Below are 72,089 nucleotides of genomic sequence, written 5' to 3' on the forward strand. Positions count from 1 at the left end.
ACCTGTATGCTTAACACGCCTGGTTCCCCTAGTGCCAGTCTGTGAGCACAAGAACCTGTGTGTCTTCGGCACTTGAGGAGAGCATATAATAATCAAATTTAAAAGCAAATATACATATGAAGTGTTGTCAGAGAAATTTAACCATTAGAGTTGTGTAAGTAAGTGTTACTTTCTGTTGTTACTATAACACAAATGATGGGGCTTCCTCTATAGATTCGACTTTAAATCTGATCTACTCAGAAAACGAGCCTTGATGATTTAAAGAGAGCCAAACCCTAAAGGTTTATACCTTGAGAATGCTGGATGATTCATTGAATGAGACTCCACTATAATGCAATAAACGTTCAGTAGTGCTTTACTCTGACTTATTGGAAAAATAAAAGTTGTGTTTTCCTCTTTAAAGCGTTCTTCCAGATTCTAGGTTGACCCCAGCAATAGCTCGCACCACTTTCTGAGTATTTCAAATGTAAAAGAAACTAGAAGGAACAACGTGATAAGTCTCAATTAGCACCCGAGTCACCATTAGCAGTGATTGGGGCAGTCACGAAGTTCCTAAGATTCCTTACTTCTCAAATCTCTTGCTCACTCTATTATTTTAAAATAAAGATAGGATACTGCACGATTTTATCAAATTCTTCAGTGCACTGTTTTTCATGGTTAGGAGGCTTTAAAAACACCACATTATCATCTCACCTAAAAAAAATTAATACCTTGAGTTAGAGGCCAGCCTAGTCTACATAGTGCGTTCTAGAACAACCAGGACTGTTGTACAGAGAAACCCTATCTCGAAAAAACAAAATAAAACAAAAACCCACTTAATACTATCACTTTCTTGTTACTTAATTAACACTTACCTAATACTATCAAATAGTATTATATATATTTATATACATATACATACTAGGTATTTGATAGTATGTATATATATTTCCTTCCATTATCTTTTAAAACTATTACTTTAACAATAAAGTCATTTTGCTTAAATCAGGATTAAACAATGTCCATACATCAAAATTGTTTATTACATGTTTTATGTAGATTTTCCATTTATTATTTTCATGCTGATGGTACCTGGGGGAAATGGATAATTTTGTCCTATAGAATTCTCTGCCATGTATTTTGCTAATCACAACTTGTGGTGCTCTTGAACACAGCCTTTCATTCTTTATAGTAACTATGAAAGAGCATATCTAGAGGCTTCACCAGATGAAAAGTTTAAACTAAGAGCAGGAAGTCCTGGTTAGGGACACCCTTCTCTTCAGAACTGTACCATGCACAGATGCCCCATGTATCTGGGGTTAGGACTATTGGGCCCACTGAAGTACGCCTGATACTTCCATTATAAAATTCCACATCAGATTTTCACCTACTCATTTTGTTAGTTATTAATGACCACTGTTATATTCATTGTCATAATTAGTGTTGTTTTAAAGTGCTAAAAGTGTTTCATAGCAGCATCTTTGTCCTTCTAATATTAATGGAATTATTCTTTGATTGGTGTAATTTATTAAATTAAATAAATTTAAAATGTAAACCTGATGATAAACTATTTCTTCCTTTTAGTAACTTGAGAGCATTTTGGAACCTCATGAAAGACCTTCAAGGTGCTGTGTTCCTTCCTAAGAAAAGCAAAAACATTGTTTTTGGAGCCGTTTTTGTCCTGTGTGAGTGTGTATTTTTCCCCCATGATAGTCAAGTGTAATTTTAACCTTCCACAAATGATCTGCTGATTTGAAATATCATGGGAAAAATTTGACCTAGAACATCTTAAGAAAGGTTGGTTACTGGAAAGACAGGCTAAGGACACTTGGCAAGATGGCTCTTACATTCTTTCCTCTTCCTCAAGTCTTTTATTTTTAATTTGGTTCTGTTTCTTGTGAACTAATTTTCGGGCACCTTGAATACCATCCAAGGTCTTTCTTCTAGCTTCTGTTTCTTGTGAACTAATTTTCGGGCACCTTGAATACCATCCAAGGTCTTTCTTCTAGCTACACCGGCCCACTTCACAGGCTTTTACTCATGAGCTCCATGAGCCAAAGCACACAGGTGATTACTTCCTTTGGACCTGCTATCTCCCCGGGAGTAAATACCTGCCTCTTAGAGGAGCTCCCCGCCGCTCTCCCTCTCTCTCTCTGCTTGTTTCTTTTATACACAACTCCATTACATGACTTTTCTTAAACTTACAGCTGGTTTCTTGCCTAATACCTTATCTATCTAGTTTTTAAAATAAATTTCCTTTGGGAAATATATAAATACATCCCCACATAGAATTAACAATATTTATTTTACTAAATATTTTCAAGCACTATATTTTGACCCTACTCTTACCTCTCTCTCAACTCCTCCCAAATCCTCTTTATCTAACTTTATGATCTCTCTCTTAAAAAAAAAAGAAACTGAGAAACTGAAAAAACAACAATAATAAAGCAACAATACCTCACAAAACAAAACAAAACAAAATTGGAGAATCAAAGCAGAAAAACTACAAAACAAGACCAATAAGACATAAAACACCAAAACCAAACAAAAACAAAGCACATTCACAAAGACTGGAGCTCATTTTGGTCTCCAGCCCTGGGGAACCCAGGGATCTTAACAGAGGTTAACAATGTTTAAAGAGCAGACAAACGAGTTTCTCAAGAATAGTTAGTACTCTATGTTTGCAGTGGTGTTATGGCCAGGTCCTAGTAGTTGTTTTCTTTTCAGAGTGTTTTATGTCATTTTCTCTACTGCTTGCACTTAACTCATCATTTTTCCACCCTCAAATGGTATTTATTTGAGAATACAGATTCAGAGGCTGGAGAGATGGCTCAGGGTGTGCCTGCACTTCCACAGAGTTCTACTCCTGGCACCCTTAGCAGGTGGCTCACAACTGCCAGTGACTTCAAGGACTTGTGATCTCTCTTATGGCTCCACAGACACCCATACGTGTCATACAGTCATATAGTACATATAATACATGTGACATATAGTACACATAAATCTAATCAAAATCAAATTAAATTTAACAAACACTGAATAAAAGAAGAAGATCAGAAAACAAGTCCTTATTCATATGTGGCCACACAAGTTCTTGAAATCATACTTAAGGCTTTTTCTTTTTCTCTTATTACCTTCAAAAGGACAAATAGAAATAGTTCTTGGAGAAAGGCAAGAGAGAAACAATGGAGAACATGAGGAGAGAGAAAGAATTAAAAATAAGAGAAAGAGGTAGGTAGGAAGAGGAAGGGAGGGAGAGAGGGAGGAAAGAGAGAGACTAGAAGCAGCTGAAGGTTCTCCCATTCTTCTTCTGTGGGGAGCCTGTCAGTCAACAGGATGAGTTGGGTTAAAGGAACAAGGGCAGCTTCTATGATGACAAGGACATAAATCAAAACTTTAACTAAAGTGGAACAAAACCTGTGCAAATCCCACAACCAGTAAGAAGTGGACTGTGGGAGATTTTATATTAATTTTATTTCCTTCCATTTAGCTTTCTATAACTACTGTATTTCTTCTATCTCTAACAGCACTGGCTTGAACTTTCTGAATGATAAAGTAAAGCGAAAATGGTAACAATGGTAGCCTAGGTTTATATAACCCCCCCCCAGCTTGCTTTAAGTAATAGTATTTCATCATAGCAATAGTAACCTTAACTAAGACACCAGTACTGATACTTGGATTGATCAATATCAAGACAAAAAGGAGAATAGTGCCAATTGACATTGGTTATGGAGAAAAGGAATTGAAGAGGAAGAAAAACTATACTAATTTCATCATTATTAGCAAAGGCATTAAGGAAGCAAAGGCACTAAGGAAAACCTTGATAACCACGAGTTAAAGAAAAAACCAGGCCCTCCCCTGCTTCTGTCCAGGTTCTGGGAACTCAGCACACTGACACCTCTGCATACTGTCTCCAGCCACATTGGCGCTGCAATGCAGTGATGAGGAGCTGCCGCAGAGGCCTTCTGTCTTGAAAAGTCCAGAACGTTTACAGTCTCATCTTTCATTGAAAGTCTGATGATCTTTCTTCTAAAGCAATTGAGTATTAGCGTAGTATGTAAAAATCACAATTATAAGTTAAGTGGCAAAATTACTTAATATTATGAGAGAATCACTTACAGATGCAAAAGCTCCTCACAGAAAGAAAGACAATGTGGTTGATCCAATATTTCTCTACGGAAAGACAGAAAAATCAGGAAAAAAAAAAGGCATTTTCCTAGTGATGGATAAGAGTATTGTGTGCAAGCAGTACTAAAATAGAGGCGATTTTCTGAGAGATCCAAATAAAAGGATTTAACACTAACAGTTTGTCACTGCTTAAAGTCATAAAGCAATGACGCTGAAGCCTAATTTGCAACTAAAAGTTTATAAATATGAACACATGCACGCGGAAGAAAATGTGGTAAGAGACTCCTGAGGCAAATGCATTGATTGGTTGGCAATCAAATTCAGTTGAATTTGGATTTTAAGAGTTGAGTATATCAACGGCACTCCAGAGCTGGCCTCAGGTCTAAGAGTAGTCGGCCTCTGTAAAGTGAACTCTGTGTATTTTGTGTGTCTTTTATTTTATTGGGGTGTTTTTTGTTTTGTTTTGTTTTGTTTTGCTTATCTGTTGGTTAATTTTGATTATTTTTGAGAGAGAGAAAGAACATGCAGTTGAGTAGGTAGGAAGATGGGGAGGGCCTCAGGGAGTTGAGAAAGGGAAAAGATTATGGTGAAAATATATTCTATGAAAAAAGTTTTAAAGCCAACCAGTACAAAAAATTGTGTTTGAAAACAAATAAGTTAAAAATTGCATAGATAACTTAAAATTTTCATTGCTTACATTTAGATAAGTAAATAAAATACACACAATTGATAAAGTGGTTATATCTTAAGAAAAAATTGATTTTATATAAAAATCTAACATAATAGAGAAAAATATAAAAAGTGGTCTAGATGTAAAGAAAATTAGATATTTCTTCCGTCTTTCTACAAAATCGTGTTTTGTTTTGTTTTGTGAGACAGGGTTTCTCTGTAGCTTTGGAGCCTGTCCTGGAACTAGCTCTTGTAGCCCAGGCTGGTCTCGAACTCACAGAGATCTGCCTGTCTCTGCCTCCCGAGTGCTGGGATTAAAGGTGTGTGCCACCACTGCCTGGCTTTCTACAAAATCTTAAAAGTTATGTATTTATAATTATATATTTAACAAAACTTGGATCAGGCAATGGAAAGAAATTTTAAAATTAGAAAGAATCTTGTAAGATCATTAATATTTTAGATGACATAATTCTTAATTTTAAAAAATAACAGTAATAGCTGAGTAAATAATAAAATCTGAGGGTTGTGTAAGGTGGGTGAGAAAACTATCCATCTACAGAAGTTCATAGCTTTTATGTATATCAACAACAACCAGTTCAAACCTAAAAAATAAATTCATTTATAACATAACAAAATCATTTTTTTAAAAAAAGAAACCCAAAGAAGCCAGGAGAATTAATACTGATTCATGACAAGCAAAAGGTTAATTCTTTCATCATAAAAACTCCTATGGACTGACTAACAACAGAAAGGATCAAGAACATGAAGTAAACAACTAAAGCCACACAGCTTAAAGAAATGCAAACAAATGGTGATCCTGACATCTTTCATCTTACCGATAGCAAACTGCAAATGGGTTCTGAATACGGGTCAGTCACCATGCTACCTTCTCTTCTTTTTGTTATTCTGCTGTGTGCTCCCTACGGGACTTAATCCTCCACGCCATCACTTTCTCTTATTTTTATTTCCCACTGCTATTATCTTGATCTAGATCCAACCCATTTTCTCTCTAGGTAGATTATTTAACAGCTTCTAATTCATAGTTACTGCTATTCGATCCCATCTGATAGGATGAAAACACATATTTGTGTGTGTGTCTGAGTACCTATCACATACCATACTGTGTTCAAAGGTGGGATATAGAAAAAAGAAAACATGTTCCTGTTCTCACAAAGTTTCTCCTGTGGAGGAAGGTGTTGGAAATCTTATCAAATTACACAAGGGTGGTAACTGGCACAGGAATAATCAATTAACCGTTGAACAGAGGCCTGCAAGACTGAGGGAACCATAGCTGTCAAATGCAGAACGTAACTCCACCACTGAAGAAATTAAATTCTAGGCATACTGATCATGGGGTACCAGTGCTTAGGATTTTAAAAGTTAACAGATTTGTGCTACTAGGTTTTGTGTTTTTTTTTTTTTTTTTTTTTTTTTTTTTTTTTTTATTTTGACAGCAACTAGAGTCTTTTGGGAAAGGGAACCTCAAATGAGAAAATAACCCCACCAGACTGGCCTGAGGGCAAGCCTGTAGTGTGTTTTCCTGATTGGCGATTGATGTTGGGAGCCCAGCTCACCCCTGAACAAGTGGTCCAGGAAGCTATGAAAAAGTTAGGGGGTATAAGCCATCAAACAGCGTTCCTCAAAGGCCTTTGCTTCATTTCCTGGTTCCAGGTTCTTGCTTTGAATTCCTTCCCCCCTGACTTTTCTGGATGATGACCTGCAAGCTTTAAGATGAAAAACACCACATCCCAACTTATTTGTGGTCATGGTATTATATCAAAACAATAGAAACCCCAAGACCTTTCCTTTATTATAGATGGCACCTATGGCAAAATAAAGACACGAGAAAAAACTCACTGTTACCTGCTTTACCTCACACTTTGGAGATGACCTAAGCTGGTTGCTTGCTAGCATGTGTGAGGACTGTGAACTTCCGTCCATGACAGAGGGAGCTAAATTCGCTGTGAAATATTCATACCATGTTTGGTTTAAAAATAAACACTAATAACCCGCATCCCTTCATTGACCCTCTAAGTTTTGGCTGTCTTCACTGAAAAACATCCTTTTAATTTTATTCTGAAAACAACATGGAGAACGACTTTCTTTCAAAACAAGTTTACTCATGAAGAGAAACACATGTTCCAAGGACAAACAACATTCCAGTGTCCAGTGTAAGGCTACTTGATTTCTGCAGGCTGACATCATACTTCAGCTACTGAACGTGTCTTCACATATATTGTTTGTTCTTCAACTCCATAGTTCTTCAAAGGCTTAGTTTTATGCAATTAATTAGAGAACATGTTTGAGCTGTGGGCCACTCTCTTCCATCTGTAGACTGCCAAGCCATCAGCACCTCACATTCCCATTTCCATGGTTCCCCCTCCACGATGGATTGCACATTCAGCCCAATTGCCACAATAAACACTTCATCCTTTAAAGTGCCCTTTACAGACACCGCATCGCAGCAATGAGTAATTAATATAAGAGTTAAGTCTGGATACTGGCTTTCAGAGTAAAACATAAAACTGTGATGACCTCAGTGTAGTATTTCATGGGATAAAGAGATGAGGGTATGTGTGTGTGCATGCAAACATACACATACACACACACACACACAGAGTGAGACAGACAGACAGAGCAATTCAGACACAGAGACCAACTAGGATTATGTTACCACATATATGATGATACTTCAAATTTGTAATGAAAGAATAACCCAGTTACTCAACAATAACATTAAAACAATAATCACATTTGAAAAAAGCCCTATGTCACAACGAACATGTGTTAGATCATAACTACAGTGACTTACCAGATATTCCCAATGACTTACCGGCCACTTCTTGCTTGCTTGCTTATGTGACTGAAGTTCAACAGGCAACTGGATATGGCTGGATACGGTCTGGAGTTCCTTTTCCATTTCACCACTGAGAGACCTTGGCAAACAGAACTTCACTGCCTTTAAACACTGTCTCTCAAAGCTGCTCAAGACAGTAATATCTAATGGGTACAGGGAAGAGTTTCTCTAATGTTCTGTGAGACAGGCAAAAGTGACATAACCATTTTTACCCATATTCCATTGGAATTCCATATTCTTTCCAGGAAGCTGGGAGGGAGATGCAATTCAAGCAGGTGCCAAAATGGGGCAAAAAGATTCAATGAACATTTAATCAATGGAATTTATTTTCTACCATATTATCACTTGTTATTAAATATCCTACCACACTTAGAATATAATGAATCCTTCCTTCCTCATGGGAGCCAATTCAAAATCCCACACTGTTACGGCATTGGCTCTGCGTGGGAGATCTGTGAGTCCTGAGTTTCCTATCAGCTCTGGAGACGGTTCCTTGAGGTCCAGTGACCCTTGCACAAATAACACACATATGAAAACCTCTCTACTGCCACTAGCCCCAACATACCACAGTGTCCGCAGAGAGATGCTTCAAAAAACAAGAACTACTATTTAGCCAAGGTAATAAGGGAGGAGGGCTGAGATCTGAGGTAATCATACCCCTTGAGTGGGCATTCTGAAGTCCTCTGCTCTGAAATGAGGATATTTCTTGGAATTTAATTTGCTTTTAGAAAGAACTATCTCTTTGCTGCTCTTTATAATCCTCTTGGGCTACTTCCCATCCTCTTGGAGGTTCTTTTTTGTTTATTACCATAATAGAGCACACTCAAATCTATGATGAGGACTGTACCCTTCCTTGGGGACTATACAATCTGTCACATCTGTCCTCTTTAAACAACTACAGCGGCACAGACACATTTTTTATAACAGGCAATTCAAAATCAGCTGAAGTTGACCCTTACAATGTTTCTGACATTATGAATAATTTAGTATAAAGATATGTGGTTGATTATCTATGCAAGTAGTACCCTCCCAAGATTCTTTCCTAATGGTAGCTCTCAAGTCTTCTGTTTTCCCCTTTGCCTCCATATTTCAAGGCTGACATATTTAGGAGGTAATACTATACATTTCCTTATGCCTATGCTGGAGCCAGAAGTCTCAATTTAACTTATTGTTTGGAACTAAAACCATTGAAAACCATTGAATTTTCCTTTCTTTTTGTGCCTATTTTATCTGCAAACTGCAAACTGTTTATTTCTTGCCTTTTAAAATCCATTCCTTTGATAAAAACAAACAAAAATAACATTAAACTAAACAGTAAAAGTTCTTACCTTCACCCTGAGAAAAGAAGTCAGTAGGCATGAAGTCCAATGTCCAAATAATCACAAATGACCTCTTTAATAATTGTCATATAACACAAATTTCCCATTCTTTACACCAGAATAGTAAATCTCTTCCTAGCTGTGCTATGTATTTTGGAGTCTGCCCATTCTCCTTCCAGCACCAAATTTTGCACCAGAATAGGCTACATGCACTAACTTTTAATAGAATTTCTCTTTAGCTTAACACAGTAGTATTTGAACACTCAAGTCTGGGTGACTTACAAAGAGAAAAGTCCCTCACAGTTCTTTCAGACGACAGGTGCTCCTTCATCTTAAAGATGGTGAGGGAGCACCCAACTATGGGATCAAACAAAATAAAGAATTCCTGTGGGCAACAACTAAAGGTGATTGACATGATTTTCTTCCTCATTCTGTTTATGACTTACATAATCCTAAAGTTACATGACTTAAACCTAATTCAAGAGAGGTTATTTCACAGTAAGGAGGCTGAGGCAGACAATTTGTTAGGCTTTTGAGGATAGCTTGGACTGATGAGACCCAGTCTCAAAAAATGAAACGAAACCAAACCAAACCAAGCAAAACTGAACCTAGCCAAACTGACACAAACAAAAAAACAATAAGACATGAGAAATCTCACTGTCTCTGTCTCTCTCTCACACAGAGAATGAACTAAGAAATGTAGATTACTTGAGTACTATAATAATTAGTTTGATTAAGTAGTTTGCTAATCTGCCAGAATGCAGAGGGATAAATTCCAGATGGATTAGGAATACACATTTCAACATGAGCTATTAAAGTTCTAGAAGACTAGCAGGGTTATTTGGGGATATCATAAACTTTACAGGGCATGAGAACTTCCATGGCTGAGTGGAGGAATGAGATGCTGGATCAGAACCAAGCAATTTTTATTACTCACAGTAAAAACAAGACACACAGCATGGATATGATGCCTATGCCAGCCCCAAGCCTTAATATTTCACCAGAAAGACTCAAAGGACTCAGAAAAAGCTGTTGTACCTGTTGAATGCTTTGTGCTTCTTGATCATCATCATCACCACCACCATCATCATGATAGGATACAGATTAAAATTAGCACAGGGAAAAGGGACATGACTTGTCTTTCAAGAGACAGCAGGTGTCTAGGCGTCCTCTCAGTGGAGTCATGAACACATTCCATGTAATGACATCATAAATATGAAATGTCAGTCTGAGAAGTTCACCTGAATCCTAGTGATGAGAGCTTTCTTTTTTCTTTCTTCTTTTAAAATGAGGAATCTGTCACAAAGGTGCAAACTGTCAACCTGTCTAATTTTAGCACTTCATGCTTCAGTCTCCTAGAGCAAAGAAATGCTGAACACAAATCCCTTTTCTAGCAGTTACTCATTGATCACATTGTCAACCTCGTTAATCTCCTAGGAAGCAGACAAGAGTGAGGTCCTAATTAGAGGATTTTTCCAGATTGTGCTTACTTCTTGTAATGATATATTACCATCCTTTGGATGTGTTTCCAAGCAAGCATGCTCACCTGAACCTTGATGTCTTAGGTTTATATTGGATCAATTTACATACACGCGCGCACACAAACACACACTTTCATGATTGATCTTTGCTACCTAGCCTCTGTTTCCCCAGGGTACACAATACTCATAAATCACTTTGCTAAACACACTATCTGATCAAACAAGTATTCAATTGGCCCAAGTTCTTACACATACAAACAATTCTTTTCAGTCAGGAATGTTAGTTCAGAGCTTGTTTCCCCAAAGGACCAGTCTGGAAGACAGGCAAATCTTGGGAATGTGCAAAGTTTGAGTAACCCGAGCCATATGGTGACCTTTCCTACATGCGTATATTGTTCAAAGTCCTGCAGAGGAAACACAATGAACCATTGTAGACTCTTGCAGATGTAGTGGATTGTACTGGGGGAGGGGAACATTTTGTGCTAGGAAGGTAGTACCCATCCTTTGTGATTGGTCAGCATAAATACAGCCTGAGAAGTGAACGTGGTGAAAAGTCAACAGGTCCTGGAATTCTTGGCATGTCGAGCAAGATAGCAGGGATGCTCAAGGTTTATGAGATTTTTTTTCCCTGCACTGGGTAGGCTTTCTTAAGCAAGACATAAAGCACAGACGGGAAGGTTAGTGACTTATGAACTCGGTTATGTAACAAGTTAAGTCTATAGCATAAATGATGTGGCAGCCATGGAACTGGGACACAGAATACAGGAAGCTGAGATCGTTAGAAAAATATGAACTGGATAAATTAGAAAACGAACCGTTCTTGACTCCATCAGAGAATTGAGGTAGGTGGTGAGAAAAAGTCAGATCTAGTACAGCCGTCTTCTAGGAGCCACAGGCTATGGTCTGGCTGACTTTTAATAGAGAACAGAAAATGCGGTTGCTCTAGAGCGGTAATTCTCAACCTATGGGTCACAATCCCCTAGCAAAGTAGGAAAATTAGAGTTATGAAGAAGCAACAAAAATAATTTTATGGCGTGGGGTCACCACAACATGAGGAACTGTATTAAAGGGCTGCAGCATCAGGAAGGCTGGGAACCAGAGCTCCAGAGGTGTTCAGCTCATCTTCTGAATTGTTACAGCTGAATGTGGACTAACTCTAGAGCATTTAGACAATGTTCCATCAGAATAAGGGAGCTCAAATACACCTCTGGACTTGTGGAGATGAGCCTACATTGGACACACAGGAGAAGACACACATAGAGGACAAGAGACAATCTTAAGATTGAATTTCCAATTGAACAACTTTCAGTCTGTTCATGGGCTCTTATGCAACAAAGCATTGGTTGACAACAAGGGAAATGAAATCGACCTGGTAATATTGTTTTCCAAATTACACAAAACTTTGTCTAGAGGAAGAGCCCTACATATGACAAACTCCTTTCATGTTCTTGCACTTGGTCTTATGACTTGGTGTTCTGACTAAGCAGGCCAAGAAGTGACACAAAATGGAAACCATATGACTTTGTGGCTAACCTGAGCCATGCTGAAAACCACGGAGGCTGCAAGAATCGTGCTTTTCAAAACTGGTACCAAATGTTGGTTAGACTGGCTGCCCATAATTTCCAAAGAGCCAAGAGCTGTTTGGTGGGCATTGTCTACTACACCAAAGCAGACTGTGACAGAGGGACAGATAACCGGCCCAAGGTTTCTTTCAATTAGTGTGTCCTCATGGCCCACCCATACTATAAAAACAATACCTCATTTTTCTTTATGGATGAATAATCACTGCATGTGAGGATCACCTTTTGTTTAGGTATTTTGGTTGTGTAGCTATTATTTGTACTATGAATATTCATGTTGAAGTTTTGATGTGAATGATTTCCTAGTCTTTGAAAAATACAGCTATGAACTCTGGTTACATAAAAAAATCCGATTGTTTGGTTTGCTCTTTAATGTATGATACATGAATGTATGTACACAACTGTGTGTGCCCATGTAGGGACCAGAAGCGTCAGACAATCCTTGGAGCTAGAGTTACAGGTCTTTTGCAGGACACCACCCTTCTCTTGGGTGCTGAGATTTTTGTCCCTCAAAAAAACCACACAGCAAATGCTACCATCTTTGAGCTATCTTTCAAGCCCCTTAATCTTTTATTTCCTGTTCTTCAAAGTGCATAATCTCAATCAACATAGGAGCCCTTCTCAACTTTTTAGTTTGGAAAATGCACTAACTTCAAAATTTTCTTTCTTGAGTTAGCTTAATCTCATTTTCAATCTGTCCACTTCAGTCTTGAGTGCTACAATACAGACAATGTGGACCATACCTTTCTTTTTAATTTCTAATTCATTATTTTATTTTTAGCTGCAACACATGCCCCTCCTCAAGTTCTGCTTATGGCTGTTTCCTGCTTCCTTGTGCATATCTCATTTTGTTGAAAATATGATACATTAAATACTTGTAAAATCAGTCCGCTATGCCTGTTTAAGGCTGGTGATGGTTTCTGAGTTATTTTTGAGTTCTTTTGATGTGTAAGGCCACAGAAGTCTGGTTCATGTAGCCTACTGTTGTGCTAACTCAACAGATTCCCTTAAATGCTGGAAGCAGTACTGTTGAGTGTCTGCACAGACATGTTTTCATCACTTATCCATTGGGGTGTGATCTCCCTGCCTGGGGAGAGTTGAGGGTGTTCCAGTTTGGTCACAGCCTGTGCTTGTGCATGATAACTCTTAGAAAACGTCAGAAACTTCCAAAGCCCTATCAACAGACATTAACTTCTTCAGATTTCCCTCTAGGCTTTTTGGTTAAAGTACTGCTTACCTCAACAGATTTCTTCTTCCTATGGCAGCCATAATGTCAAACTATCTGTATTTTTGAAGCTAAGAAAGTCTTACTCCCACCAAATACACACGTGGGCGACTTCCAGTGAGTAACCATCCAGTCAGGCAATTCTTAGGAATGTCCCTGTAGATGTAAATATGTGAGGTTGTTTATTTCCTGCGGGTGCCAGGCTACTCTTCGTTGTGATAACGCACTGCTGGTTTGCAAGGCTACCATGGGTCTATAGTAGGGGATGGGAAAATTAAGTTGTGACAACCATCATTGTTTTATCAAGAAGCTGGCAGTTTCTGACACAAACACTCCTTGAATTACTGCAAGACTGACTAACTCCTGAGTTCAGAGAACTCAGTTGGTTCCAGGAGTTTTGAGACCACATGTCATCAGCTTAGAGAGAAACAAGAAAACAAGTACTAAGTGGCTGACTCTGCTGTCTGCAAAGGTGTCAGCTAACACAGACCACTCTTGGGCTGCAGTACTGCAGAATAGAGGCATGCCTCCCCACTCACCAGTGTGAGTGTGATGATGTTGGCAGAAGTTGTGAGGCTAAATATCGAAGAGGAAGAACAGAGATGTGCAGATGGGTTCCCTCCTATGCAATGTGTGGGATCTCACACAGGCCCAGGCAATTTGTGGTACTAGAACAATATTCAAGTTTGGCAATCAGAGCCATAAACCTTGGGGTTTCAACCTTTGAATCATAACATTTTAGGCTCAAAACCCAGACATGTTTACACTAGAGAGTTCAGCAGTGCACCTACACTATGTTAGCTGTAGTACCTCTCATGTAACCCAAGCATCTCCAGACATTAGGGCAAAGTCACCAGACACAGAGCAGCCCTACCCTACACTAGCAGCTGTTCCACCTGGAGTCACTGCAGCAAAGCAGAAGCAAGCCAGGTGCTAAGAGAAGTCCACTGCCACTGTAAAGCCTCCATGGCACAACTGCAGCAGGAAATGAAATTGTGTATGTGTGCACATGTGTGCATACGTGCAGGGAATGACGTACAGTTTGAAGAAAAAAACCCTCACATCTATACCACAATCTGAATTCCATTGTTCTAGCTACTGACATTCCTATGTTCGTAAAACAGAACCTGGACTTGGTAGCTCATGCTTGCGGGCTGAGTGGAAGGCCTAACCTTCTTCTAAGAGCACTAAACGTGTAGGCAACATGGAATTCAGTGAGCATTCCTTAACTAACCAATGATCTTTCATGTCTTCCTCACCAGTAAAATAAAGACCTTTCAAAAAATTCTTTGCTCCCAGCTACCCATAAAGTAGGTGGCTCTTTAGGGGTCCCATCTCCTCTACTAAGACACTTTAATCCCACCTTTTTCTAGAACTTGTACTTAGGTTAACCCTTGAGGCCTCTTCTACAAACATTTCAATGCAAGGCGTGGTGGAACACATCTGCTTCTCAGCACTGGGAAAGTAAAAAACTAGGCTAGCCTGAGCCACACAGGAAGCTCCTCAGTGATAATGCATGAAGAAGACCTAGTATGTCTAAGGTCCTAGTTCAATTCCCAGTACTGTGCCCTCAAAACTAATATATAGCTAGAATAACTAGACACCATGTTCTTTCCTGTATCACGAACATTTCCTATCCAGTACTTGCTCTACTGTTAACATATACAAGTGGACAGAAGAAATTAGGATTTCTAGATATACGTTCTTCATTAAGTGGAGATACTTATTGCAGGGGTGGAGAACTCAGTTTTTGATTACTATACGTAAGCAAGCTGCTTAACACTACGTTTTTATCACATCATTGTGTGTGAGCGTATTTACACAAGCATGTGCCACACTTGTGTATGTGCAGAGAACAACTTTTGCGAGTTGGCTCTGTCCTTACACTATGAGAACTTCAGGGGTCATGAGCTTTGCAGGAGTGAACCACCTCATCAGCCCCGTTTTGCCTTATTTTTTAAGACAATAGGTAAAGTTTAACTAGTGAAATATATTTCATAATCATGGATGATAGGACCTAAAATTTTGTAACTTCTAAATTATATAAGAAATAATTTGGGGCAAACACTCTTATAAATCAAATTTAGAGATCTGTAAAAGATTATATAAACACTCCCCAAACTCACACATAAAAGGAAAGACAAGCAATATATTTTTTAACTTTCAAAAGGACTTATTTAAATAGGCTAGTTAAAAATAAAAACAAAAATTTTGGCAGAAAAGGCAGGAATCAATCAATCAATCATCAAATGTGATTTTTTTCCCCTGAAACACGGCGATTCTGGACTGCTGCTCTTTCCTTCTCCTGCTCGCTTCCCAAGAAGGGTGCAGAGGAGCCTGCACCTGTTGCCTCACACGCTCAAACCCTCTGCGTGCACTCTTTCCAAACTCATTCTTGACTGGAAGTTCATCTTCTGGAAAATCTGGGAAGAAAAAGAAAAATTACAACTAAATATACCTGAAAAGGACAGACTTCATCTCTTCACACCAATTACTAAAGAAGAATCTCATTTTACTTAAGACAAAATATCTCACAATTTAAAGTGGACACCCAACAGAAATCCTTACTTAGTCTATTCTTACAGTAGCATCAAGAGAGCATGCAGTTTTGCTACAGCCAAAAGGAGCCAATACAAAATGATACTGCTAATGCTAAGACACGCCATCTCCACTTGTGTGGGTACACAGTTCAGTAACTATTAGGAGACGACGACTTTCATCCTCTCCCGGTGCCACAGTACTGCTTATCAGCTTGAGCAGTCATGAATACACACCTGGAACTTTACTCTTCGGGGCCTGTTCTCTGGGATCCCTAAAAAAGAAAAGGAAAACAAAAACCAAAACCAAAACACATTAGGAGCTAAAAGACAAAACAAATCCTCTGATGACAGAATGAATGATAAAATTCACCCTCAGCATCCACTTCCTCACTCCACCACCAGCCAATAAAATAATCCTACACACACACACACACACACACACACACACACACACACACACCCTTTCCTTTACACCCACACAGGAACAGGAACTTCTGTTCAATGGAAAACAATCCATTTTGTCTATCTTGCTCTTGAATACTGTCTATATAAAGAACTTCAAAATTTTTTAAAGAGGAGAATGATTGATAATGAAAATTAGCACCTACATTTTTAGTGCAGAACCAAGAAAAATCTAGAAATCTTTTGGGCACAACTGAGTTAGATAGGTAAATATTTTAATTACTCTCAAGGCTTTAACACTGTTTGAAGTTCTTTTCTATGCTAGGTTTAGAAAAAGTATTTACATTGTATTATTTTATTAAAGAGTATCTCTGACCAATAAATATACAGAAAAAGGGTCATTATTGATGATATCAGCTAGTCACAGCCTCTAGTTAAAAATGCACCAGTATCCTCTATCAGTTAAGAGTGATAAATGAAACTCGAGGGGAACAGCTGTGAAAAGTGGCTATCAGCAGAGATAAACTGGGTGGAGGAAAGCAGTCGCATGACTAAAACATGGGAGAAAGCCGTGTTTGGAATGGCAGCAGGTTATCACACATTTATCAGGAAATTCTGTTTATCAAGACAGACGTGAATATTTTTAAAGCTTTACATTAAAAAAAAAACTCCCAAATTTTGAAAGTCTGATAAATAGAAAGAACAAAACCAAAATTACTCAGGCATGTCTCTGGGCTTAATGGACCCTTTCTCATGAGGCTGGGCAGTGTACCACTGCTGTATGTGTATCTCTACATGTTCCCAATTATGACGACGAAGAAAGAGTACCAGCCCAAAACCCAGCAAGGCTGACACAAAGCAGGTTCATGAGGAGTTTTTCTCCCAGGCTGTGAGGATACGCAGCCACTCCATATAGTAAACAAATGAATTACATCAGTTCAGAATAAAAAATGCCCTTACCTTCTGGAGCTTTTAGGTCCAGACAAAGAGTGGAAAAACACGGATTCTAACTTCCGGGCTTCTGGGATCAGCTTGTGTTTATCATTTCGTGTATCCCAAAGGGTTTCAAGGGTATTAGCTTTGGGCGAGACCTTTGGGAGGGGTTTCTGTTCCTTAGCTGAGGACCGGACACTATTTTCCTTCTTTCGTGTCCGTCGGACTTTTCCAATGAAGAAGTCATCACCACTGTCACTGTCCTCGGACGCAGAAGACTGTTTATAGAACCTTTCTTCAGTGCTGTCGTCGAAGTACTCCTTCTCACTCTCACTTACCTCTTCCTCGCTGCCACTGTTCTCACCAAGGGTGCCTTCACTCTCTGTCTTTGTGGTTTTGGGTGAGGCTTGCCGTTTTGAGTCAGTGGATGACGCCTTCTGGTGTGCAGAAGTAGCCATGGTATCCTTTCCCGAAGGCATCCCTGGAGAACATGGACTGGCCTCTGCTTTGGGTCCATGCTCTATCATGGCCGTTTTTTCTTTTGAATCACTTACAGCTTTCTTTGTTACTGTTTTAGCTTCTTTTGCTCTCTGCTCCCTGTCAACAGTTCTCTCATGATGCTGTGACTCGCCTGCATCATCCTTTGAACACCGAGTGTCCTTACACTGGCTTTCTTCTGAAGTATTCTTTGATGACTGAGCTTCAGGAGCATTCTGCCTTGCATCTTTGAAGGCTTGCACAGCAGCTGCAAGAATATAGTACATGACTCTGTTTCAGCATTGGCACAAAGTGTCACTGTCCCCACACAGTACTGCTTCAGCTATGTGGAAATAATTGAGAACTGGAATCTACAGTATGTATGGAATAGGAGTTTGAGGTGACAAAGAAATCTTTTCATTACTTAAATACCAAATTCATAAAAGGAACACTAGAAAATATCCATCTTGAATTGAAAAATGAAAAGAAAATTACTTTCTTCATGGCTTTGAATTATGAAGTAAAAATACACTGAAAGCAATAAAATGACAACATTAATTTATGTTAATGCCACTGAATTAGTTTCAGGCCTAAAAATAAGTGGCATTTAATCTTTGACAAAGCACTTAATTTCATAAACATTTTATAAAAGATGCATAAAAATTATATGACATAATATGACTGTATCAATATTTAAAACAACTATTCAACAACTATTCAACATGCCTGTATATATATTTTCTATAATTTTTACATATAACACATATTAAAATTTGGGAAAATACAGATTTAATCTTTTTTATATCACAATCTTTTATACTTGCATATCCATAGCTTTATACATTAAAGATATTTATCATCTATCCAAAGTCATATATCGAAATGCATTAGGCACACTATTGTAATTTAACTCTTACCTTTTAGCACATCTACTTTTTTCTTTAGAAGAGGGTGAACTGCTAATCTGGCAATTGCTCTTTCAGTTGCAGTAGAATCTGGCTGAAAATTGAAAGCAACAAATATACAGCATCAAAATTAACCTGTCACTATTGGAAATGACTGAATTGATATCTATCAATCTTTGTATGTCTTAGGTCAGACTTTGCAAATATTCTCTCTAGATAAGTTACCCATGGAATCTACTCTAAAGACAAAGATCACATTGATAAAAACATAACTCATCTTTAATAATTAAAATGTTATAATTTAAGTCTATAAAAACTAAAAACTGTGCCAGACATCATGGGCTCTGAAAAAAAAAATCATAGCTTTTACTTTCAAAGAGTTTAAACGTCTAAGAAAATGAAGTTAATAAGAAAAGATTCAATTACTGTATTAGTGCTAAGTCATGAGGACAATAGTTAAGTCTCATTTAATGGAACCTAGAATAATATGGTGTTCTCTCTTCTTGTTTTGAATGTCTTCTCTCTTTGGTGTATGCTCAGAACACAACCCGGTACCTAGCTCATTACTAACACTTCATAAATATTTGATTACTGGATAGGAACATAGAAGCATGAAGCATTTATTGTGTTTACAAATTAAGACATTCATGACACATGTCACTTTTTTACATGGCCACTGGGACCAACCTCATCCACATTCCTAGCTCTAGCTCCACCCCGGGATCAGGCTGATCTCCATTGGCATGATCTAAACAGAGATCTTTAAAGGTCCTCCTAAGGTCCTCCTACAATCCTTTCCATTTCCTGAATATATTTTCCCTTCTAGGTGCTCAGATAGATACTGCCATCAGTTTTCCTTCCTTCACATAGCACAGGTCACCTTAAAGTTTAATCTGGATTCCTATGAAGGCAAAATTTAATATTTCAAGCATTTCTTAATTTTATTCCCAAGAAAGCAAACTTAACATCTCAAACTTTTATTAAGATTTTTCTTTGACAGTATGTATTTCAATTTTAGAATTCAAGTATTAACAAAAGACTATAGGTCAAGGGCTTTTTTTTTTTTCTCAACAAAACAAACCAACAATCTTGACTTCAAGATCATTTAATTTAGCTATGTAGAAACAAACTGGATCTCAAATTCAGGTTTGTGTATTTGGTCTAATATGCCCCATAAGTTTCCTCTAATTCATAAATCATTAGTGACAACTACAAATTATTGTTTAAAGTCCACAAAAGTCTTCTCAGAAAAAAAAAAAAAAGGAATAAAAACATTAGTGAAAAAAACCAAACCCAACCTAAAGGCTTGCAAGTAGTAGTGGGCACAGGCCCATCTCTCGGCTGCTCTGCCGTCTGCACTTGCATATGTGCAGTGCAGGAACTAAGGGGCAAGGAACCCTGCAGATCCACCCTCGTTGCTCGAGTCCCTCTATCCATTTACAGACTAATTGTGACTCTAGTTTAAAAGGCTAAAACTTCTCCACAAATGACTAATCCAAATCAGAAGGTGATAAACTTCATCGGAGAGGCAATGCCACAGGGACACATAAAAGGAGCAGACCCCGTGCAGTAATTCAGGACTTTGTGAAGCCTTCACAAGGTTAGGCTGGATGAAGGAAACCACAGCTTTTCCTTATTTAAAACTGACACAATGTTTGCCATGGAAAATTCTCAGGAAACTGTGGTTTTTCACACACCTCCAGTTTCTTCCATTTCAAATAAATTAAACAAAAAAGTGGAAAACACCCTCATCTTTTAATGGAAAAATTTTATTTTGGCAATTGGGCATTTATTATCAACACAAAGGCATTTGTTATTCAATTTTGAAAAGAATTCTTCAAATATCCTCTGGATGAAAACAAGTGTTTAAGAGAGAAAGTTCACTTTATGCGCTGCACTAATCTTGGAAAGGTCACCTAAATAAGCTGTAAGCCCACGGGTAGAGGAAGAGTATGAATATTGATGCTTGTAATAATAAACTGGGACTAAGTTCACTCCACTTTATCTAAAGAAATAAATCAACAAGTTATATTGTCAATGCACAGCTCTCACCGTAGAGAGTGTAAGAGGCAGTTTACTCTGGAGTCACGGCCCAAGTACACAGACTTAGGGAACCCCAGCATGAAAGCAGTTTCATGCCATTTTATAGTTTCAAAGTCAAAGAACAAAGACATTCATGAATCAGGGTGCTTTAAAACACACTGGGGCACATCAGAAAGGCAGTCACAGTTAGGAGCTGTTTTAGGAGGTTAAGGACCCCTTGAGGAGCAAGGCCTACTGACTGGCACCACTAGTGAGCCTGGATGTACAATGCTGCCTGTATCCATATTGTTTGTTTCTGGACCCATCAAAATGTAACCAAGCCTCACAGGAAGCCATTGCCATGGATGGAGAAACCTTAGCTACCAAGCCTTCTACATCATGATGGACAGATGTAAAGGCTGCAGCAGCAGCCTTTACCCTTTTAGACATGTAAGTGCTACTGAGGCACTGACTGTGAGACTCTGGCTAACAGACTGCTCTCTAACAGATGCTGCACCAGACAAATACCTATCAAAGGAGCTGTTAGAGACCAGATATCCAGCTCCTCACACCCACCCTGACTCTGGGAAACACTTGAGCACCTGGCTCTCAGATGCCAATCACCCTGATCCTCAGAAAGTGTAAGAGACTCCAACTCCTGACCTCAGGAGCTCTCAATTCTTCTAAGAGAGCCTGCAAGTTGTCCTTCCTGATGCTAGGTTCTGCATTCTCCTCGGACACTCCATCACGCTGTTGCTGTACATCTGCCTATCTATGCTATTGATACTCTAGTAATAAACTCTATACCTCTAACAATCCATCTCAGTGAACAATAGCTCCTTAATTTTTTTGAGCCAAAATATATTCTCTCTCTGTTTCTGTGGTACTTTATAGAGATGAGAAAAGAAATGGATACATTCCAAACACAGAATGTTTTTATGTCTTTGTTAAACATACAATATAGCATATGAAAAACAATGATAAAAAATGGAGGGACTGGAGAGATGGCTCTGCAGTTAAGAGCACTGGCTATGCTTCCAGAGGATCCCAGTTCAATTCCTAGAACCCACATGGCAACTCACAAATGTCTGTGGTTCCAATTCCAGGGACATGCAGGCAGAAACAACAATGCACATAAAATAAGAGTAAGTACAATAATAAGTCTCTTAAAAATAAATAAATGGGCTGGGTGGTGGTGGTGCATGCCTTTAATCCCAGTACTTGGGAGGCAGAGGCAGGTGAATCTGTGAGTTCAAGGCTAGCCTGGTCTATAAGAGCTAATTCCAGGACAGGCTCCAAGGCTACAGAGAAACCATGTCTCAAAAAACAAAAATAAAAACAACAAAAATAAATGGAAAAACAAGAAGTAGAAATTGATGTTTAACATCACATAGTTGACATATAGTTTAAGTAGGCAGAGGGCAAGATGAATCTTTCAACAAAACAACATACTCCTTTAACACTGCCAATCCACTGGACATTATGACAGGAAGAGATGAATTCTGGGGGAAAGACCTGAGTATCAGGAACTAGAAGAAAAGATACTTTAACTTTTGGTAGTGGTTTAAGTTAGTTTCTTATAATACTTTCCACTACTTTATTCAGCTATGAAAATTTGGTAATGGAGATGGGAAAGAGGTGAATCCAGAAGACAATGAGAGAACACTAAGCAGCAGATGAGGCGCTCCACACTGGTACTGTGTCTCTACCACACACATACCTTTTTGCAAGTTTTTTCAAAGCTGATATCATCACCAAGAGCGGATTTAGTTATGACATCAGGTTTCAATTCCTGTGAAAGAAACTAATTTTAGTTAATCTATGATCATTGTGATTAAAATTCCTTTTCTATCTTGATTTAAGAAACCTGGTATTTAAAATGTTAACTTCTAGAAAAGGAGTATAATATCTATCACAGTTAAGAAATTACCACACACTAGAAAAGCTATGACAAATGCCTTTAAGTGTTGTGTCGATTCTGATCACATCAAGACACAAGTTCAGTACATTTTCAAGGACTATAGGTAACCCAAAGATTCCTATGCAGTCAGAAAGTCTTTAAATGTCAAGCCTACAAAAACAAATACAATAAATAAACAGTTTTGAACTTGTAGAAACGCAAGGAATACTATATACATAATCCTCTGTAGAAGGGTACTCTAAAAGACGAACATCAGCCTGGGAGAAGTAACTTTATTAGCAATACTTGTAGTGAGTATGGATTTGCAGGTTAGGAGTAACTGTACTGATACAGAAGAAAAGCACAACAGATGAACTTATTACTTTGACTACAAAGAAAAATTACAACTGGAAAAACAGCAGAGGAACAGAAGGAGGTTGTAGAGGTCATTACTTTACACATACGGAAAAGTGGCAGGAGCCAAAGGAGGCCATTAAAATGGACAGACTATAAAGAGAGATTACCCAGAGTAGCTGGGTTCAATTCCCAGCATCTGCATTGCCTCTCACAACTGTTCCAGCAATATAGTACCCTTTTCCATCCTCTACGGGTACCAGGACAGAGGTACACATACACACACTTGTATCCATAACACTCATACTAATCAGAGAATGCTTAGAGGTTAAGAGCACATTCTCCTCTCCCTGAAGAGCAGAATTTGATTCTTAACACCCCATCACATGGCTCACAACTGTCTGTACCTCCAGCCGCAGGGGATCTGACTGATACTTCTGGTCACTTCAGGAAACTACACTCACATGCACATGCCACCAAGATTAGAACTAATAAACCATGAAGCAGGACCAGAGTTCCGAAAAGAGACCAGGAGAAGCTACTGGTCAAAGTGCAGCCCACTTGCAGCAGAAGAAAGACCCCAGCAGTTTAGAGATGCCAGTACCATGGGGTAATAGCCACACAGCAGCAGCAGCAGTAGCTGTGGAGTGGAGCCAGTCTGAGCCTAGCAGACAAGGTGTGTGTGCGGCAGAGAAAGGAACTGGGGAAGTAACCCAAGACCTTTGAAGTAGTCAAAACGATCATGAGTGACTCCCAGACATTGGACTGCAGGTTATTTTCACTGTTGGGAGTTTGATTTTGCTTTGTTAAGAGAAAAATGTGTGCCCTAGCTTCCTCCCTCTTGAAATAAGAAAGCATTTTTGATTTTACAGAAGCCCAGAGACTGAAATTTTAAAGAAACTTTGGTGTTTTAAAGAGACTGTTGAAGACTACGGGGCATTTAAAGTTATTTGAGTTGCCCATTAATTTGACATTTTAGAGATAAATGAAAAAGAAAGGTTTCTATCTAAATAGTGATGTGTTTGCATGTGAAACTGGCAAGGCTAGTTTCACATCAACTCGACACAAGCTAGCACTATTCTGAAGGAAATCTCAATAGAGAAAATGCTCCCACTAGATTGGTCTGTGGGCAGTACCATACTTGGGCTGATAGTCCTAGGTGCTATATAAGAAGGCGGGCTGAGCAATCCATAGGGACCATGCCAGTACGCAATGGCCCTCTATGCCCTTTTCATTAGCTCCTGTCTCCAGGTTCCTGCCCTGACTTCCTTTGATGACAGACTGGGATGTGGAAGAGGAAGTGAAATAAACCTTTCTTCCAAAGTTGCTTTTGGTCATGGTGTTTTTATCACAGCAACAGAAACCCTAAGTTAGTAGATAACTGAAGCGGTCATGAAACACGTGTAAAAACAAAGGCTTAAAAGATATTGGTTTTACATAGGTACGATAATCTATAAACCACTGTCTCTTATACACAATTATTAATCCAACTTACTCTCTTCTAGCCAGTTACTCCTCTATTCTCCTTTCAGTTTCATCATTTTAGAAAACACAATTGCTCAAAAAACTTTCAAAAGTCTTTGAAATGAAATGACTCCTGCAATTTAAGCACCTGCTAGACCTTTACATCTCCACTCATTCCGTAACCAGTAATGCTGGTTACTTTACTAAAGACACACACTAACCATGTATGTGATGCTGCAACCAGGGAACTGAGATGGAAACTAAACGATGAGACATAATAACATCCATTCTGAAGAAAACCGAGATAAGTAAAAAATAAAACTGATGCTCAAACAGTGCAAGCACAGTTCAGTGTACCAGAGCTAGAGAGAGCTGAGAATACTGATGTGCGTGCTGTCTGCAGTGCATTCTCCTTACCAGAGTACTGAGTTCTAGGTGTTTCATATTTATGCTTTTAGTTCTAAGTGTCTCCAGTGTCTTCACTCTGTGGCATCTCCCTAAAATCGTGTTAGACACTAATCAACCATTTCCCTAGATGTGGGCCCCTTTTAACTTATGTCTGTTCCCAACAGAACAGTGCACCTGCAGAGACATCAGAAATCTACAGCACACACAGTTTCAAACTAAGATGTGCAAAACCTGCATATACAACATGGAATTCTCACAACTTTCCTAGAAACATCCTTTACATTTTAAAGTTTATTTAAAGTTTATGACAATTTTATGACTAATCAGACATATGATCCTTAAAAATTAAGATGCTTTCTTAGACCATGATGAATAGAGAAGAACCAATGTTCCCCAAACCTGCAACTTCTATTATCATGTACTTCAACAATTATGAGGGTTTAAAAAAGCAAGTTTCACTCCCTAATTCACCCCACATAAAAATGATAGCTTAAAGGCTTGGCTGCTTTAGAAAGGAAAAGGGAGAGCATGTAAAGGAGATGTCTACGACTTTACTAGAAATCGTCAGAATTAAAAATTGCAGCAATTTTCCTTGCTTGAAATAATTTTTATTTTATTCTTAAAGATTAATTTATTTTTTATATATGTATGAGTATTTTGGCTGGATGCAAAATTTTTACATTAACAGTTGACAGTGCTTTGGATGCTTTCATGGTTATTAGGATATAGGGAAAAGTTCAGATTTCCAGAATTACAAAACTTGAATTCATGTGCATGCAGTGCCCACTGAGACCAGTAGAGGGTGCTGGGGCCCCTAGAACTGGAGTTAGATTCAAAGCTGCCACGTCGGTGCTGGGATCTGAACCAATGTCTTGTGAAGAGTGGCCAGTGTTCTTAAACATGAAGCCATCTCCCCAAACCCTATAAATTTTTATATTCAAGAAAAACACACATTAATGAGCTTCTCTTGCTATCACAACATATTAACTTCATGTGCATAGTACTGGTGTGCTATAACATATATAAAAACCCAAAGTGCATGATTTTCATCATAAAAATTGTTGTTATATGTTCAAGTTGATATGTGTAAATATTTGAAACTAATCTGTCTCAGTGTTGCATGCTTTTTCTTACTTGTGAATTCTAAAATTTAGGGATACATAAAATCACATATGTACTGATGTGGGATTTCCTTCTGTGTGCTGTGATTATCGTTAATGAATAAAGAAACTACTTTGGACCCAGGGCAGAACTTAGCTAGGCAGGGAAAACTAAACTGGATCCTGGGAGAAAGAAGGGCAGAGCAAGGAGAAGCCATGTAGCCCTGCTGGAGATAGACACAGGAACTTTACTGGGTAAAGCCATTGCCACGTAGCTTTATACAGATTAATGGAGATGGGTTAAATTTATATGTAAGAGTTAGCCAAAAAGAAGTTAGAGCTAATGGGCCAAGCAGTGTTTTAAATAATATAGTCTCTATGAGATTATTTTGGGGCTGAGCAGCCGGGAACCAACAAGTGGCCTCCACCAACAATGTACTGATGACTTTAGAGCAGAAGCAGAATTGTCCGGGAACCATGGGGAAAGCTGACAACAGGGATTTTAAGCCACTCACAGGGAATAATACGCACTAAGTACATTGTGTACTTGCATAAAAAAATCTTATGTTACAATATATAATTTTAAAAGATCAGTTTAGGGGAACGGAGAGAGGGTTCAGTGGTCAGCAACAGTTATTGCTCCTGAGGAAGATACGAGTTTGGTTCCCACCACACATCTGATAGCTCACAACTCAGCTTCTGGGCTCTGCTGCCATCTCCTAGCATTGAGTACCAGGCACACAGACATGCAGGTGAAACACCCACAGACAGGAGAAACATGAGTAAACAAATCTTTAAAAAAAAAAAAACAACCCTAAGCTTAAAGTGTACAGAAGAAACAATTAAAAATCTGTTTCCAATTCACCCCCAAACTGAGTCCATACCCATTTATAGGAACGGAATTTCCTGCTGCTTTTCTTTATTGCTATTTCCTACAAAATATGCTGGTGATAGTTTCTTCTTTTTCAAGTACGCATTATATCTTACTGGAGTTATGATAGTATTGCTTGTTCAAATTTTTTTACATTAATTAATGGTGGAACGTGCTTTGGATACTTTCATGGTTATTAGGAAACACACTGACAAGGTGAAAAGTTCATGTTTCCAGAATTACAAAACTTGAAAAATCAAATAAAAACAACACCCTTCCCCCCATTCCACACCGAGCACTTTGTACTTCTCAATCTTTTATACCTACTCAGTTGAGAAGGAGGTTTATTTGGATATATCAATTCCGGAATCAGTTCTTTACTCAAAATCTTGGTGTGTACTGTAACCTCAACCGTAAGAGCATTTCATGTTTACTAACTCATCCTGCAGCCTGGCCTGCTTCCCCCAGGGACAGGAAGTTTCAGAGAACAGACACCACTTACATTTGAAACATCTGCTTGTATTTAGAAGAGTAAGGTGAGGCCACCATATGCTTGACATAATGTCCTCATTACAGAACCTACAATGAAACAATATTAAGGGGTCAGGAATATGGCCTATTCAAAGCTCAGACTTCTAGTTGAAGAAACTGCATTCCAGGAAGTAAAGTGGGATTTCAATTTAAAAACTACTTTTTAAATGGTGTTTCCTGAGTATGAGTGGGGCAGTATATATTGATCTCTGTAACTTTAGGGTCTTGTCCACTTTAAGAAGAAAAGTTCTATGTTTTAACAAATGAAATAGGGGATGGTGAGATGAGTCAGTGGGTAAAGACACCAAGTGCAGAGACTCTAGTTTGATCCCCTTGACCGACATCACAGAGAAACACGAGATCCAACAACTTTAAGTTGTCTCTGACCTCTATGCATCTGCCGCGTACTCACACATGCAAAAACAAATAACACTGCAAAAACACAAAGTTATATGGCCATAGGACACTAAGGTGACTTTATATAATGAAAAACTAGCTTTTTTTATCTTTATATTTCTGACACTTAACTTTATTACTTATTAATAATAAAACCCCTCAATTTCATATCCTTTTAGTAATAATAGTTTAGCATCAAAAAATGCTGTATTAAAAGCCACTTAACCATCCATATGCCAAGCACATCACTACCTGTTAGGAGAATTAACTGAGGAAGCCAACTCACTAGTTTAAGACACCTTCACTGAGCAGGAACACCGTGAAAACAGACCACAGCAGAAACGTAATGAGCTCCACTGAGAGGGTCAATAGCTCTGGAATCAGAATGATAGTGCTGGGAAAGGTTTCTTAGGGCTAGTAACATGAAGAGTAAGGTGTTAGGGATCAGGGAGGTGGTTTAGTAGACAATGTTGCTGCCATGTAAGTAGGAAGATCTGAGTTAATCCCCAGCATTCACACAAAAAGCCAACTAAGTTTGTTGTACTATCTTGCTTCAGTTTTACCTTTTTGGTCTCCAGATTAGTAACTTGGGGATCTTTAAATTGATAAGCTGCCTCTCAATGAGAAAAATCTTGTTTCAGAAGCCAGTATGTACATTAACACCTTAAGAGTATGAATACTATCAAAAACAACATCAGAGAAGGATCCTTAACCCTATGTAAAATTAGAACCTATCATTTTACAGAATCATAAAGATCTGGTGGTCCCTGTATCCTACACTGTGGCCAAAAAGAAACTACTCCCACTTCTAAAAATATATGGGGTTTTCTCCATGAGTATGACATCTTGCAACAAAATACCCTATTATCATACCAAGCAAGTATAAAACAGTATGTCATGAGCACAACTATTAAAGTCTAGTGGTATATGAGCTAAAGAAACAACTCCTCTAGAAAAATAGTAAGTAGAGGTTCTCCTTCAAATTTAATTGTGTGACCGTGAATCTACTGTTTTGTGGTTATTTCTGATACTCCCATATGTATGAAAAACACTTCCTTTCAAAATTATGAAAGACCTTTCAACTAAAAAAATGATAAGTATATTTACCCCTTTCAGAAAAGACAAGTTCTGTAAAAGTACCATAAATCAGAAATGAAATTAACACTTTAGCTAAGTAAACAAATAGTTGATCTAGTATTCCTAGTCTGGATTTTTATATTTAATTCAATTACAGCCATATTTAAATCAATACAAAAAGAGGTTAAAAACAAAAGAAACAAGATAAAAGTCAGACTGGCCAACCCAGAATACCCTAATCCCCACCAGGAATTCAAATCTGTATACTATAAAGTATATGAATTCAATACACAGCCAGTAAACTGTGGCTCTATGTGGTAACGCAAGTGTTCTCACATAGCGGGAAAAACAAATGTAGTAACGTTGCAACATCTCTAGGGTCTGACTTCCCTGTTAATGAAACTAAAGAACAGAAAACAAGCTTCATATACAGATCAGATACGACAACTTGCTAACTAACAAAAGCATATTATCGAGTTACAAAATGCAGGTGTTCTAAAGACCTAAAGGAGTCACTTGTCACCAAACTCCTTATAGACTGCAAATCTGTTACGTGTACTGAATTCGTCTTTCAGAGAAATCAGCAATTATCTAGTGGTTCAAAATCTGTGAACAACTAAAATTACAAAGATTAATGCCGAGAAGAAATCACAGGAAAGGATCCACCAAAAGGATTTTATATCTGACAGTCCTATAGGAGTGACAACTACTACTAAATATGGGGCTCTTCATCCCCACGAGTCACTGCCCATCCCCGTAGTAACAGGGATAACTGCATCCTACTCAACACTTTCTCATTCCTCAAAAAGGGCAGTGAATATGAATAGCACTGATAATTCAACTCAATTAAAATATTGTTAAAGAATTCTTTTGCTCTTTTATCTAAACCAAACTTGAAAGTTACACTAAATTATAAGTCAAAACTTACATAGAAAATTACCTGCAATTAAGATAATTGCTGGTACCAAATGTTGTTTTTAAGTTCAGCAATAAAAAAAGTCTTCCAGACATTTAATGGTATGTCATTTTGTAAATGAAAGTTTCCACAAAAAAAAAAAAAAAAAGGGCAGCAAGAAGACCTAAAAATTATGCTAGTGAAGAGTCTCGCTGAAAAGACGACAGTATGAACCATGCTGGTTCAACACTACATTTATTTTAAGTTCTACAGAACCTCATAAAATGCTGACACCACTACACAGAAATTTATTGAGTTGGCAACAGGAGAAGCATGATGTCAGCAACCAGCATCACTATCCCTGTTTCCAAATAGCACAAACCCTTTAACTATTGACCTTAGTTTAGAATACACGCCTCAGTAACAGTAAAAATAAAAGCCTTAGACATGAGGCATCATAAAACACAAATGAGTTTAGTTTGGCAGTTTCAACTCAAGTTAGTCTAGTACTTAAAAAACAGGGAACGATGCAAGCTTACACATATCAGTTTTGCAAACGTGCCGCTCATCACCAAGTTCAGCCACACAAATAAGCCTTGAGCAACCCAGGAGTCCTTAAAGAGGCACCATGCACACAAGACACAGGCTGCCAGGAGAAACAGCATACAACACCCACTCGCACGCCCTTACCTTCATGGCGTGAATTTCTTCAAGCAACCTTTGGGCTCGTCTCTGATTTTTCAACAGTGCATCTTCAGTGCCCCTGCAGAGACAATTATTACCAAGGAAAACATGAGCTTTAGAGACACGACATAAATAGTGTTTTAAGTTTTTGAGAAAACCTATGTGACAAGCATGCACCCTGTACTGCTGTTTTCAACCCCCTGCCACACACATCTGCTGTCACTGTGTTGGAAATGGGAGGAGACACATGCTATACTGGAATCATTTCACTGGCTGGTCGATTTCTCTAGTCTTTTAATGACAATGTCATTACAAATGTTACAGAAACTCTGTTTAAAGTAATAAAAGCCTCCTAAGACACAACTAAAGGCAGAACAAACAGAAAACCACAAACCACACATTTGAAGGCTATCTAAATCCTTGTGCTTAAACCCTAAGAACTGCAAACAGCTTTTCATTGACACTACTGATGCTGGAAATAAAAAAGTATTCTTTTATTCAAAAACATCACAGCATATAATAAACTGACAAATATTTCCACAAGATCCCAAAAATTTCAAAATACTAGGACAAAGAAACGTGAATGAAATAAAGTCATAACTGATACATAACTGATACATCTTAGACTTACTAACACTCAGAAATAACTTCTAGTTACATAAAGCACACAAGGAACCCTGCAAGCAATTTCAATTTGGAAGGAGGAAAGGGAGAACTTTCTTAAAAATGGAAGATATCATTCTGTATCTTAAGCAAGAAAGGTTCAAAACATACATACAAGGGCACGCTGAACAGCTCACTCCACCCTAGATCATATCATAAAAAACTTCAGAGCTGAGTGCATGCTCATTTTCCTCTAAAATACTTTTGCAAACATTTTATTAGTTACAGGATTATTACTTCACACAACTAACTTTTTGGACTTCAGTCTGCCAACACTCCTGACAAGTTTTCGGATAACCAAAACTCGAACTCGCTTCACTTCCTTTCTCAGCTTCACAACCTTGGAGGAAAAAAAGATGAAATTAATAGGAAAAAAAGACATTTTGAATATTATTACACAGAATCTTACAAGCTCTGCTTGACATTCTCAGACTGATGCAAACTTCTTCCATAAACAGTGTAGGAACACAAAGGTAAAAAAACCGTACTGCCAGGGATCGAAGGAGAACCACTAGGATTCTATTTTTAAAGACACAACATTTCCAGCAATTAGCATTTTACTGTTATACTCAGTTAGGATTGGAACATACTAAATTACGATTTTTCTATGAGAAATACCTTTCACCTCCGAGATCAAAGACTCATCTTTATCATTTTTGATATCACACCTTCACCTTTCTTCAACAGTTTCATGGAACTGTTTGGATGTTCAGGGCTTTCTCTTAGTCTCTGGCCTCAGTGTGCTCGTACTGATCATCACAGCTGTTACCCCAGTCTTCCTGAGATAGGAAAGAGTCTTCCTATGAGCCTGTTACCATCTATTCTTCCTGACTGGCTCAACATCATTTATGAAGGTCACAAATTTCCTCTTATTGCAATTAAGGTAACCTCTACAACTTACTACAAGAACAGTAATGTCTTACTTTTAATCTAATTATGTCTAATGTGTCTCTCCCCAGATAATTCCATGAAAGTTAAAAATCTTATTTTACTCAACATTATTTCTGAACATTGAAAATAGTACACGGCATACAGACCATGTTCAATAAAACTTGCTGAAAACCAGAATAGAGTACACCTTCTGTTCATTTACTGCTTCAGATGTCTACTATATTAAAAGAACACAATCACAATCTTTCCCACTAGAATACAGCAATATCTTTGAAATTTTCTTTTTGTTTTTACTATAGATTTTCTTCGAGGAATAAAAGAACCCCACAAAAACCACTATCCATGAACACCAAGTCTTTTACTGCCCTTTCTCACGAGCAGAAGATAGGCATTGTGGCTACATCTGCAATCCCATTGCTTGGGATGAAGTGAATGAAAATACCACAAACCCGAGGACAGCCTGTACTGCATGCCTGGTCTGAAATAAGCCAGGACTACAGAATGAGATTATTTCAAAAAACAAAACAATAAACTAAAAATTGAGAAACAGAATCATAATAGATTATGATACATTGCAAAATTAAGTCATTTATGAAAAAAGTACTACCACATGGCAATTTAAAACATTAAAACATTAACACATATTCCTCATAACCTTGCAGGCTTATGAAATGATAATATAACACTTACTATTAACAGCAAACTTAACTAATATACCTCAGCAGAGCTGGTCCCTAGTTACATTCCAATCACAGGAAAGCTAGTCTCCAACTTCAAAACTCTGATTCAAAAGGAGTATGCTCGATATTACTTGGTAAGAAATTCTGGAACAAAGAGAATGCTTTTTTCCATAGTCACATTTCACACCAATACCAAACATGTTTTTCTTGTTTAACTTTCTCAGTATCCATGTACAGGCAACAGACAAATTTAAGTATAGCACATAATAAGCATTCACTACATATAAAAAAAGAAATTTTTGATTTTCTCCCTACTTATTACTCTAAAAACCTAGCTTTACTTTTGTAAAACATTACCAGTGGCATTTATGTGAGGCCATTAAAGGTTATCAATTCATTTGTCATCCAGGAATTATGGGGCTAAGCTAGCATGTGTGTGGCAGAAGGCTGTCACAGTTCGGCAAATTCTCTAACCAAAAGCAAGCAGAACTAGCTGGTATCTATAGTGGGACATACCTATGACTCTGGCACTCAGAGGCCAGGGCTGCAGAGTTTGGACTTTGAGGGCTAGACTGGACTACCTAGCAAGGTCTTTCTCAAAAACTAAAGAATGAACACGTGTGTGTGTGCGCGCGCATGCTTTGCTCCTCCTGGTTCCAGAGACAGTCACATCTCACGCAGTGTGTGTGACTTGAGACACAAGGGTGAAGGTTTGAGTGAACAGATTTAGCTCTACTGGGGGCTTCCTTCTTGTCTAGCAAAGTGGATACTGTTATCATAAATGTACTAACTCTTTACTGAACTCAACTACATGGTCTGCATGTTCCAGCATAACTCTAGCCATAGCAAGCTCAACATAGCAACTCTAGACATAGCAAGCAAAGTCAAGGCTGAGAACAGGAAGCTTGTCATCAACAGAATGACCATGGCCATCTTTCAGGAGCGAGATTCCACCCACATCAAATGGGATGATGCTGGTTCTGAGTATGTTGTGGAGTCTACTGGTTTCTTCACCACCATGGAGATGGCCAGGGCCCACTTGAGGGGGAGGCCAGAGGGTCATCATCTCTGCCCCTTCTACTAACACTCCCACGGTTGTCATGCGTGTGAACCATGAGAAGTATGACAGTTCACTTAAGATTGCCAGCAATGCTTTTTGCACCACCAACAGCTTAACCCCCTTGGCCAAGGTCATTCATAACAAGTTTGGCATTGTGGAAGAAATCATGACCACGGTCCATGCCATCATTGCAACCCAGAAGCTGTGTATGGTCCCTCTGGGAAGCTATGGCATGATGGCTATGGGCTGCCCAGAATATCATTCCTGTATCCAATGGTGTACCAAGATTGTAGGGAAAGTCATCCTAGAGCTGAATGGGAAGCTCACTGGTATGGTCTTCTGTGTTCCCACCCACAACGTGTCCGCCTTGGATCTGACATACCACTTGGAGAAAGCTACCAAGTATGATGACATGGAGAAGGCAGGCATACTAGGGCCCACTAAAGGGCATCCTGGGTGACAGTGAGGACCAGGTTGTCTCCTGTGACCTCAAAAGTGACACCCACTCTTCCATCTTTGATGCTGGGGCTGGCATTTTTCTCAATGACAGCTTTGCAAAGCTCATTTCCTGGTATGATAATAAAAACATATAGCAAAAGACCTCATGGCCTCCAAGGAGTAGGGAACATTGGCCCACCTACCCCAGCAAGAACATGAGAGCGAGAGAGACCCCTAGTTGCTGCAAAGTCCCTGTCCCAACTCAGGCCCCGACACTGAGCATCTTCCTCAGTTTCCATCTCAGAGCCCCAGAAGAAGGGGAGAAGCTTAGAGAGCCCTACTTTCTTGAATACCTTCAGTAAAGTTTACTACACCCACAAGAGAGAGACAGAAAGACAGAGTAAGAATGAACAAACTACTCCAACCAACCCCCAACTGAGATAGTTAGACTATAATGCTGTTTAGGTGTGAGAAAGAAGAAATTAGGTAAAATATGTAAGGAGATAATAGTGGAAACAAGATGAATAATAAGTATGAAGACTTCGAAGAGAGAAACTGAAGTAAAACTCTATTAAACTCATCATTACTTAGGCTGATGTCCCAAGCAGCAAAAGAAAGCATTTAAAACAACCCATAGAAGAGTGAAAATTCACAGTGAGAGTGTTTCTGTGCTGGCAGTGAGATATGACTAGAATTGAAGTAACCTACATCACTTCTTGGATAAATAACAAAATAATACAATAAAGTCAAAACCTAGCATTCTTATTTAAAAAAAGAACAAATGGAAAGTCAACTCAAAGAAGAGAAATGAAGAGAAGGAACCACAAACAAGCAGAAGTTATTAGGAAAGGAAGGACGTTCTGCTCAAAGAGTTCTCTAGCTATGCACTAAGTTCTTTCTGCAGTCCAACATTCCACTGCTGGTAATGATCACAGACAAGGAGCAGTGTTTTGCAATGTGACCATCCTCTCTACATTCCAAACATTCCTTAATGAACCACTTTACCCATGTATACTTATATAAGCTATGCATCTCTTATAAGCTAATGATTAGTGATAATCCACTTGTGAGAAAAAGAGCTATATTCTGGGACTCATGGTGACAAATTTTTAATACTATGGACCATAGACAAAATTCAGCAGTTTGAACTGACTTATCTGCTATCTAGTAAATTAGCTAATATCCAAGTAATGCATTACTTTGTCATGTTCTTGGATTAGAGCAATCTTTAACAAAACTGATAGTTATTAGGAAAAGCTGAGCACATCTGTGGTATTTTAGAATACATTGTAACTTCTGCTTATTCACTCTTGGATATACAGAAATCATAAATCTTGGATCACAGGGCTAGGGGAAAACAGGCATACTCAGAACCTGCTGGTAGAAAAGGCAACTTCTATAGTCTTTATGAAGGAAATTTTTGCCATCTTTAATAAAAATTCTACATCTGAGAGTCTATTAGAAGCCATGTTTCAACAGTAAAGAATCGCACAATGCTTTCCATGCTCCAGTCATTAGAAAATGTTTCTGAGGATACAATATATATATAAAGAGTACACTAAAAGGACACACATATTTCTACAGTATAGTATCACACATGCAAAGTTTAAAAATATTTATCAATACTATACATTAGCTATAGAAATAGTACAAAAGAATGAGACATATAGGTGAGAAACTACACCAGAAGAGTAATAATTACCTCCAACGTAGAAAAGAGAAGCTGGTGTTTTAAGTATGATGCAGAAAAATCTGAGAACTCTTAAATAAAAGTAGGTTACAAAGACATATGTTCTATCACTTTCACAGTATCAACCTTATTATGCCTTTATAAGGAAACTTTAAGTTAGTGATCTAGATTATAACTTACTGTTGAATTATTTTTTGATCAACAAGAATTAAAAAAATCTAAACTGATGCATGACTGCCTGTAATGTAGCCACTCCCGGGCTTATGCTGCCATCTAGCAAACCTCATGGGAACAGTTAACAAGCAAATAAGCTGGTGTGTTTTTAAGAGCAGGTTTACCACTTTAATAATTTTCAAATACTAAGCACCTATGATATAAACATTTTGTAATGTCATATATACATGCAAAAAGTTTTTGATATTCTTATTGTTCAAAATACATGGAAGAAAATAAGGACGAATATTTTCTGATACCCAAAGATGTTTGAAACTACAGATAGTTCAAAATCCTGAGTTCTTTCCCATATACATGTGTGCATGTGTGTACTTATTTATAAAGTTGGTGCAAAAATTTAAAAACAGTAAAATAAAACAGATCAGTAGTAACATGTCATAGTGAAAATTTCCATTTCATGGTCATTATTAAATGTGGGTTTCTTGCACTGTGGTACCCTGAGACATCAGGGATCAACGAGTGGTAGCACGTATGATGCAGGGACCTAGAGTAAGGGGTAAGTTAATGTGGACAGGACAGCACATGGTTTCGTGCGCTGCTCTTCACAGCACACGTGAACTCAAAACTTACAAATTACTTCTGAATCTTATAATTGAGGTTACCTCAGATAATCAAAACATTAAGAATCAAAACCACAGATGGAGGAGCTCATATTACATTACTAGCTTAAAAAAATTCAAAAGACTTATTATTTAGTACCAAATTATAAAATTACATCACCATTTTCTAGGGAGTTTCTTTCATGATGCTTCAAAGGGTGGTATTCTACCAGACTGCCATACCCCAACCCTAATCTTAAATATATATAGTTAAATATATATATGCCTCAGCCAAGGAAAGCGGTGAACAGAATCAAGCTAGCTGAAGTTCTAGAAATTCTTTACCCACTAAATGTCATAGCATAGATACTTCCAACTGTTCATCCCTGCTTCTCTAGTTCTAATGGGATGGGAGGAAAAAAAGGTCAAAAATTTCAGAAATTTCTTTTTACTTCTCATTTCAACATAGTTTTTGGAAGACTTCACTTTTCACAAGACATTCTGTAAACTGAATATATTAGAAAACATATTAAATTAAAAAATATATAATTATAGACTTTATTCATTTATTTTGGTAGTACTGGGGATTGAACCCAGGGCCTTGTGCATGCCAGGCAAGCATTCTACCATTGAGCTATGTAACCAGACCACGATATACCTTTAAAAAGTAGTCAAAATCAAAAAACAAGGTTACTAATCAAGTCCCGGCTATGATTATCATTATCTCAAAGACAAAACCACAGAGGTTTATTTACAAATCTTTGTAAATTTGATAAAGTAGAAATGTGCCATACCGCTCTCATACATAAAATAAGCAGACAAATCTTAAAAAAAGATAAATGACATTTACAAAATATATACTGAGAACATGATAGGGAAAAATATAAAGGCAGGTAGAAGGGACACAAAGTCTCTTTCATGCACATACGTCCACATAAATGCCATTACAAACGCTGACAAGGAGAATTAAGTGATGCTTCCAGAACATACACAAAGGATAAAAGCTAGCAACAGGTTTCCTGAGAAAGTTGTAAGTGGGACTGGTGAGAGGAAACTCTAGATCCTGGAGTACCATGTGTCAAGGACCTAGAGCAGGGCTAGAAGGAGCCAATGCAGCTGAGAACATGGGTTAACAGGGACAGGAGACAACAAGGCGGACAGGTTCAATTTTACCCATAAGCAAGCCAGTGGGCTTAAAACACAGAAATGACCTCTTAAATCCGAGCTTAAGAAAAAACTGAGCAGCAAGTAAGACGATCAACAGCGTCAACCCCAGTAGCTAGGAGGAGAGCAGAACAGCTCTGTCGGGGAATACTCTGGATGGCCACAGCAGCAGAGTGTGACACACTGAGTCTCAACTTTTCACATCTGCTTCCCTTTGGGGGTAAGCCCTTGCCAAATTTCTATTAAAAAAAATGTCATGTCTGGCGAGAAACACCCACCAACAATTTTCTTGCACAAAATGCAAATTTAAATGGGTGAAAAACATCAGGAAATTCTAAACACCTTGTTTCTCCCTCTTTGATACCTTGTAACCCATTACCTACTGAAATGAAGACTCAATAAGGCCGGGCGGTGGCGCACGCCTTTAATCTCAGCACTCAGAGACAGGTGAGTTCGAGGCCAGCCTGGTCTAAAGAGCTAGTTCCAGGACAGGCTCCAAAAAGCTACAGAGGAACCCTGTCTCGAAAAACAAATAACAATAACCAAAAAAAAAAAAAAAAGACTCAATCGGGCATAAGACGGTGACATTGTTAATTCTCACCAGTGAATGCTTTCTAGCCGTTTATTATTCAGAGTTTCCTACCACCAACCTTTTTCTGCTTAGAAGGGTCCCTATGCCTGCATTGTCTTCCAATACATCACTCAATTACTGCCTGCAATTCCTGTAGAGGGCTCCCCGAGAAGATTAAGGACTCTATCACACATGACTTTGCTCCTGCAAAAACTTCTGCACAATTATTGGGGGGGGGGGATCCTCCTTTATTCTCTATCACAGGTTACTGGAAAACGAAAAACAACAAAGAAGTCCTACGCAGCTTTGTAATTGGGACAGTGACCTGCATAGAAACGACAAGCAGGGTAAGGCACTTTTTCACGATACGCAGCTGTGAGGTGTCCCTTCGATTCTCGTTCCTCCAAGCTTACGTTGTTTGGGACGCCATGTGAACGTTGGTAAAAGCATGTACTGAAAACTCTTGGTGGGCCTGGCAAGACTAACACTCCAGCGGAGGTGGGTGTGAGACGAGAGAGAATTAAGCACGAAACCAGGAAGAGATAGATAGGGGGATAAGCGAGTGCAAATGGCTCTTACTGTAAAGGAGACAGATCAATGGGACCGACACTATCAGGAAAAAAAAGAGGTGTCCGGAGTGCGTACAGGGTCATTGAAGATCTGTAACTTGTAACACAAACCGTGCTGCAGTTTGAATTCACTTCCTTTCAATTCTGACAATCAAGAAAACGCAGGTTTACTGAGAGCTTACTCAGTCAGGGCCAAGCACTGAGCTCAGCAAATTTAAACCTTACCCGCTTATGAGGAAGGGACAATCGTGGAGCTACATTCTACAGATAACAATTGAAAGTGACGGTACACCGAGTGGCCTCCCCATCGTTGCAGGGACGGAAGTGTGCGGAACCTGAGACCAGGGACGCGACCCGCGGCGCGTGGTTCCCGTCTCCCGACCCGACGGGTCCTCGGCGGCCGCGCTCCCCACCCACGCGGCGGGAGACCCCGGAGTCGGAGAGGGCGCCCTACACCCCACAGTCTCCACCCCCCGACGCTCACCTCGTTATTGAGGTTCAGAGTTCCCGGCTGAGGCTTTGCGGCCGGAGGAAGCTGATCGGCCGCCATCTCCGCACGTGAACGCCGGAGGTTACACCGCGGCTGCGCAGACACGCCCACCGACGGCGGCCTCTTGCACCCAAAACTCACCGTCCTGCGCGCAAACGCCTAAAAAAAGAGGCGGTACCGGAAGTGGGAAGGGCCGGAATGGAGCGTTTCCGTGGAAACCAGGCAAGCGAGCGCTCCAGTGGGCGTGGTATTAGCTGATGCTTGCAGAGAAGGGAAATTTTCTCGGGGATTGTTCTACTGTGCTCCGTTATAGTTGGATGGTACTGAGGAGGAGCGGAGAACGTTTTCCTGAACAGATCAAGTTGCTTGAGTTGCCGATTTTGCTCAGTTCTAAAGTCTAGCGCTTGTGAAGATTTTTGCTCTTTGAAGAACATCTTTTTAAGAGCCTTCCTTGGTGTCTTTTGCTTCTTACCGGCCGAAGCGCGAATATGTGGAAAGGCTGAGTTTTGGTAAAACGGATATCTGAAATAGAAGAGGAACATTTGTTACTCCCTGTGAGAACTGTGTTTGAAGAGCTGGATCTGTGGGCATAAGAAATATAAAACGAGACTCTAGTAGTGACCATTATAAAGGAGGATGTCCTGGGCCAAACTCTTTACACGAATTAACTTCAGAATCTTATATTCATAAACAAAAACAAAAAAAACAAAAAAACAAAACCTGACATCGAAATTAATTGCCTTGTTCAAAGTTGCTAGCTGGGGCTGGCCACACACACGACTTCAGGTACCACTGCATAGAATATGGGGTCCACTGCAAAACGGAAATGCAAGACCCCCCTCATTTAAAAAGCAGTAAAATGTTTATTGCATTGTGTCTCCAATAATAATAATAATAATAATAATAATACCCCATGAAACTGCATTGGTACCTTTTCAGTTTTCTCAACTACAATACAAGGTTACAGAAATACCAGTACGGATTCCTAAAGGTGGCAATTTCTGCTTAAGACTCAAGAATATGCGTTTGAACAAGATGGGAACAGTTGCTGGGTGGGAGTGTTGGTGAAGGAAGCTAGAGAACTCATCGGGTCAGATTGGATTGGGCAGGACAGCATATCATCAAAGACTAGTGCAACTGAGGGTCCACGAACACGATCACCAGGGACTCAGTTTTCCCTGTCTTAGGTTCTTTTTTTTTTGGGAGGATGTCAGGGTTCGAGACAGGGTTTCTCTGTAGCTTTGGAGCCTGTCCTGGAACTAGCTCTTGTAGACCAGGCTGGCCTCGAACTCACAGAGATCCACCCACCTCTGCCTCCCGAGTGCTCGGATTAAAGTCGTGCCCACCACTGCCCAGCCCTGTCTTAGGTTCTTTAAAGGCCCCGAACTCCCGCTGTGTTGCTGTGCTTGGGCTGATCTAACAAAATCCCACAGGCTGGGAAGATTACATGGCAGAGGTCTGTGTTCCTAAACATTGCCATTAGGGTTCATTTCCAGGCTCTCCAGTTGCAGACATCTAATTTTGGCCATATTCTCATATGACTTTTATTCTCTGCACATGTGGAGAACTCTCTAGTGTCTCTTTCAACGGCCACAACCCTCTTGGATTAAGATCTCACAGTAATGATCTTAAAAAGCCTTAGTTACTCCCACAAATGTTTTATCCCTAAATTACATCACACCAGGGATTAGAAGTTGAATATCTGGATGAAGAGTCGGCAAAATCAATATCTAGTTCAGGGTGCACACCCTTAGATTGCTTCAAAGCGATCTTGACTTTAGGCTTTAGTATTGCCAATTCTATCTTGTTTCTCAATTTGTAAATAGGAGCCGTGTTTGCAAACACATCTAAACCTAGATATTTAGCATCAGGAAAGAATAAAAAAACTACATTTACATGCATGTGGACAGTTTTTTAAACAAAATTATGAAGGTAAATAAGTAGGCAGAATGACAGCCTTTTAAGCAACACGTGAGTGAATAATTATTTATCTGTATGAAGCACTGTATCACACCACTCCAAAACTAAAGAAACTGCATATACCAAAATGAGAAACCTCAGACTTGCAAAAAATAACTTAGGTTACAAACCCTATGACACTTTGCAGTGTATTATGAAATGATTTCTTAGATGCAAAACAAAACAAAACAACCCCCCCCCCCCAAAGAAAACCCACTTGGAAATATATTGATGAATTACACTGAATCAATGACACACCTTCTTCTTTCCAGGGCTCACCATTACAAGAAGGAAAGCACATGGGGGGAGAAGAATTTTGTCAATTACACAATGACCTCATTAGTCATTATCTTTCTTCTGCTGTAAGCACACCCCTTGTGGTATGAACTCTTAGCCCCCAGGACTCTGGGGAGACATGATTTAGTCACTTTTTTTAGATCGGGTTAGCACTGGTTGCTAGATGTTCTCATTGTTCTCTTCAATGCTGACCGATTTAGCCAAATTTTTCTCTCTAGAATATCTTTCATATACTTTGGAATCCCAATGTAGCTGTTGGGAAGTTAATAGACTTTGCCAAGAAGAGAGTTATATCCGTACAACCATGTTTTACTTTCATCGAGGGTGAAAGCATAAGTTACCAAGACTTGCGTCATTTTTCTCACACATGCCAATTACAGCCTTTAGTAGTTGGACTGTTTCAGTAATTCCTCAAGAAACAGGTCACAACACAACTGTTTCTGCAATACAGAACCAAGTCACATGCTCCTTCTTTTGACTGTGCATTTCCACCTCTTATCCTCTTGGTGGCAGTATTGTTTTCTAAATTGGGCACCAAAGCTAAGTTGGAAAGCCGAGGGAAGTTACATGGATGGTGTGTGAGAACCTTTTCCAAATTAAAAAGAAACTTGATGAGTCTTCTGAATCTATTTATATTTAGCAAAAGATGAAGTCTTGGATTTTTATTTTAAATGACTCACAAACTACAGTAAACCATCAGATTTATTGAAGAGTCAATAAGTATACTAAAGAATACACTACTAGTAGGAGACAGGAAATATTCAAGTTACAATAACATCTTTATAAATTTAACATCTGTTTGGTTGGAAGTGAGACTCCAGCCCCCTGACACCCCTATACCCAAGGAGTCTGGGATGTTTGGTTGGAATTATTTGTGTCAGCGGAGAGGCTTTCTTAAGAAATATTCCTAACAACATCTTCCAAAAGTTTTTTTTGTTTAGGTTTCATTTGAATTTTAATGGAATAATTTGATTAAATTTATGACTTTAAACTTACTACTAATCTAAAAGTCTTATTGCTGAAATTATAGGACACACTATTCTGAAAAGGCTAATTAACATTTTACAAAACTTCATTTTACCAAATATAAAGTGAGGGTGCCAACGCCTACTTAGCAACTCATAATTGTAGCTAAGGACTTGAGCTTTGGAGTCAGACTGCAAAAGGCTAGTCTTCAGTTCTACATATTAACAGCTGTGGTGTCTGCCCTTCAGAAATCGTGTATGCCAAGATTTTTACTTGCAAAAAATGGGAGTAATAACCTGGCAGGTTGTGAAGTTTAAGTGGAAACCCAACATACACTTGAAGAATATTTGCTTCTCTATAGTTTAAATGGCTGTTATTTTCATCATTGTGTTTGAGCTTAACACTGCATATGAATGATTTATGTCTCTTGAATGGCAAATAAGCCAAATGGCATAGTGCTAACAGGGGCAGTTCAAGACTCATCATTGTGGAAATAAGTTGGGCTCCAATTTGTTGTATGGAGGCCGCTTGTTTGTTTCCTGGCTGCCTGGCTAGCTTAGACCCAAAATAACCACCCAGAAACTGTGTTAATTAAACCACTGTTGGTCCATTAGTTCTAACTTTTTATTGGCTAACTCTTACATATGAATTTAACTCATCTCCATTAAACTGTGTATCACCACAAGGTGATGGCCTACATAGCAAATTTTAGCACGTCGATATCCGGCAGCAGATCCTTGGCATCTCTCCAACTCTTTCTTCCTCCTAGCATTCCTTTTAGTTTTCTCCACCTAGCTCTGTTCCCCTATAACTCTGCTAAAGGCCCCAAACAGTTCATTTATTCATTAACCAATAAAAGCAACACATAGACAGAAGGACCTCCCACACCCCCTCATATGCAGTCATTGGTATCTTAATAATTCCTGAGCACCATGCTGTCCTTTCTCATTCAGCTATCTACCAATTGCTCGACAATTAATGACTTAATGCATTAAATAACTCTAAGTCCCTTCATACATGTGACATGCTGGTTTTATTATTTACACATTCCCTCACTATAAAACTCAAGATTATTGAACCAAAACCTATAGTAATTGAAATTTATGCTTAGAAACCACTTAAGCCAAGTTACAATTCATTTTCAATACAGTAGTGGGCTTTGATTCAATTTAACAATCATTTTAATCATCTATTTGCAAACCGATTTGCTATGTTCAGTAGATTAAATATTAGTAAATATATTGTTTAAAAATTGTGGTAGAAAAAAAGATTTTTACCACATGGAAGAGTAGTATAAATGTCCAATAGAGTCCTAATAGCGTGAAAGGAGACCTTGTAGAAACCAATCCTGTTAACATTCTCTCATCTGGAAGAAGGAGACTCATGTGACTCAGAAGGCTCCTGATATCTTCACAAGACCTTTCTCCTTCCTGATATTATGTGACGTAAACAATTGATTGGAGTGATGCTCTTTACTGGTGCCATTGCCTTTGGTTCCTACATGCTGGGAGTGGGTCTTTTTCAGTGATGTAGCTGCCTTCAGGTTTCTCATGCTTCAGTATGTAAACCAAACGAGTTAAGCTGGACTTGGATGGAGGGCTTTCTTTGGTTGTCTGCACTGGTTCTGTTTGCAGTGAAGAGATATTTCTTTACATTGTCCCAGGAAGAGTCATGCAACAAACACTATAGGAAAGCAAAGGTAGCTTGAACAGAAGGTTTCTGGAGTAGGTTGTATTTGAGTTCCGATTTTCTTACATTCCTACTGAAATTAAGACTACTTTTTTTTTAAATTTTAAATTCAAAACAAAACAATTTTTTGAGAAAAAACAATTTGTGAATCTTACTAAACTGGTAGAAGCATGTTTCAAGATATCTGTGAATATGAATGTGTAACATACTAGACAGTTTTTAGAACTTTTGCTGGATTCTATTCAATCATAAAGATGGAAATTTGGGAGAGACCAAACTGAATTATGTTAAATACTATTCAGAGAAAACACTTTAAATTTAAATTTGTTATCATTTAAAAGAAAAGGATTTTGTTGCAGATATGTTGGCTCACTTGTCCATCAAAACCCATGATAGACCCCCTAGCAGAATTTCTGTCATCTAGTAAGTAACAATAAATGTGGTGAGGCTGTTTTTGTAGAATATTATTTTAAGATGTGTTACATTTGTTTATGCTATGAAATATTCTTTTTAATGATGCAGTGGTGTGTTGTATTTGTTAAACGCTGTGAAACTGTGTTACTTTGCCTGTCTAAAACACCTGGTTGACCTAATAAAGAACTGAACAGCCAACAGCTGACCAGGAGAAAGGACAGGAGGGGCTGACATGCAGAGGGAATAGATGGGAGGAGAAATCTGGGAAGAGAGATGGAGGAGCAAAGGAAGAAAGAGGACACTGGGGGCCAGCCACACAGTGGAGTAAGAAGGAAAGAAAAGGTATACAGAAATAGAAAAAAGGAAAAGCTCAGGGGTAAAAGATAGATGGGATAATTTAAGTTAAGAAAAGCTGGCTATGGGGCTGGAGAGATGGCTCAGTAGTTAAGAGCACTGGCTGCTCTTCCAGAGGTTCTGAGTTCAATTCCCAGCAACCACATGGTAACTCACAGCCATCTATAGTGGGATTTGATGCCCTCTTCTGGCACACGGGCATACATGCAGATAGAACCTCATAGAGATAAAATAAATAAATAATTTAAAAAAAATAAAAGAAAAGCTGTCTAGAAATAAGCAAAGCTAAGGCGGGGCATTTATAAGTAATAATAAGTCTTCATGTATTTATTTATTTATTTGTGAGTTGGATGATGGACCCCCAAAGTCTAAGAGAAAAAGAAAACAAACTACAGATGTTGAATTTAGGAAAAGGAGCACTTGAACAATTTTGATGGTGTCATATATTAATCTGAACACTATGGAATTAAGCGTAGATGTTTAAAAACCTCCCAAACCAAATCTTAAAAATATTGTTAATATATAATTCCACTACTGTACTTCCCATATATATGTATGAAAATGTAATAAGCTTACTATGCTCTACATAGGCTTACTATGTTGACAATCTTACATAACATAAGCTTACAATTAATATGCATTCATTAAAATAATTTTATTAAGAAATATAAAGTAACCTAAAAGAAAATTTTGGATAAAATGGATACAATCATGATGACAAGCTTAAGGAGCTACTGAGCATGTAATTTACTTTTCTCTGAGGGATGCTGTTTACCTACCAAAGGGTAGACTTGAAGAGAATTGATTGTTGTTGATCCATTCTGTGACATCAAGTACTATTTCAGATTCATCTCGTTGGAAATAATGGCTGCATCAATTGCTTCCTACTTTAATGCCGTAACACCCTCTAGTCACAATTGCCAGTTATCTGGACACTAAACTGTGCCACAGTGGTCTACATAAAGACTGTCAGTCCAGTTATTTGCCTATTAGGTCATTTGAAAGTGTGGGATGAGCTAGTGTATTCTTTTCTTGTCTCCCACGTGTATCATTGTCTAATTTAGAATCATTGCTGAATAGTAGGATTTTTCATAGCAGACTTTTCACATTCTTCCTTAACCACATGGTCACTATTGATTCCACAAAGAATTACATAGCCCAATTTTCAATAACTCCGATGTTGAAACCTACTCCTTGATCATGTCTGAAATAACAAAGTGCATAGGGTAACCAAGGACTGGGTTATGCAGAGGCTAGCTCTGTGTGTGGGAATAAGGAAGGGGAAGACTTCTGTGGAGAGTACAAAATCAATAAACATACTAAATTAAACTTGATTTTATCATTAATATGTGTTACAAGCTTGTGACAAAGGCCATTGATGAAATTCTGCTTCCTTAAAAGTTATATAGATTGATAGATGTAATAGTTTGTAAAGCCAACAGGTACTTGGCTTTGTTCTAAACAGTTACTTCAGTTTTCCTGCTAAATTTTAGTAATATACTTGTAAACTTTAAAAATGTCAGCTCTTGTCTTTGAAAAAACGTACTCTGCATGAACATCCACTTAGAAAAATGCTCCCAATCAGTTGGCTCCTTTCTCTCATGCATTTAGCTGCACCTGTTCGGTGGTAAGGTTGTCATGGCTGTGAATGAGCTCAGTTCATTCCCAATGCCTGCGATGGGACAATCTGTCTTGTGTTGACTGCTTTCAAAAGGCAGTGAAATGTCTTTCAAATCCATTCATTCTCTCTGTGTTATTATCTATACTCATCATATCTTGCCTGGGTTGGAAACATTGCTAGAAAACTGATGATTCTTCCTAAGTCTAGTTTTATATGCTGCCAGGCCATTCCCTCAAGAGGAGACTATGTGCTTATCCAATTTACAACCTTCCATCTCTCCATTTCTATTTTGTGTTGTACAAGGTCTGACATGGTTTAGCCTGCCTTTCAAGGCCCCTGACCATTCAGTGCGTTTTAGTACTACCATATCATGGCTTTCCAATCCTATCAGTCCCCATGCGTGACCTATGCTCAGTTCTATGGAATGCTAGCTATGTACTGAGAGACGTAGTTTGAACAGATGCCAGTTTGGGTTATGAATTTAATAAGATTTTAATATTAAATGATTTTGTGCACTTTCAGTATATATTTCTGTATCTAAACAGAAGCTGAGTAATGAATTATTCATATAGCTCTGCTTTAAGCAATGAAAGCCAAAGCTAGCTACTTGGATTTATGAATATAAAATTTTATATGTTAATATTACTTCATAGTTAAGATCATTGATGTCTTCTGCAACAGTGTGAAATTAAAGGTCTATCCATAGAAATGAACGTGACATTATTTTCTAATTTCCAGGCAGTATACCTTTTAATTTCCTTATTTCATTTAACATGAGAGAACTTCATAAGATTAATACCCTGAGATGCAGTGGTTGATGGCGGTGGTGTATCACTGCACATCTTCAGCCTCTGTACAGAAACATTTAATGACATAAGAGTATTTTAATATTATACCAAATATAAAAGTCCACTGTGAAACAGTAAAAGGGCTCCCCGCTGTTACGATGTGTGCATGAGAACAAACAGCTACGGCAGACCAGACGGCAGCAGAACGAAGGGATAATTCCATCAAGTCTCGCTTTGTGAAACACTGCGTGTATTGGGGTTACTCGCAGGAGAGTGACCCAGGCAGCTGCAGTACTACACCGCATGTTGACAACTAAGGAAAGCTGTGCCACTGAAATTCCCGCAACTTGGAGGCAGTTTCACAAAAAAACCTCCTTCTCCCCCCCCCCCCCCGCAGTAATCGTTCACTGCTTTTATAATCTTGGGGATAGGGATTCTTGTCAGTTTCATGAGCTTCCTGAGTGTCTTAATTCTCTCTGCTTCAGTGCTTCATTTAAAGAAAAAAGCTTTGTAATGCACCACTATTTAACATATCTTCCAGGGTCTGAGTACCTGACTTCATCACTGACTTCATATTGTGGTTTTCAGGATGGCATAACTAACTGTTATCAAATAAAAAAAATATTATCAATGCCGAGCAGGAAAGAGGAGTGATGTGGGTCCTTGTTCCATGTGTTTTAAGGTATTGGGACAATTTGGAGTGCTTTAACTCAACTTGTTAGCTATTTTAAGAATGTGAAGTCTGCTTGCAGTTTGCCGATCATGTTTAAATGCATTTTTTATCCAAGCAAGAATATATACTCTTGTCAGAATCTTGTAAACTTCTTTTGATTTCCATTTTTTCTCCTGCTAATTTTTATTTTTAGATTTGAGTATTTATTCTATCTATGACTGATGGGGAACTGAACATTGAGACCTCCGTATTGAAAACTGTTAAGAGGTATTTCACAATTTTTATTCTTGTCTCGTTTCTCTAACCCGAATGATTTTTGATTAGTTCACACCATGCTGCTCCTATATCCTAAAAACAGTTCACATTGCTTTCCCTGTACAATCCCTTCCATTACTTATATCGTGACTAGCTTTGTTCTACAAGCCCAATATCATGAATTTTCCCCTTTCAACCTTTTGCATCAATTGCTGAAGTGGTCCTTTCTCCTATCTTCTTCTCTTCAGGCCTTTCCTCCCTCCTGTTACATCTCTGTCTGGGGTACCAGTCATCTTTCACTTGCCCTTTACTGCCACACATCAGTATGGGGCATTAATCATCTCTCACTTGACCTTAGAATAGTACTCCTGGCTGGTCCTTCTTCCTCTAGATTGACAGTGTTCGCTGTAAATTCTATGTTGTGCCTAGAGGAGTAATCAGGAATAGAATGTGCAACCACACCACTTCTCTCCAAAAATTGGACAGTATTTCCTCACTGGTCACACGATAAAATCCAAATATTTTTACCATAAAACAAGCACACTCTCTGCAGCTCCATCTATTCCCAACTTCCCATGTTTAATGTGCCCTAAACCAATGCATAAAACATAGCAATGAACATTAATAGAACACCACATGATGTGTGTGTCCTAGTTAGGGTTGCTTTTGTTGTGATGAAACACCATGACCAAAAGCAATTTGGGGAGGAAAGGGTTTGTTTCCCTCACACTTTCATATAACAGTTCACCATCAAAAGCAGTGAGGACAGGAACTCAAACAGGGTGGGTACCTGGAGGCAGGAACGGATGCAGAAGCTGTGTACTGGTTTGCTTTCCACAGCATGTTCAGCCTACTTTATTGTAGAGTCCAGAAACACCATCAGCCTGAAATGGCTTTCACCCACAGTGAGCTGAGCCCTTCCATATAAATCACTAGTTAAGAAATTGTCCTACAGGCTTGCCTATAGCCTGATCTTGTGGGATTATTTCTCTGTCGAGACTCCTTCATCTCTGATGACTCTAGCTCACTGGTTCTCAACTTTCCTAATTCGGCAACCCTTTAATACAGTTCCTCATGTTTGGTGACCCCAACCATAAAGTTGTTTTCATTGCTACTTCATAGTTGTAATTTTGTTATTGTTATGAAGAACAATGCATCTGTGTTTTCTATAGTCTTAGGTGGCACCTGTGAAAGGGTCATTTCACTCCCAAAAGGGTCGTGACCCTCAGGCTGATAACCACTGCCTTGTATCAACCTGACATAAAACTAGCCAGGACAGTTTGATATAGATGCATATATGCATAGTGTTTAAATTGATTTGAATGAATTTACAGCCTCCCTCATCATTGCTTTAAGCTAAGCATTTTCAATATCCCTTTTTGTTGTTGATGTTGTGTTATAGAGGGCCTACATAGGACTGAGAAAACCCCTGTTGCTGATTCTCTCCATTTTGACCCACTAAAGTATGTCTGTAATAGCTTCTGTTCACTGCAAAAAGAGGAGCTTCTTTGGTGAGGTGTGAGAGTTACACTTACTTGTGGGTATCAGGATCTGCACTTAGAAGATAGTTGGACACTAGCAAATTAGCAAGATGGTAGTAGCTAATTCTCTTCATGAATGTGGAAGAATCCCATAGGGCAGCAGCCCTTGATGTGGGATGTCCTCCTGTATATGTGTTGCTTTTACTGGTTGATGAATAAAGCTGTTCCCCAGTCAATGGCTGGATAGAATACACCTAGGCAGGAAATCTGAACACAGACAGACAAGACAGATAGAGAATGAGGAACAAGAAACACCACATAGCTGCCAAAGAAGAGAGTTGCAAGTAGCAGCCTACAGAAGAAAGATGCCAGGTTAGAGTTAACACCACGGCCATGTGGTGATACACAGGTCAATAAAAATGCATTAATTTATAGTTAGAGCTAGCCAGTACGAGACCTGAGCCATTGGCCAAACAATTATATTTAACATTTAGACTCTGAGTGATTATTTCATAAGTGACTACAGGTACCAGCGGGCAGAGAGAAACTGGTCCACTGGGACCGGGCAAGACTGAGAAAAGTCTTCTTTTACAAGCCCTAAGTGAAAAAAACTATAGGCAGTCAATGACTGGAAAGGGAGGGTGAATGCTTCTTCACAGACAAGTTCTAAATACATGTAGATAGGGGTAGGTAGTGGAGACATACGGGGAGTTGGAGGTGGGAGGAGAAGGATGACTAAAATACATGCATTTTAGTGGGAAGGAAAAAATAGAGAAACACAAGAAAGTGGACATCTGGAGAGTTGCTAAAAGGTAATATTTATCTAGTAAAGCTAAGTGTACAGAGAGAAACTTCCCATTTCTGGTATGGGTTAGTAAAAAGTGAGTTATATTGTAGTAGTGAAATCTCCAAGCCACAGATGCTAGGTTATCTGTAGAAAACTTGTAACCAACTTTGCTATTTTTGTGATAATATATAATTGCAGTTCTGCAGTGTGGTGGGGATGGAAGGGTATGGGGCCTGAAGTCTGAGTTGTTGACTGGACTTTATGACGGGGCTCAACTTTTGCATTGTCAAAAGGAAACGTGATTGAAAAGGAAAGGATACTCTTGTCTACAAGCTATCAAATATTCTCCTTTGGCTCCCAACAAACAAAAAACCCCCAAAACCTCTTTCTTCTGGCAAATAAAAAATGTGCATTGCCTCATGATCAGGTGTAGTCATACACTGTAACAGCCTTGGAGCACCTCCCTCCTGTCTAACTGTAGCTAAGTAACTGCCACCTAAGGGTCTTTTCTGACCGCTCCCTCTGCCTTGAACTGAGTATTCCAGTTCTCAGGAATGACCTGGAATCCCTATAAAGGCCCATCCCTCCAAAGCTGTGAAACTTTGCAGAGGCTATTCCCACTGCTTGGTTTTCCTACCTGATGAATATGTAGTTTTAGGGCATGCTTCTGGAAGATACTTCATTCCTTCCATCACTCAACGTGTTATATCGCTCCAGCTGGTATCGGGAGAAACCCATAGGGCTGTTTCCTGTGAACTGTTAGTTTAATCTGGTGCAGGAAGCCCACACTCCTGTAATTTGTATATCTTACCTGACCTGATTTCATTTTCTAACCTTAAATGGTTGGATTTTCTAAACTCCTCCGGTATGCTTTTACAATTTGTCTTCTATCACCTATATCCTCAGGCCCTTCATTTTTCAAAAAATGTTTTATTGATTTTTTTGTGGATTTCATTTCATGCACCCTAATCCCATTCCTCTTCCCATCCCTTCATATCTGCCCTCTGCCCTTGCAACCTCTGCCCGCAAATAAAATAAAATAAAATTTAAAAGAAAAAAACTTCGTTGTGGAAGCTGTAGCATGACACAGTGAGTCACACAGTTTACCCTTTAGTCTATACATCTTTACTTGCTAGTGTTTGTCACAATGAGACTTTGGTCTGGTTTGAGGCCTCTGGCTTTTGCTACACTGCCGATGATGGGCCCTCACTGGGACTCTCCTTGGATATTCTGTTGTTGCCCTGTTTCTTGAAGATACTGTAGCTGTAGGTCTGCAGGATCAACCACTTCACATGCTCCCGCAGGTGATGTTGTGGCTAGGTGGAGGTTGTCCTGATGGGCCAACTCAGAGGTCTGGTTTGGGTCTGGTTGGTAGCTGTATTGGTCAGCCTGCCAGCTCTACCTCATCCTCATCACCAGGGGGAGCCCCAGCACTTCCGCAGCTAGCTCACCTAATGCCACAGGTAGCAAGGGTTGCGGGGTGTCAGTTCTGTTCTCATGCCCTCAGGGTTGGCTGACCCACACCATACCACCAAGGCCACTTCTACTGTGCTGCCCAGGTGAGGTGAAGGGTCCACTCTCTGCAGTGCTGCAGCTGGGGAGGGCCGGAGCCAGCTCTCCTGCTCTTAGGTCCCTGAGACCAACTATCCCACCTGCCACAGGCAGTGAGGGGATGGGTTAGGCATTGCTCCCTTGCTCACTCCGCTGAATGGTAGATGAGGGCGGGGACTAGCTCTCCCACGCTCCCACTTTGGTGGCCATTCAGGCCCTTCATTAAATTACATTTTAATATTTGTTTATAATAATGCAAATTCTCTCAATACATATAATCATGTGTGTAATTTTGTTTTATAGTATAGCATTACAACTTTGTAGCTATACATAATATTTATATACAAATATTATATATATATAATACACATAATATGTAATTCTCTCCAAGACTTACAATATAGATCTATATACACATACAATTATTTTCAGTTTTATGCATCAATGAATGATTTTATTTGCTACTTAATAAAAATTTTCCATTTGTTCTAAAAACTAAAATTGATCTCAAGGCAACCATTGAAACACAAAGTGTCAAAAGTTGCTATTATTAATGAGTTTTAGGAAATATTAATAAACTTTGCTTTGTAATGTATCTCATTAAAATTTATAATATATAATTAAAATATATATTAAAATTTTCAACCTGATTTATCATCAGGCATGTTTCTCCTTTTCTTCTTTTTTTTGGGGGGGGGCTAAGCCTTATTTAATTATGTATGTTTTTAATAAAAAATTCAGAGCAGTTTTTGAGAATTTCATATATGAATACTATATTTACTTCATTTCCACCCTTCCCTCTACCCCTCCAATTTCTCCTGTCACCCTACCCTCTCTCAAGTTCATGACTTCATATAGCCTGCTGAGTTCACTTGCTGCTGCTCATACTTCTTTATATTTAGGGCTGACCACTTGAGATTGGGTAACCTATCAGAGATCACCCCTGAAGAAGACTGATTCTCTCTCAGCAGCCATTAATTGCTTGCAGCTCTTCATCCAGAGGTAGGACCTTGTGGGATTTCCCCCATCCACATTGGCCTATCAATCGGTGTTGTCACTGTATGGGTCTTGTTTAGGTGACCACAGTTTTGATATTCTAAGGGTGGAGCTTCCCTTTCATACTTAGAAGACACTACCTCACAACAAGCATCATGGTCCTATCGTTTTTCTTTTTTTTCTTTTTTTTTTTTTTTTTTTTTTGTCTTCCAGTCCTCTGAGCCATAGGTGTGAGTGGTGTTGTGGGTATGTCAGTTGGGGCTATACACTCCACAGTCTGTTCTTCCTGGATATTGATAACTGCAACTTTCTGTGATGGTTTCCATCTACTACAAAAGGAAGCTTCTTTGACCATGGGAAAGAACCACACTTATCTGTTCATCTAGGGACAAATATTTAGACTGTTTTAGGAATTTTACTGGTTTTGGAAAGCGGCAGTAAAGCTGGGTGTTGGTGGCGCATGTCTTTAATCCTAGCACTCGGAAGGCAGAGGCAGGCGGATCCTTCAGTTCGAGGCCAGCTCTGGTCTACAAGAGCTAGTTCCAGGACAGGCTCCAAAACTACAGAGAAACCCTATATCAAAAAAAAACTCGCCCCTCCAAAAAAAAAAAAAGAAAAAAAAAAGAAAAGAAAAGAAAAGTGGCAGTGATAGGTTGTCCTCATTTATGACCTCATCAGCTGTGGGTACTTGTTTAGGTTTTCAGTTCCAGACATAAATTACCCCCTACTGAGTGACGCTTAAGTCCCATTAGATGGTTATTGGTTACTCCCAAGGTAATAGTGCCACTATTACCCCACTGGGAATATTTTACTGAGCTGGACTAAGATTCGCTTGAAGGCAAGTACAAAGATCCACTTATATTTTTCTTCCCAGTGGCAATCCTAGGAACATGTGTAGGTAGTTAAGAAATGCTGATTGAATGAATACGGTCTTCTCCCAGTAGCAGTAATCTAGCAAATTCAGATTGCAGGGTTATTCCCACTAGACCACTCAAATCTGAAATTAATTTACTTCCACAGATTAGTCAGGGAAAAGTGCCAGGTTTTGAAGACACATAAGCTTGAGTTTATAGAGAAGGCAGGCTTATGCTAGCAGTTTTACTGCATCTTTAAAAGTAGTAAAAAATTAAAATGTACTGTACAAACAACAGGCACAGCTACCCAATTGGTTTATTCAGAAAGGTATGCCCATTTCAACAGAAACACTTGTTTTCTATTATGGTTAAGTAATGGCAACTATTATTTAGTATTTAGAAGTTTCAGATAAATAATCTAAATTATAGTTCTTAATATAGATTTACCTCTAAATTGTACTGTACCTTGACTTTAAACAACCTTGTGGTGATTTTTTTTTGCAAAAGAACAAAGTGGCTATATCCAATCTTACTAGGTTACACGGATTATAGATTTTGTGAAATGGATACATTCCAGCCTTGTTTTCCAACATCCGTGTTGATTTCTCATCCTTCCTCATCCTGTGAGTTGTGCTGATGTCATCATGGCAGTATGAAAATTAGAGCTGTGTATACAGCATCCTTTGAACAACGTAATTGGGAAAGGTCTCCGTCCTCCTAAGAGAATCAGTCTGCACACTTACTGAACAGATGTGTAGAAAGAAGCGTGTGAGATAATCTGACAGGAGGACTATGCTAAACGAGGAGCATGTGCCATAAATGTGAATCTTACATAATAGAATAGCACCTTTTACGACACAAATGTGATCGTAAAACCATCTGCTTCATAATCAGTTTAGAAAGTGCATCTGGTCTTGCTCTATCAGCCTCTCTAAATTGTTCCTAGATGCACTTTAAAAACATAACATGAACACAGGCATTATGGGTGGAGATCCTGAACATCCAGATGGCTTCCGTTAGTATCTTTACTAATTTCATCATTGTATTTCTTAATTAAGCTTTCTCAGTAAGCATGTAACTGTTACCACTAAAATCATATTAATTAAACAAATGTTTGAAGGAACAGGTAAGTGGTGCTTTACAATTTAGTTTTGTAAGTTAGTTATGATTTTATACCTTCTCAAGTACTTCTGTCTGTTAAAGAAACTGCAGCGGCACTAGAATCTTTACTTCAAGTTTGGTGTGTGCTATGTCACTAGTTTAAGAGTAAAGATGGCTTAGAATGGTAAGTTAATGCAGCATCGGTGGGCACTGGAGACATAAAATAGTCTATGTTGAGAAGACACTTTTAGTGTTTGATATCACTGACATCAGATTGTAGTATCAACAACATTGATACTGGAATTGGAAAGGACTCCTTTCTGGTTGGTCACTATGCTGGCTGATTTTGTGTGTCAACTTGACACAAGAGTCATCAGAGGAAGGAGCCTCAGTTGAGGAAATGCTTCCATGAGATCCAGCTGTAAGGCATTTTCTCAATTAGTGATCAATTGAGGAGAGCTCAATCCATGGTGGGCAGAGTCATCCCTGGGCTAGTCTAGGGTTCTATAAGAAAGCAGACTGAACAAGCCATGAAAGCAAGCCAGTAAGCAGCTCCCCTCCATGGCTTCTGCATCAGCTCCTGTCTCCAGGTTCCTGCCCTGCTTGAGTTTTTGTCCTGATTTCCTCCAATGGTGGACTATGATCTGGAAGTGTAAACCAAATAAACCCTTTCCTCCTCAACTTGCTTTTTTGGTCATGGTGCGTCATCGCAGCAACAGAAACCCTAAAGGAGACAGTCAAAGTTTTTCATCACAGTGAAGAAAATGGTCTTCTTTAGGTTATGAAAACAAATGTACATTGAGTTTATGCATTTCAGGTTGTTTTAACTGCTACATGGATTTCACTTCCCATTTGAACTAGAATCCATTGTGCTTTGTAGGCAGAAGGCTGTTTGTTCATTCCTGGCAGCTCAGCCCCGAAATAATCACAAAGAAACTATATTATTTTAAACACAAGTTTGTCTGTACTCAACATTCTCCAGTCCCTTCTTCCAAAATGTTGGATTGATAGGTGACACTACACACTCTTACCTTTGGTTGACTTTAGATACTGTGAGTTTGACTTATACTGAGTACAAACTGGATCTTATATTGCCAGCAATCTGACCTCACATTCAAACTCATAATCCAGTTTGATATTATTTATTTTAAAAACTGAATTCTCATTGTATTCTTGTTCTTATAGATTTTTATAGGAAATAATGTTACTATCCTTAAAGAACTAACTAACTAATGAACTAACTAACTAACTGACTAAATTCTTTAATGGTAACCTCAGGAGGATTGGTTAAGCAGGTGACATATGAGTTGGCTCCAAAGAATACATGAAGATTTTTGGCTGTTAGATAAGATTCAAATATAGGTCACAAAAGACAAAAAAGTGAAAAAACTTAAGTGAGGAAACAGTAACAAATTAATATTAAATTCATTCTATATTAAATTACTGGTTGGGATTAAACAAGGTAGTAAAGGAATCTGTAATAAAGAGTTACAAAACAAAAGAGTGGAGAAAAATCAAACATCTTTTATTATTAGCGAAGGTACTTAAATTCTAGTTTAAAGATTCGGTATCCATAAGTACTGTTACCAAAGCTCCCAGCAGTTCATAGTAGAAGAGCAACAGAAGAGGAAACACAAGAATAAAGGGTCCAATTAAGCACTAAAATATGTAGAGTAGTATTTTTGGCATTTTCCTATGTATCTCTGGAAACGGATCAAATGTGTCCTGCCATGCTACCAGGATCAAGGACACCTCGCCACTCCTCTCAGAAAATAAAGGACGGTGATGAATTACACGAGAGATAATTTGACAGTCTCCTTTGTATTAAAGGATAGTTGTGAAAGATTAATCATCTGCTTTATTTATTCATTGTGTGTCTCTCTCTTACATTGCAAATGGGTGATTTTAATTTAATGTCACCACCAAGAGCGGAGAATGAGAAAAAAAATGAACGATTTCAGAGTCAGCATGTTATATGGTTAAACTCTAGCAACAAAAACCATATTGTTGAGTTTTTTATCTTTCAGAGCATTAGCTTAGCTGAGAATTTACATTTTAAGGCAACAACCATAAGACAGAGAGAGAAAGAGCTAACCAAGAATGGTGGTCTTTAAAACCTGAAAGTTCAATCCCTATACCTTCTCCAGCAAGGCCACATCTCCTCATCCTTCCTAAATAGCCCACTAACTGTGAACCACGCACTAAATCACAAGAGCCATGAGGCCATTCTCATTAAGCCACCACAGACCATAATGGCAGGGTGATGAAAGAAAAGGGGGCATTATGAACATTATGTAATTATACTTTAATTAAAATGTACTTTGAAAATTACCATATAAAGAAGATACCTCATACAGAAGAAGAGATTCACAATAGTTTTAGAAACAGGAGCCCAGGAAGCATTTTGACATTTCATTAAAAATCTCTATCCATCTATCTATCTATCTATCTATCTATCTATCTATCTATCTATCTATCTATCATCTATCTACCTACGGAACAAAAACAACAAAATAAACCAAAACCATATAGTTTCCTACCAAATTTTGTCTGAGTAATAGAAGACAATTAAAAATACAATTGGCAATAATCTTTTGCACTAATAAGATCATACCTTATTTGTGATAATAGAAGTTAAAATAAAAAAAGCATAGAAGTAACACATGGCAAAAATTGAGTTAAATCACTAAAAATCCACTAAAACTTACTCATTTTTCTAATAAGACACAATAAATATTCCTTAGGAAAATAGAAAGCTTTGTTATGAGTTGTATGTAGCACATCCCCAAAGACTTATAGAGCTGTTATATTGTCTATACATACTGTATGTAAAACCTATAAATAGCTAAAATAGAGATAAAAGAAGTCTACAAATCTAAAATTCTTATCACTATTTATAGTTCTTTATAAGATCATTAATATTTAGAATTTATATATATATATACATATATATGTACACACACATATATATTCACACAAACAAACACATTTGGTTAGCCTTGATAGACCTGGCATTTCATTATCCATATTATTTGGAAAGAAATTCTATATTCATAAGTCAGTGTAGCTCTCACTTCTCCTGAAAAAAATATTTTTGCAGCAGATGGAGGCTATCATAGAGATACACAACGTGAAAATGCAGAGAGTAAGTGAACATGGGGTGCCCAAACACAACTTGTATATCTGTAATACAATCTCTAAATCTAAGCTTCAGGGAAAATGACAGAAATATTGGAAAAACCAGAGGCTCAGGATGCCTATTATCTCATTTTAAAAACTTGTTATTAATAATCCACTAAATCACTGCTGCCCTTATACACATGGATATATAGCAATGAGCAACCTATTCATAGCCATGTTCCAAATGAAGAATGACACTTTCTCCTCAATAACTATCAACTGCTGATAGCTCCTTACTAGGGCTGGGACATATCTACAGCCGTGCAACCCTGAATGTGTCCAATCTTATTTACCATAATTACTAATAACATTATAACTACATACTTGATTATATATACCAAGGATTATAAATTATCATTGATATGGTCAAGAAATTTGATTTAAAAATGGGCAAAGGATAGACATATACTATTGATGAAAGAAAAATGAAATGAAAAATGAGCACATCACCAACAGTAACATGAAAATTCAAATTAAAATGTGGTACTTCATTGTTGAACTCTTATCAGATCAATGAGAATTAGTCAAACAAAATCAAAGACTGTAGAAGGCACAAGGTCCAGTGTTTTGGAGATGCAAGTACCAGGGGAAGACCACCAAGAACAGTAGCAGCTGTGGAGAGACAGTTGGAGCCTAGAAGACAAACTGTGTGTGTTGCAGAGCGCAGAGCTGATGATGTGTCCCAAGCCCTTTGGAGGAGTCCAGAAAACTGAGTGAATCCCAGATAATTAGACATTAATTATTTATACTGTTGGAGTTTGATTTTGCTTGGTTTAGATTGTGATGGTGCCCTGGTTCTTCCTTCTTGAAGAAGGTATTTAATTTTGAATTTTAAAGGCACCCACAGATTGGACATTTTAGAGACTGAAAATTTAATGTTTGACTTTGTAAAGACTGTGGGACTTTCAAAATTATGATTTTGATACGAGATCTTGAGTATGAATAAGGAAGGAAGGGTTTTGACTTGATAGTAATGTGTTTGTGTGTCACATGGACAAGGGATCAGTTGTACTGGCTGGTTTTATGTGTCAAATTGGCTTAAGCTAGAGTCATCGGAGATGAGGTAGCCTCAGTTGAGGAAATGACTCCATGAAATCCCCAAGTAAGGCATTTTCCCAAATAGTGATCCGCAGTAAGCTTAGGGTTTCTATTGCTGTGCCAAAAAGCCATGTTCCAAAAGGTAAGTTGAAGAGAAAAATCAAGTTTATTTGGCTGACACTTTCACATTTTAGTCCATCCCTAAAGGAACTCAGGGCAGGAACACAAGCAAGGCCGTGAAGATGGAAGCTTAAAAGAAATTCCACGCTAGCTCAGAATTGAGAATAATAGATGGTTATTTTTCTAGGCGTAGACTCACAAATCAATATCATCTGCTGGAACTGAGAACAGTGAATCCTGTAGCCAGAAAAGAGGCCAGATGCACACTTTACACCGGCATAAATAGTATAAGAGGCCACCCCACCCCCCAACGGATGGATAACTAAGGCTACTGGCTGTAGGATTTCCTGCAGCAAAGCAGGAACTTGGAGGCGGGCCATGGAGGGGTGCTGCATACTGGCTTGCTCCTCACGGCTTGCTCAACGTGTTTTCTTATAGAACCTGGGGCCACCCATCCAGGGGTGTCATGCCCCACAATGGACTGGGTTGTCTCTCAGCTATCACTAATTATGAAAATGCCCTACAGCCAGATCGTATGGAGGCATTTTCTTAGTTGAGGATCTCTCAAACGACTTTAGCTTGTGCCACGTTGACTGTCCGAGCATATCGCTTTTAAATAGTGTGAGTTGAAATTTGCGAAGCCACGTGAGGTGGCATAGCATTAGGCAGAGAGAATCAACATGCGTGTGGCAGAGCACTGCGACTTCTCTGCTGGATGTAAGTCCCTGAGGTACTCGTCACAGCATGTGACAAGGCTGATAGGAAGATGTGTATTTCTGCTAAGGGTAGATAAGAAATACATTATGTACTTACTGTTCTAGTTTGGTTTCTGTTGCTTTGATAAACACCAGGACGTAAAGCATCCTGGGAAAAAAGGGTTTGATGCAGTTTACAGGTTACAGTCTGCCTTTGAGGGCACCCAGGGCAGGTGCTGGGAGGAGAAACTGAAGCAGAGAACAGGGAGAATTGCTGCTTTCTGGTTTGCTCTTAGATTAACAATACAGCCCAGGACCACCTGCCCAGAGATGGCACTGTTTCCAGGGCACTGGCTCTCCTGCCTCAATTAGCAATCAAGACATGCTTCTTTTGGATCTAGTTTCATTATTTAATGTATTTGTGTATCTCTAATCATTTTAAAAACATTTTCTTTTTGCTCGCACATCAACAAACCTGGTTCAGTAATTTGAGTACATCATCCAAATTTGCAGACTTAAGAAGAACTGAGAAAAAAAATACACACATAGAAAGTTTATTGCCGTTTATTTAAAGTGTTAGTTGACGAGTTCTCACCTTGCTTTTTTTTTTTTTCTGAAATCGGTATTTTGAAATGTGTGTATTGTCAGTTCAGCTCCCCCCCCAGCACAGCTGTGTTTCAACACGATTGCTTTCCTTTGCAATCTCATTTTATTTTGTGTGTTTAAAAATATATTCTGTGATGTAAGAGGAATAAAGAAGAAATTGCCGTAAAGACATTCCTAGTCTGATGGAAGCAATTACTCAACTGAGGTTCCCACCTCCCGTTTGTATGAAATTGACAACCGAGAGCATCACACTCGGTGCAGGGTGCTGCGTAGAGAGCAGAAGAGCAAACTCCGGTAATGTGGGTGGGAAGAATAAGAAGCAGATTTACCGAGCTCCTAAATCACGACACAGGCGACTATTGTGTCTCACAGACAGTTCTGTATGCAACTAAGCACCTGAGAGCTGGTTGACAGGAATAAGTGTGTGAGGCTTTGGCAAGTTACTGAAGGTAAAATACAACAAATATAAAACTGAAGAGAACACGGAGGAGTGCTCTCACGATCGTCATGGAAAGAAGCCATTTGAATTTCCTGAGGAGAAAAAAAAACAAGAATAATAGGGAGGAGAAGGCAATTTGAGAGAACAATGTGAGAAAGAACAAACCCTTGTAAACAAAATATAGAAATGGTAAGAGTGCGTACTAATTCAAATTCTACTTCCACAAGGCTGCTAAGGCTTTTGTATCTAGTTCTCTTTCCGTCCTCAAGGTGGCAGTCGTGAGGCGCTCAACTACAATTTTTCACTGCGATGTGTGTGGTCCCCATCTCTAACAAGAACTGTTTTCTGGATGCATTTTAGTTTCACTGGACCCAGCTTGATTTCTCATCAGACAGCTGGAAGGCTTATGGCTCAGTTCTTTAACTTGCCTGGTAGCTATTATATGTCACAAATTTTAGGGCAAAACTTTCTAAAGTATAATTTTGTATCCTTAGATTTCTTTCGTGTAATAACTTAAGAAAACAGCAACAAAAAAACAACCAAGTTAAGAAAACCACAAACAACTCAGTTAAACATTTAAAAAAAAAACAAAAAATTCAGAATATTTATCGACACATATTTGCATCTATCATGATTGGCTGGGAGTCAGTAAATTTATACTGAAGCAAGAGATAACAGCGATGACAGCCCATTTTCACAGATTTAATTTGTTAAAATTAATTTGTAACCTATAAAGTAGCTGGTTTCATTGTGGAAATTTCATACATCTTTATCATTTTTTTCTGTTTCTGAGCAGTTCACTGTCTTCCCTGTCCGGGTTTCCACACCTCTCTTGTTCCCCCACCTCCAGCAGCTTCCTTTCTGCTTGCCCTGTTGCGTTTATTACCTCTCTTGTCCCTATTCCTGCCTCCTGCCTCACAGTCCCCTCTTGTTAGGGTTTGAATGTGCCGTGTCTCTCACAGGCCCACGTGTTTGACTAATTGTTCCCTGATGACACTGTTTTGGGAGGTTGCTGATACTCTGGGAAGTGTAGCTGTGACGAAGGTGTTGAGACTCTGGAATTAGGTCCTGAGCTTTGTAGACTACTAGTCCTGCTTCCTATCCCATCTGTTTCCTGGTCTGGCAAGATGTGAGAAGTTTATGCCGGACCACTCCAGACACCATCATCTCTGCTGATGTTTCCCTGCCACGATGAACTGTTCTACTTACATCCTCAGGGGGGCGCACTATTGACAAAGTCACAGATACACTTAAGGTGAAATGATGGAAACACCAAGGAGAAGCGATAGGAGAATATAAAACACGGGAACAGAACTCTAAGGTCAAAGGCAATGACACTGATTTGAAACAGACTTTAAGTTAGAAAGAATAATATGAGACCAATAAGGTCAATTTAATCACCAGTTGATTAAATAAATATTTAATATAAATAGATGTATAAAGTAAGTATTTATATACACCTTACTGTGACACTGAAATACATTAATCAAACATTTCTATATTCAAGATAAGGCAGAGATTCTAATATGCTGTCAAGCAATTAACACTCCACTATTTATCAGTGGACAGTTCACACAGAAAAAAAATCAACAAAGAACTTGGAATTAGGTCATAAACCTAACAAGTATTTACAAACTATCTGATGGTTACAGAACACAGTGTCTTCTCATTTGCACAAGGAATATATTGGCGTGTTTGTCTGCAAAACAAATCTCAACACATTAAACGCTAATCAGAGCCATAGCATGCATCATCTATAAAAGAAAATTGGAACTCACTAATGAAAGATATGTTACGTATCATATTAATACATGGAAATTAACACTCTCATGGACAGCTAATGTGTTGAATAAAAATCAAAAGGGATAAAATTGTAATTTCTTGAAGTAAATAAAGATAAAAACAGAGTTCCAGCATCTATGAGATTCAGCAAATGTTTCTTTATTATTATTATTATTATTATTATTATTATTATTATTATATGTACAGCATTCCTTCCATGTGTGCCCACAAGCCAGAAGGGGGCGCCAGGTGTCATTACAGATGGCTGTGACCCACCATGTGGTTGCTGGGAATTGAACTCAGAACCTCTGGAAGAGCAGTCAGTGCTCTTAACCACTGAGCCATCTCTCCAGCCGCATCAGCAAATGTTTCAATAGGAGGGTTTGTGATTGTTTCTCTACTAACTTCTTCTGTATGAAGTTATTTCAAGTGAACTACTCAGCGCTGCAGTTCAACCAGTAAAAGCAATATACCAAGGTCTGAAAAAGCATGGGATAAAACCAGACTCGCTGAACATAGCGGACAATGAGGACTGCTGAGAAGTCAAGAACAATGGCACTGGGTTTTAATCCTACTGCACATACTGGCTTTGTGGGAGCCTAGGCAGTTTGGATGATCACCTTACTAGACCTGGAAGGAGGTGGGAGGTCCTTGGACTTCCCACAGGGCAGGGAACCCTGATTGCTCTTTGGGCTGATGAGGGAGGGGGAGTTGTTTGGGGGAGGAGGACGGAAATGGGAGGCAGTGGTGGGGAGGAGGCAGAAATCTTTAATAAATAAATAAATAAATAAATAAAAAAGATATAATTTCTACAACTTGCTCCTTTGGTTATTTTTCAGAAGTGAAATGAACCTTTTATTTTCATGTTGACATCATGAATTTCTTTAGGTGACAGTCAATTTTCAGTGGTACCTGTCTGTGCCACACAGTGGTGACTTACTAGGTCTTACTTATTACTTCTTGAATTACTCTTTTTGTACAGCTCTTTCGGTGTGGAATATTCCTTTATACTGTGTGAATATATGTTGCTGTGATTAGTTTACTAAAGAGCAGATACAGAGAGAAGCAAGGTGGACATGTGTACTGAGAAAAGGCACAGTAACAAGCCCGAGCTATTGACTGAGCCTTTATAATCAATATTAAGTCTTTGTGTGGTTATTTGGGGGTAGCTCGTGGTACAGAAACTTCTGCCTACAATTTAGTCTCATTTCCTCAAATTTTAGTTGTTCTAAGATTACGCTACGTATTAGAGAAAATGATGCTTAGTTCTTAGCGTCCACCTACTTAATTAATAAACTTAGCGTGCCATAAAATGGTAAAATTAAATGACAGTATATACGGTAGAAGAAGCAAAAGTCTTGCAGTTTTCTTTCTACGCTCGCTGTTTTGTATTTCTTTCTCTGTAAGCTCTGCCTTTTGGGAGTAGGAGTTTATAAACTTTACTGTTCAAGAGGGATCTGTGAAATTAACTGCTTTGATAAAGAAAAATGTGTGCATTCAATTTCCAAGCTTTTCTTTTCCTTATATTTTAAAACTACTGTCAAAACCCAATCACATTTTTAGCTCTGAGTTTTTGGATATATGCTTCGTGGTGAGACAGCAGCCAGTGCCCTTCAGGATTACATCATGAAACATTGCCTTCAAGTTATAAAATAATATCCAGGTACTCAGAGATAAACATCAGTGTGAATGGTATTCCTATAGTGATGTCTGTTTCCTGTGTTTGCTCCAGCACAACACAGCATATACTTAAAACATTCCTGGTAAATTGTTTTCTTGAGGTTTTTAGTTTAGTTTAATTTGTTTTTAATCTTTGGTACATGTATATATCTATCTTGAGCGTATTTCTTTCTCATATCCTGCTGCCCCCTTTTTTTCTTTCCCTTCCCTTCTTATAATCCTATTTGTCTCCCTAGACCAGTGGTCCTCAACCTTCCTAATACTGTGATGCTTTAATACAGTTCCTTATGCTGTGGTGACCTTCAACTATAAAATTATTTTCATTGCCACTTCATAACTTTGTAATTTTGTTACTCTTATGGATTGCAATGTAAATATCTGTGTTTTCTGATGGTCTTAAGTGACCCTTGTGAAAGGGTTGTTTGACTCCCAAAGGGGTTATGACGCATAGGTCGTTACCTTCCCTAGACAATTTGATTCTACAACCTATATAAAGCCAGGATCTATAGATGAGATAACAATATATTATTCTTTATTTCGTTTTTCTACTTTTTAATTGAGCTATATTTTTTCCCTGTTTCCCTCCTTTTCTCCCTTTTCTCTTATACACTCTACCATGATCCCTGTGCTCCCAATTTACTCGGGAGATCTTGCCTTTTTCTACTTCCCATGTAGATTATATTCATGTATGTCTTTCTTAGTTTACTCATTGTTGTCAAGTTTCTCTGGGGTTGTGAATTGTAGGCTGGTTTTCTGTGCTTTATGTCTAAAAGCCATTTATGAGTGAGTATATATAATATTTGTCTTTCTGCATCTGGGTTACCTCACTCAATATAATGTTTTCTAGGTCCATCCATTTGCCTGCAAATTTCAAGTTGTCATTGTTTTTTTCCCATTGTGTAGTACTTTATTGTGTAAATGTACCATATTTTCTTCATCTATTCTTCAGTCGAGGGGCATTTAGGTTGTTTCCAGATTCTGGCTATTACATATAATCCTGTTATGAGCATAGTTGACCACATGTCCTTGAGATATGATAGGACATCCTTTGGGTATTTACCCAACAGCGGTATTGGTGGGTCTTGAGGTAGGTTGTTTCCTAATTTTCTGAGAAATCACCATACCGATTTCCAAAGTGTTGTACAAGTTTTCACTGCCACAAGCAATTGAAGAGTGTTCCCCACATACTCTCCAGCATAAGCTGTCATCAGTATTTTTGATCTTAGCCATTCTGACAGGTGTAAGATGAAATCTCAGAGTTGTTTTGATTTGCATTTCTATGATGACTAAGGATGCTGAGCATTTCCATTTTAGATTCATCTGTTGAGAGTTCTCTGTTTAGGTCTGTACTCCATTTTTTATTGGGTTATTTGTTATTTTGATTAACAATTTTTTGAGTTCTTTGTATATTTTAGAGATTAGTCCTCTTTCTGATGTGGGGTCAGTGAAGATCTTTTCCCATTCTGTAGGCTGTCATTTTGTCTTGTTGACTGTGTCCTTTGCTTTACAGAAGCTTCTCAGTTTTAGGAGATCTCATTTATTAATTGTTTCTTTCAGTGTTTGTGCTGCTGGGGTTATATTTAGGAAGTGATCCCCCGTGCCAGTGTGTTCAAGTGTACTTCCCACTTTCTTTTCTATGGTGTTCAGTGAGGTCTTTGATCCATTTGGACTTGAGTATTGTGCATGGTGATATATATGACTCTTAATTCTTCTACATGTTGATATCCGATGATGTCAGCACCATTTGTTGAATAGTCTTTCTTTTTTTCTATTTTATATTTTTTTGCTTCTTTGTCAAAAATTAGGTGTTTGTAGTTGAGTCAATAGATACCATGTTTTCAATTAGATTTAATTGATTCTCTTGCCTGTTTTTATGCCACTACCAGGCTGTTCTCAGTATTGTAGCTCTGTAGTAGAGTTTGAAGTCAGGGATTGTGATGCCTCCAGAAGTTCTTTTATTGTACAGGATTTTTTTTTTTTTTTGCTATCCTGGGTTTTTCCATATGAAGTTGAGCAGTCTTCTTTCAAGGTCTGTGAAGAATTTTGCTTGGATTTTGATGGGCATTGCATTGAATCTGTAGATTACTTTTGGTAAGACTTCTATTTTCACTATGTTAATTCTATCTACCCAAGAGCATGAGAGATCTTTCCATTTTCTGGGGTCTTCTTCAATTTCTTTCTTCAAAGATTTAAAGTTCTTATCATGCAAGTCTTCCACTTGTTTGGCTAGAGTTACTCCAAAATATTTTATGTTACTTGTGGCTTTGTAAAGGTTGATGTTTCTCGGATTTCTTTTATGTTTGGATGGAATGTTCTATAGATGTCTGTTGAGTCCAACTGAGTTTTAAAATCTGTTAGTTCCTTTATTTCACTATAAAATTTTGGTCTGGCAGACTTGTCCAGGGGTGAGAGTGGAGTGTTGAAGTTTTCCACCATTAGTGTGTGGGATTTAATGTGTGATTTAAGCTTTAGTAGTGTTTCTTTTACATATATCATTTTTCCTTTTATTTTCTAGCAACAGGGGCAGAAAGAAAGTCAGCTGCTAGTGTGGGAACCTTGAGTCGACTTCTGAGGAGAGGGTGAGAAGGGAGGAAAGAGGGGATGGAGTTATGGAGGACAGGGGAAAGTTTACGGGACCAGAGGCTATGGCTATCCCTTGAGCAGGGATACTCTCAGGTTGTATCCTTATTATCATTATTTTTCTCAATAACTTAAATGCTAATTGGGTGAGAATGAAATCTCAATTTAATTTTGATTTGCATTTATATGTTGACTAGTGAAGTTAAGCTTGTTTTCTTTGTGTTTACTGGCAGTTTGTACTAATTATTTGAAAGCTATCTATTCATTTCATTAGCCCATTTATTGGATGAATTTTTTGATCTTCCCCTCTCTTTCTCTCTGTGTCCTATGTATGTAGTGTATGTCTGTCTACCTGTATGTGGATGTATATGACCCTTCATGTACACGAAGACATAGTGTATCCTGATAAATCACTATCTGCCTTATTTTCTTGATACATGATATTTCAATAAGTTTTGTAGCCAGAAAACTACAGTGATAGTGTCCCTACTCTCCTTATGTACTGCATAGGACTGGGGTTACATGTGACATTTTTATATTATTGCTGCAATTTGAATTCAGATCCTTTTATTCACACAGTAAACACTCTTACTTTCTGCTTAATTGCATATTGTTTAGTTTCTTATATTCTAGACATTAATCTGTCAGATACAGTTTGCAAGATTTTTCTCTCGTTCTATCATCTGTTTCTTCACTTGATTGATTCATTTGCAATACAGAAGCTTAATTGCATGCGGCCCCTTTTGTCAAATGTTGGCCATATTTACTGAACATCTGGGATCTTTAAAAACATGTTAGCTTTATTTTTGATCTTGTGTATATGTGTGTGCATGTTTGCGGGATTGAGCACAGCAGTTCAGTGTCCTTGGAAGCTGGAGGAGGTCATTGTATCCCCTGTAACTGGAGTTACAGGCAGCTGTGAGGCATCCAGCATTATTACTGAGAAGTGAGCTGTGGCCCTCTTGAAGAGCAGCATGTGCTTTTAATAGCTGAAAAAGCATATTCTTGATTTCAGTGAAATGTAGTTCAGAATAGTGAATATAGGCAATAAAATTTCATTAGAATTTATTTATGTACAGGAGCATATGCATACATGTGTACACGTTGTGTATGCATGTCTCTCTGTGTTGCATAGCAAAATCCTTCCAAATAACAATTTCTGTCTGGGAAGGTGGCTCATTAAGATTCAAAAAGTGAAAAATTCACTAATGTCAGGAAGTCCCTAAAACTAACAAGACTCACAAGACCCCTCCATTCTAAAAGTTGTAGAAGAGGTAACTTTCCAGGGGAGGAGACAGAAATCTGTCAATCTGTCTATAAGTTGTTAAGGCAGCTTCAAGGTTACAGTTTTTTTGTGAATAATCATTCCCCATGCTGTGATGGTTCATTTCAGTGATGCCTTTGTTCATGCTTCTGTAAGTAACCCGTACTTGATGTGGGAAATTTTACTGTATATGTGTTGCTTTCATTGGTTAGTGAATAAAGAAACTGCCTTGTACTGTGACAGGACAAAAGAGTAGAGCTAGGCAGGAAAAACTAAACTGGATGCTGGGAGAAAGAAGGTGGAGTCAGCAGAAGCCCTGTAGCCCCACTGGAAACAGATGGAGGACGGAACCTTGCCGATAAGCCACAGCTACGTGACAATACACAGATTAATAGAAATGCATTAAATTAAGATGTAAGAGCTAGCCAATAAGAAGCTAGAGCTAATAGCCAAGTAGTGATTTAATTAATACAGTTCCTGTGTGATTATTTCGGGCAGCTGGGAATGAACTTGCGGCCTCCTGCTACACATACTCATGTAAGTAACCCCAGAATAGTCATTGCCCCACCAAGTTGGACTTTGGTAGAATCCTTTCTTTGGTCTGTCATAGTTGCCCTTCTTTGGGTGATAGACATTTGTTCATTTCTCCCTAGGAAAAGCCACAACTAGCAAACAAGTAGAGGGCTGGTGTCAACCTCAGGTGTACTTCTGAATTGTTCACCGTGCATCTTTTGAGAGAGGGTCTATCACTGATTGGAGGTTTGGTGGTTAGAATAGGCTGCCTGTACAGAATGTCTCAGGGTTCCCTCTGTCTCCACCTCCTCAGTGCTGGGATTCCAGGTGCCCACCACCATCCCCAATATTTTTGCCTGGGTTTCAGGCATCAAGCTGGTTTCCTTCTGTTTGTAAGGATCAACTGAACTGTCTGCCAGAGTGCACTCTGGAAGAAATCAGCTGGGGATACCCTGGGAGAGGATGCTGAGACTGAGGAAATGGAAGATTAAAAGAAATGAAGAAAGAAACATTGGATAGACTGAAGGTCAGTACCAAACAGCCTCGAGTTTATTTCTCAACCAGCATATATACCACAGGTAAAAGGCACAACAAAGAGCAGTACAGTCAGCTAACCACATCCCTGCACTGTCCTTGGGAGGAAGCTCAAACAGCTGCATTGTCTTCTACAGCTAAGCAGCTTCTAATCATTAATGAGGAGTGTCTTTGGCTGGCATACACCAGCCCAAATCTTAATAGAAAAATGTGCTCTTTCAACTGGACAAAAACACTCTTTCTATGAGCTAACACAGACGTTACTCATAGCCCTCAAGGTTACTGGGAAAAGCAGAGCAGGCAAGCTTGAACTCGAATGACTTCTTTAAGTTAGAAATGACTCCAGATAGAAACTGAGTCACATGTGGGCTCCCACAGATATCTATCCAATACCTCCAGTTAAAATATGTCCTAAATCTTAAGTGACATGCTAGCACTGAAAAATTTCTGTTAAGTAATATTAGACATCATATTTAGTCACAATTTGACATCAATATTTTAGTCACAAAATAAAGAAAATTTATATGTATCAAGGGAAATAAAATGTCTAATGGAGTTCCCTTAAAATGTACTCATAAACATCATCTATTATTTAAATAGCTGCTGTGATTATAATGATGTTCCTCTTTTCCTTCAACTTCTGCAATTATTGGAAGAGAACATTAGTAATAAATCATCATCAACAAATAGCACAAACATGCTTATAAATATACCTGAATTGTAATTAAACTAATCTAAGAACCACAGTAAAAAAAAAGTTCCTATATGAAGTACTACCTTATTTGGAGAGATTCAATTGTATCTTCCCCATTATTTACATTTTTCTTGTTTATGAGGGGGTACTATATGCATTTGTGTGTTTGTAGTTCAGGTATATGTGGAGACCAGAGGTTGAGGTGGCGATGTTTTTCTCAGTTGCTTCTCCTGTTTAGTTTTTCAACATAGCATCTCTTTCTGAAACCAGAGCTCATCATTGGTCAAGTAGTTGGCCAATGGATTCCTGGGAGCTGCCTTTCTGACTTTCCTTGTTGGAGTTTCAAGCAGACACTGCACTGAAATTTTACATGGGTGATAGAGATTTGAACACGGATCCTGATGCTTGTGTAGATAGCTGTTGAGCAATTTTCCCAATCCACATTTTTCAATGATAACAAACTTAGCAATAAATAATGATAAGCACCAATATTATAATAGAATTGATTGCTCATTCATTCATTCATTTATAGAGGTCTTGGTATTCATAGGTTCCATGAAAAGTGATCAGAGAAGCTTTATAAAAAAGACATACTCCATATTTTCACTATGTCTTTGAGTAAGTTTTGATATTTAGATTTTTGTGAGTCTGGGCTATTTTGTGTGTGGCAGTGCATTGGAAATTCTTTGTAGTAATAAACAGAAACTGAATTTGGTTAACTGAAGTGGGAAGATAATGACACTAGTGTATTACTTAAAATATAAAAGGATGAACTAAACAAGGATTCAATCAAAATAGAAACCCACTTTTGCTCCAGGGACTCTGGTAGTGATAATATAAGAGTCATTTTTTTGGGCAATATCTTGGTTCCATTTTTCTGTACTCTTTGGTTTCTCCAGTAAATGTTCACTTTTCTGGAAGAGTCTGATTGCTTTGATCAGGGTCACATGGCTCCACTTTGCATAAGCAAGCAGCAGTAGCCTGCTTTATTTGGACCACGTGCGGTACAGGAGTGGTTTTCCGAGGGAAGAATGAAATGCAATTAGTAAATACAGGAAGAAATGCTATCAAAATAAGGACGATATTCAGAAATATGAAACTTCTAGTAATTAAAAAACACGTCACACTTCTCTTCAATCAGTATTATAAAATGGTTAAGAGCTTTGCGCTTGTTGGTAAACTACCCATTTTATAAAGTCTCTGAATGTGGAAGAGTTATAAAAACGACTTATTTTTTGTTTCTTGGTTTAAAATAGTAGTGCATATAGTAGTATATTGATATTGTGTTTCTATCCAATGGTAGCTGGAGATAGGGTGAAGTTCCCTCTAAATCCCTTCACTTCTGTGAGCTCGGAAATAATCTCATAAATAAAATGAAAGCCACACTAAAAGAGAATATAAATTTTTATTTACAAATTGCCTCATTGTGACAGATGATGTTTGCTGAATCTGGATCATTGCTCAAAATGAAAAGACGAACCCAACTGTTTCAACGCAGGCCCTTAGAAGTTTGGCATGCATGCTCTACCATATGCTCAGGAATAAAGCACACTGCCCTCCACGTTCTTCACGGAACCAGCATCATAACCATTGCTTTGAGAGTTCTCAGAGATACTTGTCTAACCTTCATTTGCCTCAAAAACGTTATTTGTGTAATTAGGTCCACATCTGTGCTTTTGTCATTAGCCTCCACAATTAATGTGAACTACTGAGTCTCAACATGATAGAAAAGACAAATGCAGCAGATGCTAGTGAGCCACGCTCAGCCATGAGGCAGACAGACAGACTCTCCCTGTGTGTAAAGTTTTAGATGACTATAAAAATGGACACATCAAAATTTAAAATATCTTGGTTACAGCTCATATATATTCATTAGAAAATACTTATTTGGGTGATCTGATAGTAGAGAGAGAGAGATGAAGGATGGAAGGTGCAGAAAGACAGCTGATACGAAAAACAACACGAGGCATCGTTCTGCTCACCCTCTCTCCT

The 72,089-nt window shown here is 38.5% G+C and overlaps 1 protein-coding gene across 3 annotated transcripts; it reads right to left on the minus strand.

Moving 5' to 3' along the window:
* Positions 1-6,178: 6,178 nt before the first annotated feature.
* Srfbp1 (serum response factor binding protein 1) lies at positions 6,179-39,293 on the minus strand. Of its 3 annotated transcripts, none has more exons than XM_050149272.1 (8): positions 39,181-39,293; positions 31,112-31,200; positions 30,204-30,276; positions 22,238-22,309; positions 18,508-18,589; positions 17,141-17,858; positions 16,013-16,050; positions 6,179-15,661 (listed from the first exon to the last, which is right to left on the minus strand). In XM_050149272.1, the coding sequence occupies exons 1-8, from the start codon at positions 39,244-39,246 to the stop codon at positions 15,477-15,479; spliced, it is 1,323 nt and encodes a 440-aa protein (XP_050005229.1). In that variant the 5' UTR covers positions 39,247-39,293; the 3' UTR covers positions 6,179-15,476. The 3 variants fall into 3 exon arrangements, with proteins under 3 accessions (XP_050005229.1, XP_050005230.1, XP_050005231.1); XM_050149273.1 differs by lacking the exon at positions 39,181-39,293 and adding an exon at positions 38,922-39,122; XM_050149274.1 differs by lacking the exon at positions 31,112-31,200 and having other exon boundaries at positions 39,181-39,236.
* Between the last annotated feature and the right edge of the window lie 32,796 nt (positions 39,294-72,089).

Source organism: Alexandromys fortis, unplaced genomic scaffold (genome assembly GCF_014885135.2).
Source record: "Alexandromys fortis isolate MF-2015 unplaced genomic scaffold, M_Fortis_MF-2015_v1.1 scaffold_60, whole genome shotgun sequence".
In the NCBI taxonomy this organism is placed as follows: Eukaryota; Metazoa; Chordata; class Mammalia; order Rodentia; family Cricetidae; genus Alexandromys; species Alexandromys fortis.

Bases quoted from the DNA above. Each gene is read 5' to 3' on its own strand.
- Srfbp1 (XM_050149272.1), bottom strand. From the start codon at position 39,246: ATGGCGGCCGATCAGCTTCCTCCGGCCGCAAAGCCTCAGCCGGGAACT. The intron at 18,590-22,237 runs GTATGTGTGTGG...TTCAATTTTCAG, and splicing joins TTGAAAAAACTTGCAAAAAG to CCAGATTCTACTGCAACTGA. The intron at 17,859-18,507 runs GTAAGAGTTAAA...ATATTCTTGCAG, and splicing joins AAAAGTAGATGTGCTAAAAG to CTGCTGTGCAAGCCTTCAAA.